The sequence below is a fragment of the Theobroma cacao genome, chromosome 10 (genome assembly GCF_053813885.1).
Source record: "Theobroma cacao isolate CCN51 chromosome 10, ASM5381388v1, whole genome shotgun sequence".
Taxonomy (NCBI): Eukaryota; Viridiplantae; Streptophyta; class Magnoliopsida; order Malvales; family Malvaceae; genus Theobroma; species Theobroma cacao.
The window spans coordinates 5,171,329-5,243,417 of NC_142648.1; the positions used below are offsets into that span (position 1 = coordinate 5,171,329).

Here is a 72,089-nt window from a genome sequence, read left to right on the forward strand (position 1 = left end):
AGATGAATAGGACATTGATGGAAAGAGTTAGATGTTTGCTTTCAAAAGCAAAGTTGCCTAGATCTTTTTAGGGTGAGGCTTTATATACTACTAGACATGTTATTAATTTATCTCATATTGTTGCTTTGTAAGCTAATGTTCTTAACAAAGTGTGGTATAGTAAAGATGTTTCCTATGATCACTTGCATATGTTTGGTTGTAAAGCATTTGTACATGTGCTTAAATATGAGAGGTCCAAGTTAGATGTCAAGACAAGGCAATGTATCTTTATTGGCTATGGCCACAATGAATTTGGCTATAAGTTGTGTGATCAAGTTGAAAAGAAGCTCGTCAAAAGTAGTGATGTTGTTTTCATGAAAGATCAGACCATTGAAGATATTGAAAAAGTAGATAAGTTAAAGTCTCAAAGTACTAATGGCTTAGTTGATCTTGAGCCAGTTCTTGAGACACATACGCCTGATGTAGCTGAGTTAGGTAATCAAGTTAATGTGGAGAATTCTACTCCTAATGATTAAGTTGAGAACAATCATGATGATATTGCTAATGAGATAGATGCTTCTACTCATGAGGTTATTGATGGACCTATTGTTTAATTTAGAAGGTCTATTAGATAGTGAATTCCTTCGAATCACTACTCACTTGATGAATATGTGCTCTTCACTGATGGCGGAGAACCTGAGTCTTACGAAGAGGCTATGGAAAGTGAGTAAAAGGTAAAATGGGTTGTAGCTATGAAAGATGAGATAAAATCTTTACTTGACAATCATACTTTTAAGTTAGTCAAGTTGCCTAAGGACAAAAAGGCTTTTGCAAAATCGATGGGTATATTGGTTGAAGAATGAAAAGAATTCTTCTAGTCCAAGATATAAACCCAGATTAGTTATCAAAAGTTTTAGACAAAGAAAGGGAATTGATTTTGAGGAGATCTTCTCGTCGATTGTTAAAATGTCTTCCATCCAAGTTGTCATTGGTTTAGTAGTTAGTCTTGATTTAGAGGTTGAACAGATAGAGGTGAAGACTGTTTTCCTTCATGGTGATTTGGAAGAAGAGATCTATATGGAGCAACCAGAGCATTTTGTGATGGAAGGTAAAGAAAACTATGTTTACAAGTTAAAGAAAAGTTTGTATGGCTTGAAACAAGCAACATGGCAATGGTACAAGAAGTTTGAGTTTGTTACGATTCAACAAGGATTCAAGAAAACTAACTTTGATCATTGTGTATTTGTGCAAAAATTTCCTAACAACGACTTCATCATTTTGTTGCTCTATGTTGATGATATGTTGCTTGTTGGTCATAATTCTTCTAGAATTGATAAGTTGAAAAATGAGCTTGGCAAGTCTTTAGCAATGAAAGACTTGGGACAAGCAAAGCTGATCCTTAACGTGTGGATCATTCATGACAAAGAGATCAAGAAGTTATGGTTGTCTTACGAAAAGTATATTGAGAAAGTACTTCAGCAGTTTTACATGGATTAGCTAAAGTGGTAAGTACACCTCTTGCTACTCACTTTAAGCTTAACACTAAACAGTCTCCTTTTAGTGATAAAAAGAAAGAAAACATGTAACATGTTCTTTATGCATCAATAGTAAGAGGTTTGATGTATGCAATGGTTTACACAAAGGCTAATATAGCTCATGCAATTGGTATGGTTAGTCGTTTTATTTCCAACCCTGGTAAAGAGCACTGAAAAGCTATGAAGTGGATTTTGAGATATCTCTAAGGCACTTCTAGTTTGAAAATCTGTTTTGGAATTGAGGAATCTGTTCTTTGTGGTTGCACAAATTCAAACATGGGTGGGGATGTTGACTCTAGAAAGTCTATTTCTGGTTATTTGATTACCTCTGTAAATAGAGCTGTGGCTTGGCTATCTAGATTGGAAAAATGTGTTGTTTTGTTTACTACTAAAGCTAAGTTTATCACTGCTACCGAAGCTTGTAAAAAGTTGCTTTGGATGAAGAATTTTGTACATGAACTTGGTTTTACATAGCAGAGGTATGTTTTGTTTTGTGATAGTCAGAATGCTATCCATCTTACCAAGAATTCTACTTTCCATGGTAGATTGAAACATATTGATGTGCGATATCACTAGATTCATGATATTTTGGACTCCAAGTTGTTAAAGCTTGAACAAATTCACACAAATGATAATGATTCAAACATGTTGACAAAGAATCTATCAAGAGGGAAGTTTGAAGCTTGTCATTTAATTGTCGATTTGGCAATTGCCTCCACTTAAGTCAGAGGGGGAGTTTGTTGTGGGTCTTCCTCAAGTGGAGCCCACAACTTAAATTAAAAAGAAAAGAAAAGAAAATTAAGTATTAAGAAAAAGGTTTTTGCCCTTCTTGGAAAAATGTGAGTTTTTAAGGTGAGAAACAGTGCATACAACAAGAAGTGTAGGGAGAAAATATTTTTGCTTGCTTTGTGGTACCGATCGAAAAACGATTTGTGGTTTGATTTTGATGAAATTTCAGTATATTGTTTCTGACATTATGAGTTTCAATTTGTTCGATCATATTGCATTTTCTCTTCTCTATTTGGTGGGCCATGATACCTTTTATTTGGGTTTTATGCATTGTTGTTTGGTGATTTCCATTTTGTTGATAGTGAATAGGGGGCTGTTGTGAGTTCTAGAATTACTGGTTAACTCATTGCTACACTCATTGACCTTTTATAGTGGATTATTTTTCTGTACTAGGTCCCATGGTTTTTACCTCTCACATTGAGGGGGTTTTCCACATTAAAAATCGTGTGTTTTTTGTGATTTTTATTTTATACATTCAAAACTATATCTGCTGACTAGAATATTTTGTTGGTTTAAGGTTTAGGGTTTAGGATTACTTTCGTTATTTGTATTGTTACTTCTGCTATATCAATACCCTTTCCCAACACGAAAATGATATAAAATGGGTGACAGAGCCAACTGCAGCTCTGTGGAAATATAAAGCTATTATGATGCAAATGGATTTTTTAAGTCTCAGATGAAAGAATGTGTATTTAGGAAAATACCAAGATCAGCAAACAAGGTTGTAGATTCATTGGCTAAAACATGGTGCAGAGAGTGGAGGAATTTTTATTGAGTATAAGTGATGTGAAATCCCACATTGAGTAAGAGGATAAGTTAGGAAATCCTTAGATGAGCATATAGATTATATATTTTAAACATCAAACTTAGTTTTAACCTTTAAAAGGATTCATTGACACCTTTAGTTGTCTATCACTTTGAAGTAGAAAATTTTCTATGTTTAGAAGGGGTCAAAATATGTGATTTTTATAAAATAATCTTTTGAAAATAAAATTTTGACGAGAATGATTCTCTTGATTTTTAGATAATTAAAAATGATTTTTTTTATAATTTTTGGAGTACGTTTGTTATGGTATATGGGAACCGTAAATTTAATTTCAATCAAACTTTTTCAATTTTGTTTTTGAAACTAAAAATTAGATTTTGATTCTTTTGGATTTTTATTGAATCCAAATGAGAGGTTATTTGTTTATTTACATTAAATATCTTAAGTAAATGGAGAATAAAAAGCAAAGAGGATATTTACTTAAATGGTATTTTATGTAAATAAGCTGTGCAGGTTTTTATAAGTAATCTGTCTCAAAAACTGCATTCGATCTCAAATGTATCAATACATATTCATGATGTATCGATACATTTAGCTCAGAAAGGATTTTTGATGAACATCTATCGATACATGTTTATAATGTATTTATACATTTTTCCCAAAACCAAATGTATTGATACATGGGCTAATGTATCAATACATTTCACTAATTTTTGAAAAAATAAAAAGGATAAAAGGGTATTTTCACATCTCATAGTATCAATATGACCCCAACTCCGAGGGTTTTTCATTTTAAGCCGTCTCTCATTAGTTTATTAGCAACTCTAAGCTTTCTCAAACCCATTTTCACCCCAAATCATCATTTTGAAAAATTGAAAGCTTGGTTTTGGGTTTTTCAAACAAATGCAACATCGTTCAACTTTTAAATCTTGATTTATGAATTTTTTAACACTAAAAATATTATTTTTATGTTCAGATTTTTTGTTGAACATTAAAGCTCAAAGATTTTGTGATTTTCCCTAACATCAAAGCTCACCTAAAGTAAGGATAAATTATTTATGGGTTTCTAAGCATGGGTTTTAGCTAGAACATTAGTTTAGCTAAAAACGAGTAGTTTCGAAAGTACCTATAATGATTATTATGAGATTTTTATTCTAGGAAATGATTGTGATTATTGTTGTATGATAGGAACATTTGAAAACTCCACGGATTTCGCATAAACAGAGTTATAATTGGAGCTAGGAATTGAATCTCTAACTAGATGAGTGAATACACCATTTTCAAATTATTTTGATATGTAAAGCTAGCATGATTTCTATGAAAAAGATTATGTATGTATGTTGAAATGATATCTTTAAAATGGTTTATCAAAGGATTTAAGTTTCAAGAATGAAAAAAATGATTTTCTAAGAAAAAATAAATTCTTAGTGCTTGTGGTATGATTAATACATTGGTTTACAAATTGTTTACGAATCTACTATGTATGTAAATATTCAACTATGTATTAGTTTTCAACAAGAAGAGACAAGCACCTTATGTTTGAAGCCCACTCGATTACTTTGATCTTCAAACTAGTGTGGGTACGAGATATTGAATGTTTATTTATAAATGCTATAACCTGCATGTTTGGTATGATGAATACCATAAGATTATGTATATGATGTAAATTTCATATGCCATATGAGGTGATTAAGTATGTATGATGTATTTTATAAGATTGAGTATATGATGTAAATTTCATATACCATATAAAGTGATTAAGTATGTGTGATAAATGCCATGAGATTATGTATATGATGTATATTCCATATACTACATGAGATTATTGAGAAAGCATGATGAATGCCATGAGATTATGTATATGATGTATTTTTCATATACCTCATAAGATGAGTAAGCTTGTATGTGAAGGACATTCCACATACCTAATGCTACGAGCATGAGAACTCTATGAGTGTAATGGATTCCACTTTCAAAAGGTGCAAGTGACAATTTCACTCTTATGATGCATCATAAACATCCAAAGTGCAATGAGACTGTACATTGCCAGCCCAAGATTGATGGGGACATACCATCATAAAGTATGAGTTTAATGTTAATGGAATAATCATAATTATTATGTTTATGGCATGTTGCATACTAATGTTGTTTAACTATTGTTCATGATTTATACTCTATGATGACATGAAAATGTGCTTAGTGAAGAAAACTGAGCCTTAGAGAAAGTCCCAAGAGGTAGGGGAACTTAAGGAATGGTAAAAATGGAGAATTTTGCCCAGAAATTTGGGTTATAGGCTAAAAGTATCAATACATTCTAAACAAAACGCTTTAGGAGGCTTTCTATGTGAAATGTATTGATAAATGTATGAAGGCATTGATATATTCAACAATGCATCGGTAGTTTTAGTGCAGAATAGGTTGTTTGATTGAATTTGATGAGAATTTCAAAGGTAAAAGATTCTCAAATGTCTATATTGACATGTTTTCATCGAATACTATTCAAATGTGTGCAAATAACATGTTTTATAAATTCTATGATTAAATTGTTTATGAAATACATGAGATTACAAGTGTATATTTACGAAATACTTTTATCCCCTAGCATGTCCTCTTCTCGTATCCATTGACAGAGTCTTTGTGACTCACACGTTATTTTTTCTATTTATTTTGTTGTAAATCAATGATAGCGTCTAATAGCAGCCAATGTCGCAGATATTAGTGTCTGGTCTTCATTCTTTAGTAGGTGTCTAACAGCCACTTGATACCTAGAAGGTTGGTCACGTTCCGCTGACAAGTTGGTCTTTTACTTTATGTTTGTATTTACAAATTATGAACATGTTTGTGTTAATGTTGTCATGTTAGGCATTCTATATTGATAATGTTATGTATGAAATTATGATGATAGCTTGAGAGCCTACATGGACATCAAGGGTGTTGTTGATAGCTAATGTTAATGTATTTTATGATAGTGACACTTTTTTCGGATATATATAATTATATCAAATGCTTGAACTTATATAATTAAGTTGAAAAGTTTCTTAATTGTATAATGAGTTTTATGAATGTATGTATTATGATTACATACGTTAATAGATGTTTTATGATGCTTCCGCATGTGATGATGAATGTTTGATGATGTTATAATAAAAAATTTACTTGGACCTAACGAGGTTATACTTGTCTAAATCCATGTGCCAGTCACAATTCCTCCAAGAAATGAGATATGACAATAAGTGAAGTTGGGGAATGAAAAGAGTTAGTGATGCCAAGTTGAGCTTCGGTGATGGTATGGTTGTGTTGTTTTTTATTACGTGGGTCGTCAGGATGGCTGTGAGTATTTTTTGTTTGCAGATAGGGGGCACTTATTGTAATGGGCTTTTGTGATTTCAGTTGTGTGTGGGAATTTGTTTAGGGATAGATGTTTTTTGTACTGGGTCTTGCACCGTTGGCCATGGTTACTGAAGGTCATGCTAACCTTCAGATGGGGTAAGATGTCCATTCAAGGTTGTAAGGCTTTGGGGGTGCGCCTCGCAGCAGATCCATATTTTGCTTATCTGCTGTTCTTGTTTTGTAAAGATAGGTTTATTCTTGTTGATCTTATTTTTATGAAATAAACCTCTTCTGCTTTTTTAAACAAATATATAATTGAAATTTTATTTTTTTAATTTATAAATTATTTAATACTTTTATAATTAAGAAAAAAATTAAAGAAAGTTTTTCAATGCAATCTGAATTTTTATTATTGCATTGAATAAAATTTTAAATATTTACAATTTAAATAATATTATTAATTTCCGTAATGCAATATTAAAAATGATAATTTAAAAATACACTGAAATAAAAATGAATATTTTCATTATATATTGTAATATATTTATGCTAGGGTTTAATTAGGGGATAGAAAAGAACAGAACACAACCTAGAAGGCCCAACAGTTACATTACTGCCTGTGGAGAGTTCGATCACTTTAAAACGCTAGAAACATGGAGATTCCAGATACCCCAGACACGAAAATAGCTAAACCGCCCCCGCCCCCGCCGCCGACGACGCAAGAACCAGACCCCAAAAGACTCAAAATGTCTACTACAACCACTTCCGACGACGAAGAAACCGCTTCCGCCACCAACGGCACCAAAAAACAGAGATACAAACGACGGAAGATCGCCATTTTCTTTGCCTACTGTGGCGTCGGCTATCAAGGCATGCAAAAAAATCCAGGAGCCAAAACCATCGAAGGCGACCTTGAAGAAGCACTGTTCCACTCTGGCGCCGTCCCCGAGCAAGACCGCGGCAATCCAAAGCGCTATGATTGGGCTCGCTCGGCCCGAACGGATAAGGGCGTAAGCGCCGTGGGCCAGGTCGTTTCTGGGCGGTTCTACATCGACCCGCCTGGGCTCGTGGAGCGCCTTAATCGGATACTACCTGCCCAGATTCGGATATTTGGGTATAAGCGTGTGACGGCGTCGTTTAACTCGAAGAAGTTTTGTGATCGGCGGCGGTACGTTTATCTTATTCCTGTTTTTGCTCTTGATCCAAGTTGTCATAGGGATAGGGAAAGTGTTTTGGCTAGTTTAGGATCTGGTAATGAGCTTGTTAAGTGCTTGGAGTGCTCAGAAAGAGGCCGTAAAGTCGCAGGTGTTATGGGCAAGCGGAGTTTCGAAGCCAAGTCGACAATAGTTCACTCTGACGTTTCTTCGAACAATGGAGAATCTGGAAATGTAATTAAGGAACATAACCTGACATCTGAACTTGAGGAGGTTACTGATAGTTCTGTCCAAAATGAGTTTACTGAAGTGGATAAAGTTAATGTAGAAAAGATACCCCTGGAGGAAAGAAGGTTTTGTTATGGTGAGGAAGAGAAGGGGCTGTTCAATAGAATATTGAAGCATTACGTTGGGTCTCACAACTTTCATAACTTCACTACAAGAACAAAAGCTGAAGATCCTTCTGCACGTCGCTATATCGTATCATTTCACGCAAACACTGTTGTTAATGTTGAGGGCATTGATTTTGTCAAGTGTGAGGTTGTAGGTCAGAGCTTCATGCTTCATCAGATTCGAAAGATGATTGGAATGGCCGTTGCGGTAATGAGGAATTGTGCTCCTGAGTCACTGATTGAAACTGCATTACGAAAGTAAGTAGTTCTGTATCTTCTTAATTGTGTTGCTGTTGCAACTGAATTTTTGTTTTTGGCTTAATATATATCTGTAATAAATTTCAGGGATGTGAGCATCAATGTACCTACAGCACCCGAGGTTGGTTTGTACTTGGATGAGTGCCTCTTTGCATCATATAACCAAAAGTGGAAAGATAGTCATGAAGAGTTGTCTATGAAAGCTTATGAAGAAGAGGCAGAGGAATTCAAAATGAAGTTTATATATTCTCATATTGCCTCAACAGAACGTGAGGAAGGAGTTGTAGCCCTATGGTTGCATTCTCTGAACCACAGAAATTACCCTGATTTAAGGGGCTGCAATGTAGAAATGATAGAGGGGATGAGTCTTAAGGTGGATGATAATACAGACAACACAGACGCGAAGAGTGCTTCAGTGGAGAAAAATGGAGACGCTGAGATACAGAGTGCCAAAGATTAGAATATGACCGAATGAACAGTCTCATAATGTTTCTATTTCGTTTAGAATTCTTTGCTTCTGCTTCTTATTATCTTTTAGCAAGGTGGGGTTGAATTTTGGAGCTCTCCTGGCGTTACTTACAAGGCTGCTCATGTTTGGAATGAAATCGGTCACAAACAAGAGAAATGTGGAATGGCATAGACTCGTTTGGTTTCAACACCATATTCCTTGACATGCCTTGATCACTTGGATAGCTATTTTGGACAGTCTATCAACCAAAAGCAGACTTCATTCTTGAGTTGTGCATTTGGATTCTGTTGACTCTCCCTTTTGCAAGCTGTGGCAAAATAAGGGACCATATTTTCTGCACTTATGATTTCTCAAGGCAGCTTTAGGACAAAGATCTTCATGCTCGTGGTATATGGTGACTGGCATTCTGAATTGCAGTGGCCAGTGGGCTAAAGACAAACTTAAGGGAACAGTACTTGCTTCAGTCATCCTTGCCTTGCTTGGTGTTCTTATATGTACCACTTGTAGAGGGAGAGAAATAGCAGGATTTATGGAGAGAAGGCAAATTCGATTTTTTCCCTTTTTTGTTCCATTGTTAATGATGATGTTAAATTTAGGCTTCAGGGGCTAGGAATTTTACTATCAACAGGGCTTTATGTAATACCGTGTCTCTAAGCTGGCATAGTTGTTGCTTTGTTGGATTTGTTGATGCTGCTGTTTGTAGCCTTGGTTTTTTCTCTGTGGCAGCTTTGCTACCTTTTTTCTTTTGCCTGAGCTTGCTGCTTCTTGGATAATAAAATTCTTAATTGTCCAGAAAAATCCTTTTACTTTGAATGTTGACCCTGTTTGATATCTGTTAAGTGCACGGGGATGTTAAGCTTGAGAACTTTGTACTTGGTCTACCATCTATACTATAAGAGATTAAGTTGTTTCCCGTTCACCTTGGATTAGGCGAGTAAATTTGATTTTATCCCTACACTTTCTTTATAGATTTCCTTTATTATGTCTTATCAACACCAAGGCATTGCAGCAACAAAGTGGAAAGATAGCAGCAGTGGGCTGCATGTTGGTTATAATTAACACCCTGATATTTTCAGGTGAGCTTATTTTTGTCTAGTTAGAGACTTGTTTATGATCAACTCTTTTGCTGACAATCTCGTGTTCTGTAATTTTCATTGTCCCCAGAGGAACTGTTGGGTATGCAAATGTTCATGCTTATTCTGGAAGAACTGCCTAGTAGAGATGATCTTGAGTCTCCTGCATGGACACTTGAATGCCTACATTGAGGTTGATTACCGTGGCGGGGCTATCAGGTGCGGCTGATATAACCATCATTCTGGAGTTGCTTGATCGGAGCATAATTTTTAGCATTTATCTTCTACATTGTTATCTTGGTCTTTCTTTTACTTTCCGGATGCAGGGTGACAACAAATCCTTCTTAGTCTGCGAAAGAAAATGGTTACATCACCTGAAAATGGTATCTGTGAGAGTGTGGTGAACATGGAGAGCCCAACTACTCCGAACTAATAACTTTATTCGAGGGTTTGACAGGACCAAATCAACTACAAGGCCAATAAACCCTGATGGTGCTCAAAAGGTATCTATGTGTATATTTAAATATGTTTTTGTATTAAATAGGGTAACATTACTCTGAAACAGATACCGTCTTAGCCTTACTATACACTAGAACTGAGTGGATGAGTTGTCGCTTAGTCTGATTGTTTTCTACTATTACTTCAAAGCAAATACCATGGAGCAATGTAATCATGTATCTTCAAGAACACACATATTTTGAACTCTTGGTTGGTGGGAACTGGCAAAATTCATTGAATTATAATTGAACTGACAGGGGAGACATCAAGCTTGAGGGGGACTCAACGGAGAGAAACTAGACCCACCAACTAATCCTAAAGGACAGCTTACGTTTCCCTTCAACTTACTTTCCTTCTAAATTTAGCTGAGCTGCCATTCATAGACCATGTCCAAGGATTTATCAAGTATACGTTTGCAAGAATAGAATTTAAAGCTATCTATACTCAGATTCGACTTAAATTTGGTCTTGCAATAGATAATCCAGTCTTTAAACAACTGTGTAATAGCTACATAATTGGTAAGAGTCGTGGTAAATAGAAACTCCTTTTGTTCAATCATTTTCAGGAAAAAGGAGAATGTTGAAAGATGCTGGCAATGGCATCTTAAGGTGATTATAGAAATAGTAGAAAGCCTACGCCATTAATAAAAGCTGATGAATTTATTCATATTCTCTTTTCTATATATTTGCCTTAAACGGAAAAGTAGAAGAAGAAAGGGGAAAAGGGTGTATAGCGTAGGCTTTAAAGTTGCGTGTTTTAATTTGTAAGATACGTTAAGATTCCGGATTTACATGCAAAGGTTTCTTTCTGATTATAATTAATATATATATTAGTATAAAAAGTTCTAGAGTTACTTAAAAAAATTCAAATAAATTTTTATTCTTTATTATGTTTAATTAAATTTTTATATTTTTTAATATCCAATAGGTTCTTATAATTAATTATTAATTGATTATCATTAATCAAAATATTATATGTTATTTTATACTTACATGATGTTGACGTGAATGCGAAAAATGCAACGTGACAATGTCAGTATATTACGTTAATTGACAAGTGATATTTTAATTAATAATAATTAATTGTTTATTAATTATAAAAATTTATTTGATTTAAAATAAAAATATAAGTATTTAATTAAAAGCAATAAATAAATACATATTTATTTAAAAAATTTAAAATATTTCAAAAAAAATTTTAGATATTTTGCCACATACAAAAAAAAATTAAACATAATCAACACTTACTGAAGTACATGATAAATTGATAATGTAACTTTTATTTTATAAATTACAGTAACTTTATTTTCATGCATGTTTTGATTTTTTATTTTAACATATTAATTAGGTAAAATACTTTCACCTCTTAAGTTTTAATTGACATTTCAAGTGGGTTCATTAGTTTTCGAATGAATATTTCACTCAAAAAAAATATCTTTCGTTGGACACATAGGTCTAGCTATTAGTTAACCGTTAATGTTTTCATTAATTTGATAATGTGATTATATTGAAAAAATGATTTTATTTTTTATTAATTTTTATTCATTTAAAAAAAATCAGGCAGTGCTCCCTTCTCTTAGGGAGTCGATGCTCCCTAAATTTTTTTTCAAAACAAATTATAATAATAATTTTTTAAATTAATAAATAAGAAAAGAAAATTTTAGTTCTTTCATATTCTATATTAACGGTATTTACACTTTTGAACCGGAGGATCTATTTCAAAAACTAATAGACCCGTTTTAAATTTCAAATAAAACATAGAAGTGGAGGTATTTTATTCTATTAATTATCATGTGAGTAGATAATATACATGAAAATTAAACTACCCGAGATATTATATTAAAATTATAATATTTTTATATAAAAATTGTACACGTCTTAACACTCGAGTATTTTATTTATTAGTTGATACATAATCTTCTACCTAAAGAGTAAAGTTCGAATCCTCTTCTTCTAATTAAAAAAAATTGTACACATCTTAACCAAAAACACATAACTTATTGACAAGTAAAAAGAATATGCATTTTTATCTAAATATAATTATATTATAATTTATAAAATAAAAAAATTAAATAAAACGTATTGAAATATTTTATTCATTAATTAATATATGATTTCGTTTAAAAATATGTGTTTGAATTCTTTTATCATAAAATATACTTTACACTTAATGGCCATATATAATTTGATCTGACAAGATCAATGTTGTTATTGTATATCTATTTATCAAGAAACTAGCTTTACGAATTTGTAATATTTTGCTCAAAAAAAATATCTTTCGTTAGACATATAGATCTAATCATTAGTCAATAGTTAGTGTTTTCATTAATTGATGGCGTGATTATATTAAAAAAATAATTTTACTTTTTATTAATTTTAAAATTTATTATTATATATTTATTATTAATTTTTTATTCATTTAAAAAATTTAAATAGTGCTCTCCTCTCTTAGGGAGTCCATGCTCCCTAAATTTTTTCAAAAAAAATTATAATAATAATTTTTTAAATTAATAAAAAAAAAATTAGTCTTTTCATATTCTATATTAACGGTGTTTACACTTTTAAATCAAAATATCTATTTCGAAAACTAGTAGATCCATTTGAAATTTCGAATAAAACTTAGAAGTTGAGGTATTTTATTTTATTAATCATTATGTGAGTAGATAATTTACATGAAAATTAAACTACCCAAGATAATTTTTAAAAATCATAATTTTTTTATATAAACGTTGTACACATCTTAACATTCAAGTATTTTACTTATTGATAGGTACATCATCTTTTACCTAAAGAATAAGATTTGAATTTTTTTCTCTCAATTAAAAAAAGTTATACACATCTTAATCAAAAAACACATAAATTATTGACAAGTAAAAAGAATATGCATCTTTATCTAAATATAATTGTATTATAATTTACAAAACAAAAAAACATCATATAAAATATATTGAAATATCTTATTCATTAATTAATATACGATTTCGTTTAAAAAATATGAGTTCGAATTCTTTTATTACAAAATATACTTTACACTTAATGACTGTATATGATTTGATTTGACAAGATCAATCTTGTTACCGTATACCTTATCTATCAAGAAACTAGCCTTACGGATTTGTAATGTCAGTTTCAAAGTGGGTCCTTTTTCTTAGTTTCAGCGGTTAAGAAAAGGCAGTTCCATGTCTCCTAAGTTACTAGCAATGGAGCTCTCATTCAAAATTTTGACTTTTCTTTCTTTTAAATGGCCAAACTTTAGTATTCCAATTATGCCTTTTCTTTTTATGATATAAATTCCTATATTTAGAATTTATTTTCTAAGAGGTAATTTCTTATAAAAGTATTAGGTACCTAAAATAGAAAGTATTAATTTAGGGATTATTAAGAGGTAGGGTATTCATGATTTTTTATGTATTTTTAATTGAAATCTTATTATTTAATAAAATACTCTCATCTTATAAATAACTCATTAAATTTTTTAATTACTATACAAACCCGTATCAAATATGTTAGATACTATCTATTAAATATCCATACTCGTTAAATATTAGATTGAATTAAAATTAAAATTAATTTTTATGTATATGATTAATAGAAAATTAAATTAATAAGTTAAAATTAATTCATAAGAAATATATTAAAATTAAAATCATATTTAAAATAATTAATAAATTTTATTAAATTTCCATTAATTATAAAGAACTTATAAACAAAACATAATATGTAAATAAAATTTTAATATTAAAAATTATTCTTGAGAATCGAATTCAAATAGTGAATACTCTTCATGACGATTAATTGTCTTATAATTCAAACTGGATTATGTCAAATAATACAACATACACCATCGAGAGTATCTCTTTCTTTCAGTAATATACTAAAACTCAAATCCAAAATCATATTCTCGAATTCATAATAGATTCTTCAAGAATACCCATTTCTTTTTAAGATTAAATTCTAATATGCTTTTCACTTCCAACTTTTCTTTCCCTCTTAGGTAAAAAGATAAATGTACAAGTTTCATTCCAAGAATTGGTTGAACAAGTGACAAGTGTCTCTCAAGTCTTATGTCACTCCTGCCGTGTAACATGACTTCAAGCAGTCTTTTTTTTGAATTATTATCCCACTTTATTTCAATTTCAAGGCGGCACAAATAATTGATGCATGATTTTGACCATGTCCAAATCTACCCAACAAATACGTTTTATCCGATTTGACAAGTTTAAATCGTGTGACAGCCAAAGGATACCAAGGGATAAGGTTCTCCTCAATGTTAGATTTTTTTTTTTTGTTTTGCTAGAAATGATTAGGGCGAAAAGAATTTACATTATACCAATCATTGTACCTTAATAGCAAAGTGTTGTAATACTTTAATACTATAAACAAATAAATATATTGTAACCAAATTTTCTTGTCTAACTTGCCATTTTTCTCTTTCTCCCTCATAGTTTTGTAGACCCCAACAATTATGGAACATCTCTAATTTTGAATGGGTAATTTAATACAACAAAATTTAATAAAACCTAATTATTTATCAATTTGATTGAATTTAATTGCATTTGATTTATTGAACTAATAAATTATGTCTCTCAAATTAGAGTAAGTAGATGCCTAGATGTAACCATATAAGGAGTTTTAAGCTAAAGTCAAGGTTATTGTTACGTTTTATAGACATCATAGCTTACTTTACTAGAAATAATCGGTTAAAATTCAATATTTGAATTTTTCTTCTTCTTAAAATTTGTCATGTATAACACGAAAAGATGCTAATCATTATTTTTATAAAAGGAAATAAAAATAATATATTTATATTAAAATAATACTAAAAATGATATTTTCATAATATCCTTTAATAAAATTGAAACACTATATTAAGAGGATCTTTGAGAAGCTTAATGCCAACAGGATATTAAAAAACCATATTTGTAAAAAAATCTATCAAACAATTGAATATAAGATAACAAGACTACACTAAATTCCCCTTTATAATTTTAAAAACAAAAAAAATTAGTCCATATATTACGAATATAAGATTTAATATCTCATTTTTTTAATAAAAATAAAAGTAAATATTGGGATTTGACATGTGATGTACATGAGTGAAGGGAAATGATATTAAATGCAAATTACAATATTGATGGCATATATTATGCATATGTATGTAAGAATTTAATAGGAAATAAGAGGAAAAAAAGGTGAAATTACATTGAAGTCAAATCGAGAACAGCAAATTTGATTCCAATTAGCTGAAATCTTTCTTCTAAAAATGATTAAATTATTATCAACTACCAAGAGAAATTGTCAGCATTTGACTACAACTGAGCCTATCCTAGGCCCTGCTAGCCCTCCATCAGTTAAACTATCCCAATGTCGGTGCAGACAAGTAAAACAAAAAAGTGAAAAAACAGTGTGACATGGCAGATTCCCATCCGCGGTGTGAAATAAGAAAACTCACCCTGATGCACCGAATATTCTCTCGAGCCGAGTGAAAAAAAACCACGTAAAGGAACAGCATAGGGGGAGATTTCCCACGTGGCGGAATCTTAGGGATAAGATTTCAGCGTTCGGTGATCAGAGACTCACCAAATTTACCGTAAATTTATCGGGATAATTTTCCAAGTTATCCGGAAACGATAACATCATGGCTTATGTTAGGTGTTTTGAAAGTTAACATCGGTTATTACAAAGACTTTCAAGAGCTCGCCGTTCCGGGCCGTCCAAATTGTCTTGATCGTTGACGATATTTTCTTTTCTTATTTAATTGTTGTTTATAGTTTATAAAAATTAATTCGATTTGAAAATATCTATTTTTATTTATCCGAAACATTGCTTGAAATTCAAAGAGTTTGCTTGTCTTGATTTTTGACAATACTTTTTTTGTAGGGGAATTAATCAGCCAATTTTATTTTTTATATTTTTATGAAAATTAAATATGCTAATATTCAACAAGAAAATGAATCTAAAAAAAGATTACGTGTTAAGCATAATTAGAAAAATCTATGAATCATACCAAATTTTAAAAATCATTATTCAAATTCAATTTGAGTAAAATAAAACTTGCCAGCCTAATTGGTAATCTAATCCATGAATAAGTTTTAGACACAATCAAAAATTTATTAGCCGAATGTAAATAAGTAAAAAGATATAGTGTTGCAAATAAGTAAAAAGATATACAAGAGATGACGAGCAGGAAGATTGGAGCAGTCTTCGAAATACTAAATGTGAAAGAAAAAAGGTTAATAGTAGAGTAAAATAGAGAATAAGGAGAGCATGGATGAGCGCTAGAGTAACATAATCGTCAAAAGAATAGAATTAGATTAAAAATAAATGAAGAAGAACTAAGTAAAAGAGAATTAGAAAGAAAAGCTAAGAGTGAAAATATGTTTGTATTAGCTCAATAAATTTTATTCTAATTGTTCTCATTATTCTCCGTATAGTATTACATTTGCTATAAAACAATTCTCAAAGAAATAATAAGACTGTAACCAACATCAAATATCTAGACCAAACACATTTAACTTAGTAATTATTTTGTAAATTGTCAAGATAATTTGAATTTTTAGAAGATGGATTGATTTTTTATATTTTTATAGAATATTATGTACTTTGAACTTATTTTAACTTTGTAATAATCACAAAGCTTTATACTTTGAACTTGAACTTGTACTAGTTTTGGCTTGACCAAAGTCACATTGTCGTGGAAGATGGGCAAATTACAATAATCCCATCAAAATTGCAGCCACATAACTCTTCCATTTGAAAAAAAAAAAAAAAAACTTGTACACTTTCCTCTTGATATATAATAAAATATGTAAGTGAAACAAATTAAGAGCATTTTTGTAATTAACTAACCTTTAAAAGTTGAGTTAAACTAGAGATAACATGTGCCTTGCGATAATTAATCTAAAGCAACTTGCACCAAATTAATTATGTAGGTTTAGTTAGCTGCAGTGCGGTCCATGGCAATAACAAAAATGTAATTATTAGCATTTCAAAACATTTTATTATAGATAAGGACAAATAGCTTTCTTACTTAATTTAGTGTGGTGATTTAAATTCAGAATCCTCTCCTCCCTTGAATTTCTTCATATATTAAAAAATTTTGTTAAGAAAACGTGTCAGTTATGTGAAATTTGACAAGTATTGTGTATTTCCCTCATTGATTGATGAATTTAATTATCCTAAATTAGAAGCTTATTATCTAAAATAAAGTAGCATCCATCTATATATAGTAAGCTAGTCCTTCAAATGCAAGAATTAGATATTACCTAACAAGAAAACTTAAGCACCTTATGAAATGGATAACTTAGTAAAAGGGATGATACAAATTTAAGAAAGAAGATTACTACAAATCTTAACGTTAAAAGATTAAAAAAATAAAATAAGAAGCAATATTGTCTAAGCTTTATGTGCCAAGGAAATGGAAGCTTTAATCAAGGTTGTTTATGGCTTTATGCTTATGATGAATTACAATGTTTAATTACTTTGAACAATATTTTGGAGATTGTTTATGGTTGTTTAATAATTATGAAGACAGATTTGCACACTTGTTTCAGTTCAAATTTGTATGATAAGAATGTACATTTTATTATGCATTTTATGCTAAGTATACGTGTTTTTTCTTTTTTTTTTTTCATTTTTTAAGATAACACATGACATATTATTAAATGCACTAATTAGTTTTACTATCTAAAACATGTTGAAAAAATATAGAAGCATAGAAATAATTCAAGAAAGTCTGAGGCATGAACACTATTTTTAAGGATAATTTCTGCCTCTTCGGGGAAAAATCTACATTTTCGCTATGCTTGGCCAGATCTCGTATGTGCGCAAGCCCACTCTTTTTTCCTACAAGCCCATAATGTGTTTGCTTATATAAAACACTTGTGATACTTCAAATCCCATATATGATGTGATACCTCAAATCCCACATATGATGTGAATATAATTGTTAAGACCTATATAACAATCTAAGTCTATCACTACTAGCAATTTGAGTTTAAGCTTTTGAGAGTCATGTGGTTTAGGTCCGAAAAGTTGTTGAGCCAGTGATTGGACTTGGGTCTTTACAAATGATATCAGAGCCTGTATCAGTCCAATGTGGTCTTTCACATTGCTCTGGGGAGATATTGGGTCCGTGGATGTGATGTATGGCCTTGATGAGGACATTAAGGATTTGAGTGGGTGAGATTGTGATATCTCACATTCCACATCCCATATTTGATGTGAATATGATTGTTAAGACCTATATAACAATCAAAGTCTATCTGTCACGACCCAAAACTCCCATCGATCCTGTGACAACCGCCGCGATGCCTCGATGGGCACTCATCTCTCGGAATGCCAATCGAAACCCCGCAAGACTTAATATCAGTTTCTCTTTTCCCCGGTGAGTATCCGTTGCCAAATATTATGTTTTAAAGGATTTTGAGCTATTTTCAACTAAAAACTGATAAAATAAAAATTTTATCTCACATGAGCATTTTGGTCATTTTCCACTAAAATTTTTGAAACCAATTAAAAATGTAGTAAACAAGTACCAATCGCATAATTCATAATTAAAAATAAATTTAGGCATCTAAAACCTTTATTTAAAATGAAATTGTAATTATTTGAATATAATAAGAAGATAAAACAATATATTCAATAAAATATTTTATTTTCTTATAAACAGAAATTTTGGAGTTATGCGTAAATAATTTTTGTAAAGTAAAAACAAAATAAATTCATTCATACTGTAGCACAATAAACTATTAAATTTACAATATCAAGTGGGCCCACAATAACTAAAATTTAAGAAACTGTGAACCTACTGTGTGGAGGACGCTAATCCAATAGAAGCCCTCGATGGAATCAGTTATCTACAGTCTACTCTGATCCTGAAATGGGTGAAAATGAGGGTGGTGAGATTATAAAATCCTAGTGAGTAAACAAACACCATTTAAATCAGCTAAAGTCGAGTAAAAGGAGACAATTAAAATATCTCATCATTTTAAGTATTTCACAATTTGAAAATTCATCCCAACCCATGCAAACGGTTGTATTTCATTTAATTTATCATTAGAGCTTATGACTTTCATAAACAGTTGGCTCATGCCATCAAATATACTCGATGACACCTTGATCAGAGGCGTACACTTGAGCTCGCCAAGGCTGTTAAAAATTTTGTATACAAGTAAAACATATTTTTAGTTTGAGAAAACACAACCGTTCCTTGGAGTTGGCTGGGTTTCCCTTCACGTGGTGGTTTGACGTGAAGTGAACCCTAAGCTTTACCTCAAGAGATACCCTATGCTCCTCTCGGTTCGAGGTAAGAATATAATGGGGTTTACCTTGCCCTTCTAAAAGGCTGGTCCACATAAACCCCCTACTATAGTGATTAATTAATATATAATCCACCAATCAATAAAATTCATTCTAGCATGACATGACAATTATTATAATTCACAGCTTTTCAAGGCTAAATACACATTTCATATATTTCAACACCGATACCAATTCAACCATTCATGCAAATACTGTCATAAGCCATTAGATTCATAAATTTAATTCATAACAAGTGATCTCCAATTACTCTATTTTTCAAAATCATCATTCAATTTTAAAATAATTTATAAAATCTTTTCATGTAGACACATTTTGTTTGTAAAACTCAAGATTTACCATTTAATTCCATTTTCATAAAATTTCATCAAAATTGATTAAAAATATACTTTACATAATTAAAATAATGGTAAGGTTACTCACAATGTCCAAAGTGGGGATTTTCGAAATACTCAGACTACTGGTCCTCGGATGCAATTTCCTTGCCTTTATCGGAGGACTCACCACCTTGACACAGTATAAAATCGAGAAATTCACCACATTAGTACTAAATTGAAATTAAACTAATTTAGACTACTAATGCATGATATGGAATGCAAAAGGTCTAAATTTTGCCTAAACACCATATTGACTTATTTTGATCTTTTACCCGATAAATTGAAATACGCATCCAAATTAGCTCTAATTGATCCCATTTCTTTTTCTAATGCTTCAAATCACCAATGTCCAGCCAAATAGCCCAAAAATCAGCAAAGCCACTGTAAAACCCGACCCTATAAACACATGTCATGACATACATGCACTGAGTAGCATGTTATTACGCTAGAAAAGTCTTAAGAATAGATGAAACTCGGTATTGTACCTAACGGTACACTTGAGTTGATTTAACCTCAAACTAGTTCAAATAGGAATCGTATGATGAAATTTAATATTTTACAGTCCAAGAATGACTAAAAATGATTGTTCGGAGTTCGAGGGTTTATTTGGAAAAAAATTAGAAATTTTGATGTTCATGGTCAAAATCGTCATTTTACCACTTAAGATAATAATTTGATCATGGAGTGAAATTTTTGACCAAGATTAACTATTTGGAGTATAATTTAATGATAGGAAGTGAAAAAGTTTAATTCTGGTGATTTCTGGAGTGTAGGGGCAAAATCGTAATTTTACCACCTGCGGACAAAATTTGAGATTTTGAGAGAATTTAGATCAAATTTGACAAATTGGGGAATGGTATGAGTATAAGGGATGAAAAATATGTCTATGGGTAATTTTTCAGTTTTTTGAGCAAAAATGTAATTTTTCACTTTTATTGGGGCAAAAATGTAAATTTCAAAAATTACTCCACCAAGACTTTGGATAAGTCTGAGAATTTTATCTAAGCTATGGATATGTGGGACAAGTGTATGGTGAAAATTTGAAAACAAATGGATGAAATTTTAAAAACGGGCCAATGGGAAAGTGACACATGGCACTTTTTAATGATTTAATATTATTTTAATGAAAAGTCAGCCCATTTAAACCCCATATTAAGTGCTGGCCGGCCATAAGGTAAGAACAAGAGAGAAAATAGAGAGGAAAGGAAGAAAAGAGAAAAACAAAGGAAAACTAGAAAATTCAAAGGGGAAATCGCATTTTTCGTCCGTTTACGCGTCTAACGGTAAGATTTTTCAATTTTAGCTTGATTTCTACCTTTGCTATGCCTTTATTTCCATTAAGCATGCTTGAGGAGAGAGATCAAAAAGTGAAACCAAGGGCTGGCCGAAATTCTAGGGGAGAGATTTTGAAATTTTTAGGTTTTGATTTTTAGTTAAATTGGTAGTTTTAGTTAGTTAAATGTATATAGAAATTAAATTGGCAAGAAAGCATGAAATTTTCACAATACCTACCCTTGGCTGAATGTACAATGATGATGAACGGATTTTTATTCTAAGAGAAATGAAGAGAAAATGATGAAAAATGGTTAAATGTGATAGAAAAACAAAGTGAAAAATTAACCGAGTAAATGTCCCATTTTTGACCGAATTTTTCAAGGAGGAAAGTGAGCTGATTTTGGTGATTTTAGAAGGTTAATGGCTGATATTTAATGGTTAGAAATGTTGTGAAGAAAATGGGACAATTTAGAGCTAAAATGGAGTGTGTTAGCAATTTAACGGGTAAAGTGTCAAAAATAAGTTAATACCGCGTTTAAGCCATTTTAGGCTATTGCATTTCATACCATGCATAGTATAGGATTTAAGTCAATTATATAAAGATTTAACATCAATGTGGTGAATTGGGTAGATTTTGCAATGTGTTTAGGAGGAGAGCCTTCCGATAAAGGCAAAGAAGTCGTACCCGACGAACAGTGATCGGGGCACCTAAAAATCAATTAATTTGTATAAACGGTGAGTAAACCTATTATTATTGTAAATTATCTAGAGTTTATTTTTAAATGCTCTTCATGGATTTTATGAAACGAAAATGAGATTAAAATGGGATTTTTGATGTTTTAGAAATAAATGTGACAAATAAAAATATATTGTGTTGATTATGAAATTGAGTAATTGGAGGCTGTCAATTATTTTGAAATATATATTTTTCCTATGAATGGCTTATGAAATATGAGTATATGTGGCTATATTTGATAAATTGCATTGGGAATTTATGTAAGCTGTTTTTACTCTGCAGGCTGGGTAAATAAATAAAAGCCACGTTATACTGTCGAAATTTTTTTAAAATTGGTGGGTTTAGTCACTGCAGTGACGGGTTTTCGTGGACTGCCTATTAGAGGGGCACGGTAAATTCGGTTACATAATTACTCCGGTTGTAGATGCGAGGAGGGTAACTCCCGGGGTAGTATTAGAGCTCACTTCACGTCGAACCCCCACGTGAATGTGTAACTCGGCCAACGCCAAGGAACGGCTTGTTTTAAAAATAAAAATATGTTTCCTATGTAAATATCATAACTACCTTGGCGGACTCGGTTAGATGCCTCGGCCAAGGTATCCCCAAGGATTAGTTTTGGCTTGAGCCTTGTTTTAATAAAAGTCATAAGCCTTAACAACTATTTTGGTAAATTACAAATATTTTATGGTTTAAGGAATAAATTGAAAATCTTATGAAATGGTTTGTAATTTGTTGTTTAAACTTGCCTCCATGTTACTCGCCTTCAGATATTTATGATAATGTCTGTTTACTCATTGGGATTGTAAAATCTCACCCACCTCCTTTCCAAACATTTCAGGTCTGTGGTAGCTTGTAGAGACCCTATTTTGTTGAGGATTCCAGTTGACATCTTTACCTCACAGACAGTAGGTTACTATCACCAGTACTTGGTGTATTCATGGGCCACTTGTCATAGTAATTATTATTGTACATTATAACTTTGTAAATTATTATATGTATGAATTTATTTTACTTACACATGTTTCTATAAATATTGTTTTATATAAAAATGCTATATTTTTTTCTTTTGATTTACTTGAGCCGGAAACGATTGGTAATTGTTTAAAACGGAATGTTTAAAAACGATTGCTCACAGAAAAGGCAAGAAACTGATATGTAAGCCTTGCGGGGTTCTAATTGGCATTCCGGGCAATGAGTGTCAATCGGGACGTCGCGACGGTTGTCATGAGCTCGAGGGAGGTTTCGGGTCGTGACAGCCACATTCATATTCCTTCTTGAAAAAATTCGGCCAAAATGGTGCATCATTGTCACAATTTTTCCTACTTGATTTTCTTTCCATAATTCATTAATTTTCATATCAAAAACCATGATTTCATAATCAAATAACCTAAAATAACATCACATTCTTCCTCACCATTGACTTGAAAATTCAGCTAAGGCTAGATAATGGGAAAAATGAATGTTTTTCTACATATGTTGTTTACTAACATGCTAAACTAACACTAAACACTAATATAACTTAAAATCAAATCAATCTAACAATTTTCTCTCTCTAGACCCATATGACCAGCCATTAAATTACCATGAAACATGCAATTTAATCATGAAAAATAAGGAGAAATGCTTGGGAATAAGAAAACTCAAGCTTAATAGAAAAAATCTTACATTTTTCACTTAATTTCCTTGAAAATTCACACTTTTTCTTTGATTTTCTCTCTCTCGAGTTTGGTTTTTATTTTCTCTCTCTTCTTGCTGGTTTGGCCGGCTATGGAGTGGAAGATGGGCTGATTTTTGTGCCTTTTAAAAAGAAAAATAATAAATTAATAAAAGCATGACACGTGACATCATGTCATTGGTTCGTTTTTAAAACTTTAAAAATTTTAATCCTTTTTATCTCCACCACACAATTAGTCAATGGTCAAAATGAGAATAAGGGAAGACCATATGCTGGAAAAATGTCCTGGTGGTGGAAAATTACTGTTTTGCCCCTAGGGTGGCAAAATTACCATTTTACCCCTATGCTCCGAAAAATACCAAGAATAATTTTTTTTCACTTCTTAATCCTCAAATCATACTCCAATAAGTCAAATGGGGCCAAAAATCTTTCCTAAAAATTCTCATTTTGTTCTCAGGTGGCAAATGACCATTTTACCCCTAGATATTGAAAATTTCGATTTGACTCCAATTGATCCTCGAACTCCAAATCACAATATTAAACCATTATGGAACTTTAATATTCTTAATTTCATCTTAAATTCTCTATTTGATCTAGTTCAAGGCTTAAATCAACTTTGTTGTACCTCTAAGTACAATACCGACTTTTGTAAATTTTTCAAGACTCTCCTAGCATGCAAACATGCTATCCTTCACATGTATGTCATGACAAGTATTTATAGAGTCAGGCTTGACATCTTCTCCCCTACTTGGATCAACCATATGATCTTTCTTCATGTCTGATTTCGACATCCGACTAAATATTAATATTTTAATATTATTTCATTAATAAAATATTATTTTATTCTAAAAATTTTATCTTATCCATTTGGTTCTCAAAGTTCCTTATTATGCCTCAATTCGCATCCGGCCAACTTTATTTATCACCATATCAAAGTATGGGGCATTTCACTATCACTATTAGCAATTTGAGTTTAAGCTTTTAAGGGCTATGTGGTTTAGGTCCGAAAAGTTACTGGGCCAATGATTGGACTTGAGTCGTTACAACACTTACCTCTTTTTGTACCTTAGCAATATGAGATATTGAAACATTATGAAATATTACTATATGTCAAACAATCCTCCACATATTTCATAAGTTTTCAATAATAAATAAAGTTTTTGCTAGGTTTAATTTCAATCGAGTGTAATGCATTGAAACTGGTTTTTTTGAGTTATGAACTAAGTTTAATAAGAATGGAACATAAATCACAAAATTTTGGTGAAGTTTTATTTTTTTTAATTAGGGGAGAGGGGGATTCAAACCCTGCTCTTTGAGTTGAGGGATTATGCACCAACTAATGAGCCTAAAGCTACAAATTCTGATTCCATTGTAGATTTAACGATTATTATTTATTTGGCTGATTTTCAAGTAACAGCACCCCACTAAGAGTGAATACATAACCACTTATGAATTTTGTCTCATCTAAATCTAAGATCCAGTTAGTATCATTGTACCCTTCGAATACAACAAGAAATTTATTACATAAAATACCATACTTTATGGTACTTTTCAAATATTTCATTACTCTGCTCAAGGTAGTTCAATGATCATGATTAAGAGTATATATTTACTTAGTCTACTCACAGCATAAGCTATATCAGGTTGAGTATAGTTCATCAAATGCATCAAACTCTCAATAATTTGTCCATACTCAGATTGAGCCACACTATCACCTTTATTTTTCTTTAATTGGGTATTAACATCATAAGGAGTATTCACAAGTGAAATATTAAAATGTTCAAACTTTTTAAGTAGCCTCTCAACATAATATTCTTGTGTTAGCATTAGGTCACGATCACATCTTATGATTTTAACACCTAAAATAACATTGATTTCTCCCAAATCTCTCATATCAAATTTTAAAGTTAAAAAACATTTTGTTTTATTTACCACATAAATGCATGTATAAAAAATAAGTATATTATCAACATATAAGTTAATAATCACATATTCATCATCAGTAGTTTTTGTGTACACATATTTAACAACTCTAACAGTAGAAAATCCATTACTAACAAGAAATTGATCAAATTTCTCATATTATTGTTTTATTGCTTGTTTTAGGCCATATAGAGACTTAATCAATTCATAAACTTTGTTTTCTTGACCAAGAAGAACACATCCCTCTGATTACGTCATATAAATTTCTTTTTCTAAATCACCATTTTGAAAAACTATTTTAACATCATTTGATGAACAATAAGTTTGTAATCAAAACTAAGATAGTTAAAACACGAATAGATGAAATTCTTGTTACTGGAGTAAAAGTATCAAAGTAGTCAGTATTTTATTTTTTAGTAAAACCCGTAGCAACTAATCTAGATTTATATTTATCAATAGAATCATTAGAATTAAGTTTTCTTTTAAAAATCCATTTACAACAAATTGATTTAGCTCCATATGGTAAATCAATTAATTTTCAAGTTTGATTTTGTAAAATTTAATCAATCTTGTTTTGTATAGCTTCTTTCCAAAATGGATTTTTTTTAGAAGAAATTGCATCAACATAAGTTAAAAGATCATTATCTACAAGATAAGTGTAAAAATCATTGCCAAAAGTAATTTCTTTCCTTGGTCTTTTACTCTTTCTCAAACTATCATTTTGTATTTCAAAATCATTTTTACTGAAATGTGCATGATAAATTGTGTTAATTCTCAATGGAAAATTATGCTAAAAAAATTTAGTATTTTTTATTTCAACAATTGTATTATTATCAAGAACATCATTTTTTAATACAAGAAATTTATATGTAGCATTATGTTCTGTATAACCAATAAATATGCAATCAAATGTCGTAGAGCTAATTTTTCTTTTCTTAAAATCAAGAAGCATAACCTTAACAAAACACCCCCACACTTTTAAATATTTTAAGTTAGGAGAATAACCTTTTCACAATTCATAAGGTGTCTTCCTAGTTTTCTTATAAGGAATTCTATTTTGAATATGACATGTAGATAATATGGCTTCACTCCACAAATTTTCATATGCATTAGAACTAACAAGCATAGAATTCATCATTTCTTTTAATGTTATATTTTTTTTAAGTTACACCATTTGATTCAGGGGAATATGAAAGACTAATTTCATGAATTATTCATTCTTTTTTACATTTATTATTAATCGGTATATATTCACCCTCTCTATCTAATCTAACTCTTTTTATCTTTTAATTTAGTTGATTTTCTATCTCAGCTTTATACTTAAAAAATATGTTAAAGACTTCATCTTTATGCCTAAGTAAATAAACTTTAGTAAATATAGAGTAGCCGTCAATAAATGTAACATAATATTGCTTACTACCTCTAGTTATAGTTTGTTTCAAATCTCCTAAATCAGTATGAATTAAACTTAACAATTTAAATTCTCTATTTACTAAAATACAAGTTTTCTTAGTCAATTTTGTTTTTAGCACATATTATACATTTACTAAATTATGCATTTTTAATACTAAAAATTAAACCTAGTGATTGCTTTTTTTTAATATAAGGAATGCTAACATGTCCTAATCTACCATGCCGTAAATCAATTATGTCCATCATGTAAGTAGAAAAACTAGCAATTTTATTCATAACATTTGCAATGTTAAATACAAAAAGTCTATGATTACAATATCCCTTACCCACAAACACATTATTTTTTGTCATTACGATCTTGTCAAATTCGAATGACACTTTCACTCCAACTTTGTCTAATAAAGCCGTAGAAACTAGGTTTGCCCTTATAGTAGGAACATGTAGAATATCATTCAGAGCTAGGGTCTTGCTAGATGTGAGCTTGAAAAGGAATTTTCCTCTACCAAGAATTGTAGCAATTTGAGAATCATCAAGATATATTATCTTTTCTCATTCCCTTATTAGAGTATAAAGGGTAAAGGCATTTTTGTTTTCATAAATATGCTTGGTGGCACCTAAGTCTACCACTCATTCTTTCACACTAGTCACCATATTGGCCTGAGAAATGGCCATAATAATTATGTTATTGGATTCATTTGACTCAACCAAGTTGACTCTTGGATTAGCAGATTCGTTGTTTTCCATTGCTCTTTTCATGCATTGTGAAGGTGGAATGAGTATTTTTGGGTTTATAATTAGGTTTTTTATTATTGTACCTTTGTTGACAATGTTAGATTTTGTTTTACACTAGATTGACAATGTTTACAACGGTGGAAGCATTAATGATAGGAATGACAACGACGACAACATTATAGGTGTGAGAATCCATTATCTTTAAGATTGTTGGAAAAATGCCAAAGCACATAAATAATTTAAAAAAGTCCGAGGTGTGGAAAATTATCTTTGATTATCCTTGAAGATAATTTCTACCTTTTTTAAGTATTAAACTCGGTGCAAAAGGATTGTAGGGGTTATCCCCAAGATTCAACAGACTCTTTCTGATTAGTTTGCATGCATTATCAAGGATACTAGGAACAACAAAAATAAAATTAGAAAAGACGCAGCAAGAGCAGGAAAGTAAAGAAGAGGAAGGCAGAGAGAGTGGAAAATAAAGAAATGCAAACTAATAAGGGATATTATGAACAATAAAAATAAAATCAGAAAAGACCCAGCAAAAGCAGGAAAGTAAAGAAGAGAAAGGCAAAGGAACCAGAAAATAAAGAAAAGCAATAACTGAGAGGTGCGTTTTGAGCTAAGGTAGAGGTTGGTATTTATTGGCTGAGAGTTGAATTGAACGTTGCACCAAATCAGGGGATTCAAAATTAAATTGAAGTGAACGTTGCACCAAATCAAGAGAGTTATAAAATTTCAGTTAGCAAGTAGGTAGAGTTTGAGATTGTTTCAACTAGAATGAGTCAAAGGTTGAGAAAATATAAATCCAAGGTACAAAAAGTTCATTCGGACCTAACCCATCAGGGGAGTTATAAAACTCAATCAGCATGTAGGTAGAGTTTTAGAGTGTTTCAACTGGAATGGGTCAAAGGCTGAGAAAAAATAAAACTAATGTACAAAAAGTTCACTTGGGCCTAACTCATGTGTATCCTCGCATGCAGGGGGGAATTTGTATTTTTTCAAGGCGTGACCTGATCTTATGTGCATGCGAGCCTACTCTTTTTCCTTTCTGGCAACAAACCCATAATGGGTTTGCTTACTTAAAACACTTAAATTTTTTTGTACATTAGTAATGTGGGATATTGAAACATTATGAAATACCACTATATGTCCAACAAAACATTATGTACTATTAATATACGTAATGGGATAACGTGCTCATCCAATAAGTTGTTCTTTCAATAAAGAATTTGCATCATGAACATGTTTTTCTATAAAGATCGAGTTCTCTCTAAATTAGCTACTCTCATTTATTTAATAAGCAATTCCTACCAATTGTTTCTAGGAAAATGTTCTTACTTGGTGAATATATATATATATATAAAAGCTTGGCATTAGTAAGGGATTATAAATTCATCAAAATACTCTTTAAAAGTTTTTCCTAAATACTCTCTCTACTTAGCTCTTTCCATCATATTTTCCATCATGCTTTGTCATTATGCCTCATTTACTTGTTCTTTAATTTGTATTCTTCACCTCTAGTTAGAAAGCACTTAACACTTTAAGGATTACTTTGATCTTCCTCTTTGTCGTTTTTAGAGCATCTCACTTGTTGCAACACTTTCACTCCCTTTACCTAAAGAATCCTTTATTATTGGTGCATATAGGGTTTAGATGGAATTTAAGGAACTAGTAAACTTGAGTTCGAGGTGAGCCTTTTAATAGGTGCTATTTTTAAGACTTATTTCGCCCTTGCCATTTGGTATGCAAAAAAGGATTTATGTGAATAGCCTTAGGGAGACAATTAAGCTAACGTTTAACTTTGTCTTTGCACTTTACAAGAGTAGATCGTTAAATACATATGAGGGTTTGCAAAGTTGTTCAGCTTTAAAGCTTACATTTTGTAGTAAGTAGATTATAAGGAATTTAGATTCCTTTGATAGATGATGGAAACTTAAGTGTTTATATTTATGTGTAGAACATAACACTTTTATTGCTTTTTTGAAATTTCTGCTCTTTGTCTTGTTTGTTTTTGGTTTAATGTGTCAAGATAGTTGGCAACAAGCCTTTTATATAAGCTTGCAAATGTCTCTTCTTCAAGGACATAACCCTTTCATCAAGGCACTACTTTGTTAAAAATACATCTTTACATTTTGCAATATACAACCTTTGGATAAGGGTATTGTTTTAATAATCACTTCATGAAATGACAACCATTTATTCTACAAAACATAATCTTTGAGCTATAATTTGAAAAAATAACTTTTCATATTTAAACTTTTGAGTTGTGGTATTTTTTCAATTTGTCTCATAATCTTTAGATTTAGAGATGTTTTTCTAACATATCATTTTACCAAAAGACATAACCATTCACATGAAAAACCTATTTACAATCCAATAGTCACACTATGTCACTTTATGTGACATAACCTTAAGTTAAGATAACTTTTCATTATGTGATATAACTTTTGATTTTGAAAATACACCAACATCAATCGAATAAAAAAAATATAAGAAAGGAGTTTATTGGATGGAAAAAAGTTATCTTGTTGTACAACTCAAAACATGATTAAATCTTTCCTTATCCGTAAAAAAATATAATCATGAAAATCATAGTTATTCTAAAATTTTGTTCTTTTTTTATTATTGGAACTAAATCCAATTAAATGCAAAACCATTTCCACCTTTATATTCTTTTCTATTTATTCCATATGAATTAAAGAATCTTTTTACAAAAGTGGTAGACTTTGGAAAAAGAAGAAACAAAAGTGAGTAGTTGTGGAAAAAAAATTGGTACTAACTGAATTTGAATGTCACTAGATGGAGAAAAGGACAAAAGAAAATAAAGAGCATTAAGCATACAAAGTAGTAGTTGATATTGAAAAGAAAGAAAGGATTACAATGGAAGGAAGAGCAAGAAAGCTACTCCATAAAATACATTTTAATTTTATGCATGTTCAAAAGAACAAACCAATCAAAACAAAATATTACCACCTACCATCACCCAACTACCTACCCAAAGCAAAAAACTCTCATTCTTGAGAATGGTAGCACAACCACAAGCCCAAGGATTCTATCCTATTAGCCTTGTCTTTGACTTGTCTTAAAAAAAATATTAGTTCTGAAAGATTTCCTTCAAATATGGTCTTTTTTCTTAAAAAGATTAATGTTTCTAGCTTACATATCTTTCTTTCTTTTTTCTCTTTTAATAAAGCAACTGTCTATTTTGGTAAAAGTGTATATTCTAATAACTTATAAGAAATTCTCATAATGAGCAATGCTATAATCTAATATAAATATATAAAAAAACAAAACCTCCATGAGAAAGGAGATAGTTATATGTAAATTGCACATGATATGTGGATAGTCTAATTTAGTGTTACATATTTTTATATTAATGTATATGATTTGAGTTAATACACCTTTAATTTTTTTAAAAAATATATATTTTTTGACTAAATTAATTACATTTATTTCCTTCTAAATATATCCATTGTTATTACCTTATATGGAGTAAGAATAATCGTGATTGTTAGTATAAATTGTAATTAATATCTCATAAAGACTTTCAAATTCATATAGTTACATTTTGATATTTTAACATGTAAATTTCTTGTCTAAATCTTTTAACTAAAAGTAATGTTTATGAGACAGATCGTTTTACAAACTTTTTTTTTTCTAATTATGGACCGAAAAAATGAATCTGAAAGTTGGAAGAAGTTGCATTGACATTCATTATTCAGTATCCAATAAAACAATGCCACGTGGAGAGATGCAGCTAAGCATATGTCACTTGATTAATAAAAAATAAAAAACCCTCACGTTTTAAACTCGCGAAGGACTAAAATGGAAAAGAAAATATCTTTTCTCAGTCTCAAGTCTCTACAGTAAATAAATACTTAAAAAATGGGGACGAGAAATTGAAAATCCCGTGCAGAGATAAAGAAAAAGAGAAAATCTCTCTTGTCTCCGCGTTCTGCCCTGTGTTTTGTTTGTGTTCACTCTCTTTGACGGGAACTCCAGTCCATTTGCCGCAAAACTGAACAACAGAAATAAAAAAGCAAAGGATAAAAAGATAAAACTTTGGAGAGAGAGAGAGAAAGGGGAGAAAACCCATCTCTTTGGAGCTAAGAAGTATAAGAAGAAACAGAGCAAAAACAGAGCAAGAGAACAGAGTGGAGAGATAGTCAAAGAAAAGAGAAAGATGGGCATTTTGAGAGAAGATGTTATAGTGATCAGTCCAGCTGAGAAGGAAGAGGATTCCACTGTGATATCAGTGAATTGCCCGGATAAGACTGGGTTGGGCTGTGATTTGTGTAGGATTATTTTGCTTTTTGGCTTAAGCATTGCTAGAGGAGGTAAGCTTCAATCAACTCTTTTCTTTTTTGCGTTTTTTTTTTTTGTTTGTTTTGGAGTTGTAGCCAAATAATAATAATAATAATAATGGGTCATTGTGATTTTCTTTTTTTTTTTTTCACTTTTTTTTAAAATCCTCATAGGAAGTTATAACTGGTTGAACATTAGTCCTTTGGTTTTTTTTTTGGTAATTCTTTTGGGGATATGAACAGAGAATCAAATTGGTTACTATTTATTTGGTTTAATATATAGATATCTTCACTTTATTTAGCAAGCAAAATCACTTGATTGATCATGTTCCTTATGATATATCCGATTCATTTACTTTTACTCTATTATTATTATTATTATCCTTTTTCAATTTTCTCCTTTTTCTTTGATGATAGTACAAAGAATTCTGGAAGTGTAAGTCAATTAGTGATTGCATTTTTTTTTTTTTTTGTGGATAAGATTTTTCAACAGATGGGAAATGGTGCTACGTAGTGCTTTGGGTGGTTGGGAAAACAAACACAAGGTGGGATTTGTTGGAAAAAAGGCTATTGGAAGTTTGTCCATCCTATTTTTCGACATCTGGAATCGACTATTACCAGCCTGCGAACCAGCAGCCGAAGCCATTGGATGTGTTTCTTCTAAAGTTTTGGTGTTCTTGTTATAGAAAAGGCCTATTAAATGGTGAACTTTCTTCTCTTCAAATTTAATCTTTTAGAGAAAATGTGATGCTAGATTGGCAATCGGTTAGCCATCTCTCATTCAATTGTTATACTGTTTTTCATTTTCAAATTATCATGAGACTTGGATATTGTTTTGCCTAATTGCTTAAGATTTAAAGTGAGGTTTTGTCCTCTCTTTTAGGTGCATGATAGCGCAGAAGGATTTTGCAGCTAATCCAGCTGTGCTGCAATTAAGAAAAATAACTTTATTAAATTGAGTTGGATAACTTTTGAAATTGTTTATTAACTGGAAATATGTTCATGAGAATCAAATACCTTTGGGAAGGACTTTTTTCCTTTTTTTTAATGTTTTATTTTGCCTTGGGACTAAGATTTTAGGGGTTAAATTAAGTGTTATTCAAGGTGTTAGAAAAGCCAAAGGCATGGAAAAAAATGAGAATTGCATGAGTTCTGATGAATAGGTATTAAAAAGTAAAACTTTTGTATGAATTTTGTCTGGATTGGAGGAGAGAACGGAAAAGTAGGAGAAGAATTTTAAGTTACTTTATTTGGAGCATTATGGAATTTAGAACTGTCTTGTGAAAGGAAATTGGAGCCATTCTTAAAGTACAAGCATTGTTAGAAGGAAAACAGGTATCAAAAAATACATGTGAGCATTTTTAGAAGGACATCACTTATCAAAAAGACACGTGAGCTTTTTTTTTTTTTTTTGAAGGGAAACAGGTTTTACAATTAACTCTTCTGTAAAACAAGCAGCCTCTCAAATGAAAACATTATGAGTATCTACATTACCAAGTCTTTTCTTCTTAATGAACTACCCATCATAGCCAAGTAATTTGTTTTCCCTTTAAAGCAAGGAGGTTCATAAAGACAACACATCTCCTCTACCATCTGCTGTTAGGTTTTTTTTTTTTTTCTTTTAAGTTTATTTTAAATAAGTCAATTGCTGTACTTGTTTAATTGCTTATGCTTGCCGCTCCATGACAAAGTGTGGTTGTTGCTTTTTGAGATTCATTAAGAGTTCTCTTTTGTTTATGGTAATTGGTTCCCATGTCTTTCAGTTTAATATCAATTTGCGTTTTCTGTTTTGATAGATGTAACTCTGGTCCTTTTTGAGCTGGAGCTTACAATAAAGAAAGTGAAGGTATCCACTACTCCAGATGGAAAAGTGATGGACCTCTTTTTTATCACTGATACCAGGTTTGTCAATGTTGAGAACTTTTGTTTAACTTGAAAGCTGGAGTTGATCTTCTTTTTCACTGTTGCTCAGTTCTTTTAGACCTGTTTGATTGTTTAGTACATATAGGCCAACATGAGTAAAGTTTTTGGAATATTAAGAGTGTGAATTTTTTCACAATGGATTCTCCACAACCAGCATCGGCTGACCTGAAGATGAAGTATTACGGAAAATGGCATGTGCTTTGCATGTGGAAGAGGGGAAGGCTGTTAAGGTTAACATAGTGGATCTGGCGTAGAAAAAATTTAACCTGTTTTGGTATAAATTTTCACTGAGATAAGGTAATCAGGAAATTACACTGAGACTCAATGGCATATGTAGAGTAGTCCTTTGTTTTATCAACATATGCCATTATTATTTCCCACCAAAATATCATACTATTATTTTGCAGCTGCTTCAGATAGGTTCTGAAAGAAAATTTTTGGAGTCAGTATACTATTGTGCTAATCCTTTTGTTAAAATAAGCGAATGATAGGATGCACCATTGCTCCAAGAATTTCCTTTATAATCTGACTGGATCATGAAACTGCTAGGTTTTCCAGTTTCTATGCAGTCCCTCAGAATTTTAAGAGTATAGCAACATAATTGGAATTAGAATTTGGATTAATTTAAGTATAATTAAACTCTAGTTGCCTTTCCTTGTGAATCATTGCTTTTCACTTAAACACAACAGCTAACTGATCTCTTCAAAGGGAATGTTCTACTTCTACTAGTTTCTAAAATGATGTGATTTCTTAAGAGAGCAGATATGCTATGTTTTTAAAGTGATGTTTGTTGAGTGGGGGTTTTCTAAAAGGAGACACATCAGAGCACTGTATATGGTTTCACCACTGCTTTATAACCCTGAGGTTGTCATATGACTGTATCCCTTAGTTATACTTGATCTTTTTCTGTTAAATTTGATGGAACATTTCACAGCCCATTACATATGATCCTTAAATTGATGATTTTTTGAAGTGTTAGAAAAAAGAAGTTTGATTCTTAATTAGTATTTTGGACCTCCATGTAGGACTTTTGAGATAATAAAAAAAATTCCCTTTTATGTAATTTATCTGACTTTAAGAGGAAAATAATTTATATCAAATCGAAGAGAGAGAACCTCTTTGCCAAGCACATTGTGATGGAGTGTGAGTGTGTTTTAATATTAAAAAAGAAAAGAAGGTTGTGGAAACTTGTGCCATTATGTTAATTTTCTGGGGCAATGCATGTTTTTGCTGTTTCTTGATATATATTTATGTGTGTGTGCTTGGTGTTGCAGGCGTTTGTGTATATTATAACACAAAAATTTAACATAGCTCCAAGCACATGCTATATGTGAGAGAGCAAGAGAGAGGGGAGGAGGTTATTAATATGTTTGTATAACTTAGATTTTCCCCCTTTTTTTTTATAATTTAGGGAACTTCTCCATACGAAAGAACGACAGGGTCAAACAATTCTTCACTTGAAAGCTGCACTAGGTGATATATTGGAAAGTTGTGAGATTGAATCAGTTGGCCCAGAAATAACTGCTTGTGCACAAGGCACTTCATTTCTTCCTTCTGCAATCACAGAAGACATGTTCAGTTTAGAGCTGCCTGCACGATATCCTGGTGGGTTACTTGCTTCAAACCCCATATCAATTACTGTGGACAACACCCTTAGTCCCTCCCACACACTTATTCAAGTCCTCTGCCAGGACCACAAAGGTCTAATATATGATATCATGAGAACCCTAAAGGACTATAATATCCAGGTACATATCTTAAACTATTAACTTTTTTATTGAATGGGTTTTTTTTTTTTGCATTAATGTAGAGTGCTTTGTATTTGCTTGCCATGGTTAAATCAGAAGAAGGAAATTCATGATATTTAAATGGTCCATTCCTCCCAATTTTGACAGTTTGTGCTTTAAAATTGCATAATATCTTCTGAAACTCTGAGTGTCTGAGAAGCAAAGAACTTGGTCATAAAGAGTTTTGTCATAACTGCAAAAGGTTCCACAACTATGACGCTTGGATTCTCTCCCAGATTGCCTTCCTATACATGCTCCATTTACAAATTAATTTTTCCATATCAGGTTTCTTATGGACGATTCTTTGCAAAGCAAAATGGTGGATGTGAGATGGACTTGTTCATTGTGCAAGCTGATGGCAAGAAAATTGTTGACCGCAATAAGCAAAATGCATTATGCTCTCGTCTGAGGATGGAACTATGGCGTCCTCTCAGACTGGCTGTGGTGAGCCGGGGCCCGGACACTGAATTGCTGGTGGCAAACCCTGTTGAGTTGTCTGGCAGAGGCCGGCCTCTTGTTTTTCATGACATTACCCTTGCTCTTAAGAATCTTAACACCCAGATCTTTTCGGTATTAACCACTATCCATTAATGAGTGTCATAAAAGAATGCTGTTTCCAGGTTCTAATCGCAATTCCGTTTTAACTTTTGGTTTTCTCAGGTTGAGATAGGAAGACACATGATCCATGACCGCGAATGGGAAGTATATAGGATCCTACTTGATGAAGGAGATGGTTATCCTGTGCCAAGGAATAAGATCGAGGAGGGTGTGAGGAAAATATTAATGGGTTGGGAATAGAGTGAGGTAACTAAATCTGCCTGGGCGCCTTAAGATCTTCACGGTCACTGTACAGCACATGTTTTTTAGTCTTGTTGAGTCTCTGCTACAAGCTAGGTACTGACTAGATACGAATTGTAAATTGTAAAGTTGCCTTAAAAGAAATGAAAAAAAAATGTTTTCCTTCCAAAAAAAGGGAAAGAAAGATGATAAAGATGTTTCGGTTTTCCCCACGCTGCATTGCCTATGAAGCAATCACTGAGCAGTTAAAGCTTCCGGGTTTAGTTTGTGTCGAGCGTAACTGCACTTCCTTAGAGAATCACCTGATGAGCACTTTGAACAGACATGGAGCATCCAAACTAGCGTAGAAGGAAGTACCGGGCTGTGCCCAAGTCATTTCAAGTCAACATAATCTTAACCTGCTCCATAATAAATTAGAATAAACTCAAGAAAAATGATTAGGTGCAATGGTTATTCAAGATTAGTAACGAAGTCAGGGTTTTGTGTTTGATTAAATTTATGTAAAGCTAAAATTATAAATGTATTAAAAAATAAAAATATATTATAAAAATTTAAAATTTTTGACAAGTAAGGTCTTATTAAACCTTTCGAGATCGACAATTATTGTTTTTTTATTGAAACATTTGACTCAATTGTAATAGTAAAAACAAATATCGCTTTCGTCGTTATTTTAAAGGTGAACCGTAACAGTCAAAATTTAAAAACTTAAAATTTTATTTTAAAAATTTAAAATTTCGAGGTGAAAGAGAGTTTATTTTTTATTATTTTATTTGAATTTAATAAACTTAATGAGTGACGTATTTTAAAATTTAAAATCGTATAAAATTGAGTTAAAATTTCGTCACGTGATAGAAGAAAAAAAAATTAAAACGTACTCGTCCTCTACATGTTGAAAAAAAAACCCAAGTCAAATTTGATGCCTTGGCAAGGTTGGGGACGTTAAACAGACTTTGAATTAGTTGAAGGGAAAATGAGAAGAGTCTTTTGTAAAGAGTTCCACGAATGAGGCAACACAAACAAAAGCATCTGTATTTCTCCCTTCCAAACAAATATGTATGTGGACCAAAATCCAAACTTCCCCCACGTGGCCTCTTACCAGGGCCAACCTCCTTACTTCCTCGGTCGTTACCTTCCTTCTTTTCCGTTTGGGTCCCACTTTCCCTCCAATCAGAGAGGAGATCCCTCCGAATCTTCTCCTTTCTCCTTGCCAGTTACCCTCCCATATCTTCTTTCTTCTTCTCCTGTTTCCTCCCTCCAGCTTGTAAAACGAAAAGAAGAGCCACAGAGAAAAGTATACTTTAAAAAAGAAAAAGGGAAATGAGAGCTTTGAATTCGAGATTTGTTCTAATTGACATCACCAACAACGCCACGTCATGGCACCAACGCCAAAAGCATTCCCACTTCATTACGAGGACTCGTGGAGCTCATCGAAGAGCAGCTGCGGCATCTATAAAGCAATCTCAGCCGTCGGTTCTCCGGACCCCACAAATCCGGAAACCGTCTGAACGGACCACGTTCTCGAATGGGTCGTCTTTGGATTACCCGAACCCGGCTTCGGCTTCGACTTCGACTTCGACTTCCCGGGTGGAGGCCCCTACGGAGCTGGAGCTGTTCCTCGAAATGTTGCCGTTGAGGATGAGGAGAGAGCTTTGTGGGCATGAAGAGATTGGGGAGTTGATTGAGGTGGTTTTGGATTTGGGGAGGAAGCCTCTCGCTAGGTTTCCTTCTGGAGATTGGGTTATTTCGGAACAGCCTGTTAAGCATGAAGATTTAAGGCATGCAATATCTAAGGTAATTTTAATGGGTGGTTACTCTTGGTTTCTGTTATGCTACAAATTGTGTTGTTGTTGCAAGTTTAAATGTTTATGCATAGGAAGATTGAGACCATGAACGTATTTTAGTATAGTTAATGAACTGGGTCATCCTCTTTTACAGTTTTCCTTTATTTATTCATTTGTTTAGGCGCAGGGTGGAACCAGACAGCATCTACCATCTTTTCAGTATAGTTTACTTTTCTGATATAGTTTTGTTTAGCTTTACTCTGTTATGAACAGGTAGAGATCCAGTCACTTTTTCTGTATGTTGCAAACATGGTCAGCATCTTTTGTATGATGATAACAAAATTGGTATATAAATATTAATGGTATCTTTAACTGTTGGAACTGGGATTCTTGTGGGTGGCGGGATTGAATGAGTTCTTTTTAAAGTGAGGTTGCTTCTTTTGGCAAGTAAATGAAGTGAAGTGAAGTTCCTCATTTTGTTCTAGGTTGGTGACTTTTCGGATGACAATCGTTCGGGTATCGATAGATCTTTACATCGCATAAGTGCTATTAGAAACCGTAAATTGCAAATAATTGGCCTCACTTGTCGGGTGGGTCGCGCTGTGTCTGGAAGTGCTGAGATTACACGGGACTTGGTTGAGGGAGGAGGTTCCATCTTGGTCATAGGTCCCCCTGGAGTTGGTAAAACAACCTTAATCAGGTACTTACCTATGTAATGTTTTAAAAATCAATCTACTGAGCTGAAGTTCCTCTCAAGCCTTCTCCATTGCTCAATATCATATGTTGTGTAAACAATTATTGTGGAATGTTCTCTTCAGACTTTAAAAGAATATTAATTTTAAATTTTCATGAAAACATGTCTTCTTCTTTTGCTTAGGTTTACAATGTGTTAAGATGAGATAACTCCTCTCTTAATACTATTTTGTTTTATTTATTTTCTATTTTGACTGTGGATTCAATTTAAAGTCTTTTAATCTTAATATTGTCTTATCTTGCATCACTATAACCGACTAGTTGAGTTTCCTGAAAGTTCTTGAAAGTAGTTTATTGGGCTCAATCCTTTCTGTTATCCCATTATGAGATTTTACATAAAAACTCAACTAGCTCTAAAAACTATGTAAGTTTTATTTGGTACAGGATTTGGGTATCTGAAGAATCTTTCTTTTTGCAGAGAAATAGCTAGAATGTTGGCAGATGAACACATGAAACGTGTTGTGATTGTAGATACATCAAATGAGATTGGAGGTGATGGAGATGTCCCCCATGACGGAATAGGGCGTGCAAGGAGAATGCAAGTTCCAAATGTTAACATGCAACATAATGTGAGTGGTGATGTGTGGCTTTACCCATTGCTATACATCAAAATGCCTTAAGCTTGGGGCAATTGTTTTCATTAAGTATAATTGTTGTTGGGTTCAACTACCTTGCAGGTTATGATTGAGGCAGTCGAGAATCATATGCCCGAAACCATCATAATCGATGAAATTGGTACAGAGCTTGAAGCATTAGCTGCCAGCACTATTGCTCAACGAGGAGTTCAGCTGGTTGGAACAGCCCATGGCATGACTATTGACAACATAATAAAGAACCCTTCTCTACAGATCCTTGTTGGTGGCATTGAGGTGCAAAGCAACTCCTTTTGTCTTCACTTTGTATCACTCATATGGATTTCAGTATACTTCCAGTGGGATTACTTTGCCTTTTGGATTTATCACTTAGGTTATTTTACATTGTTTGTCCTAGTCTGTTTATTGGGTAACATATTGTAGGGAAATTTATGGAACAAGTAAATTTGACGTAGATAGGTAAAATTCACCCAGTTTATGCCATTTTACAGAAGGTTTCATTAGATTACAAGTCATTTTTTCATTTGAAAACAGAGTGTGACTCTGGGTGATGAGGAAGCAAGGAAGAGGAAAGTGCAAAAGACAATTCTTGAAAGGAAGGGCCCACCGACTTTTACATGCGCTGTTGAGTTGATATCTAGGACTGAGTGTCGTGTTCATCATAGACTAGATGCCACAGTGGATGCTATACTGGCTGGTAGAGTATACTAACATTATTTCTTTAGAAGCCTTCTTTGCACCTACTGTTTTTGAATTAAAATTTTTATATAAGCAGATATCTTAAATAGAAACATTTGTGGTTGCCAGGAAAATCTGCTTTATTCGAAATCCGTCAGATGGAGGCTGAAGCTAATGTTTCTCTCAAGTCAACTCTAATGCCTAAAATTGACCATCTTGAACAGTCTGACTTTCCTGTTAATAAAGAAAAATCTGCTCAAGTAGATTTTGATGATGAAGATGAAGACAGTCTTCCTAAATTTATTAAGAAACAAAGACTTAATCAATCTGTTAGCAAAAGGATCTCACCGATATGCGTTTACACTTACAAGGTGAAGGACACAAGTTTTAAATTCCATACTTCTTTTTCATACTTTTTTCACTCTGTATCTTAATTTGAGGCCACAATGAAAAAAATTGGTTGGGGGGAAATGGATTAAAGGGAAAAGGAAATTAGATACTTGGAGAAATACTTGATCTAAATTTATAAGTAGTATTGGAACTTTTCCCAAAAAAAGAAAGGATCATGATTCGTGTTTTATTGGATAGCACTCTATAGAATATTGGAGGTGGGATTGATAAGCTTGATGAAATGTGTTACCCTTCTGCCCTTTACAAGAACTTCAAAGAACTTTTCAGTAATTCCCCTGAAGCAACAGGGAGCTTTATTATAACTGATGTGCAAGGCAGTGCTAATATCATTTTTGTTGGTTGGTTGTGCCCTTTAGATCTTGGAAGCTGATCTCTTACAAGTAGCAGCAGTAATGGGGCTTGAAGATGAAATAGATGTCACTGATGACATTGGGATGGCGGATGCAATTTTAGCATCTGCTTCTGAAATAAAGCAGAATCCATGGATTCGTGGAATAGCAAAGTTCCACAAGTTGCCAATGTTTGTCATTAAGGTATCCTGATAACTATGTTCACAAAATATCATGCTAAAAAAGCCAATTTCACATTTATTTTCTTTTTTTCATGTTTATTTTCTTTTTCCTGCTTCAATCTTTTATGGTGATGTGTAATGTAATCATAAAAGAAAAAAAAAAGAAACATTCTGCTCCTGAAGATGTGTTTAATTGATATAAGTTTGCTTTTCTGGAATTGCAGTCGAATACCATGGCACAAATGGTCAAGGCAGTGCGCATGATTCTTGAAAGGGAATCATATGGCTCAAGATTAGAACATCCTAACAAAAATTCTTTTGATATTGAGATTGAAGATGATGCACCAAAAAGGAAACCCACCTTGGAAGAGATTGATGCCTTAGAGGTGCAATATCGTTCCCTTGTTCTATTTGTTCATTAGAGTTCCAATATTTTTCAATTATTCTTGAATACTTGTTGGTGAAAATGCATATTTATTGAAATCAGCGCTAAACTACTAATGCTAGTGATTATCATTGATAAGTGATACTTCTATCGTAATTTATAGTGATGCTGCAACTTTCTAATGCCGGAAAATTTTGAAACGCTGTGCTTGTCATGCTCAATCAAATAATTTCCACTTAAACATCATCCAACTAACTTCCAATCTACTCTTCATGAATTTCTTGTTAATTGACATCTCTCTCTTTTATTCATATAAATTTTCTTGTAGGAGGTTCGTCTGGCAATCGAGTATATTGTAATTCCTGGTGGTGAACCTGTGGAGCTTCTCCCTAGACGTTCTGAAATAATTGCCCGCCAACTTGAGCTTGTCAAAAGCTATCAATTGGCTGCAGAAAACTCAGGTACTGAGCTTAATCCCAGGTTGCAGATTCTTCCCCAGAGATTGAACAAAAAGCTGTCATCTAAATCCCTCAAAAGTACTACAACTGTAGAAAATGAAACTGGCTTGAAGCCTCAAACCGATAGCAGTGGAGGAACAAGTGTAACGAGGCTGCCCCTCCTGCCTGAATAATTTGGCAAAAGTCTCCAACTGTAACATATTTCAATCATTGATTGATACATGTACCAATTCTTGTACAGTTATGTAAATTATGTATCTCATTGTATAATTACTTTTATCTTTTATATAATGCCATTTATTATCATTTCTTTCTCAATGAAACTGTGAATCATAACCTACTAGTATATATTAAAAAATTATTATTTTATTTTAACGGAACAATAAATAAGTTTACTTTAAATAAGTTCTTACGAGATTTAAAAAACAATTTTATAAATAGATAATAAATGAGTTGGTTTGTGATCATTAACAAACTTAACACATGTATGTGCAAACTCGGCTCTTTTATGAAACAAATCTTAAATTTAATTGAAATTGATCGGTTTATCTTATTTAATGAACATAAATGAGTTTAACTCGAAATTGGTTATTATTATTTGATGAACATACTGGTTTAGTTACCATAATCTACTAATTTAAATAACAGATTAGCTAAAAATATGTTTAAAGCATGAATTGAAACATTATTTTTAGTGGATAAAAAATAAGATTACTTTCAAATTTAAGCTGTTTTTTTGGTAAAAAATTCCCTTTATTTCAAATACTTCTCTTTTCAAATTCCTTTTACGGTGGGCCAGTCCAGACATAGAGGCCCAATCTTCTGCTAACAAGTATTGTACCTTAAGGCCCATTTCAAGAACGTACAACACCAACGTAGCCAAAGACATTCACGTGCCTAACTACTAGGGTTTCTCATAAAAATCTCCCAAAATAATTAAAAAAAAAGAAATCACAATTTCAGTGCAACCCCAAAGCTAACAGAGGGGAGGTAAACCAAAAGAAAAATTTTTTTTCTGGGAAAGTGAAGATTTTCTTCTCAGAAAATAATCTAAGGCTTTATTTTTATTAATCTTTTTGCTTTTTTTTCTTTAATTTTGCAGGTCTTTAAACGAGGAAAAGGGAAATTATATGTGAGGGATGGCGGGGAAGGAAGAGAACCGAATATTTGTAGGAGGATTATCATGGGATGTCACGGAACGACAGCTTGAGCATGCGTTTAGTCGCTTTGGCAAAATCCTTGAATCTCAGGTATCCTTCTTTTTTAAAAAAATAAAGTGTTTTTTGTTTTGCCTTATGTTTGGTTGCCTTGAAAATTGAAGAGCATTTGGTGAGAAAATAACATGTTTTTGCAGTTTGTGGGAAAATGGTTTGTTGAATTTGCTGTCATTTAGGTAGGATGTTGTAGTTATTATTTTATAACGGGCTTTTGTCATTCAGAATCATAGTAGTATAATTTCAAAATTCCAGTTTTGGGTCTACAATTTTGAGTGGTTTTTTGTGTGTTTCTTCTTCTCAAGTAGGTCACTTGCAGTGAATTACTGAATTTGCGAGTGATCTCTTTGACTGCTGTTTTTGTCTAGTGAAAAAGTAAGTGGCTGTAGTTGTTGCACGTAAAAAGAAAATCAAGAAATTTTGGTTTTGTTCATCTAATTGTTTAAATGCATGTAAAAAAGTATGCGTGGAATACTCTGTATCTTCTTCTTTTTTTGTTTGAATTTCATCTCAGAAGAAACCCTTGTTTGTAATTGTTTAAGCTTGTATTGTTCTATAGTGGTGTTATATAAACTTGAGCCCTGGATATGTTTTACAAAGCTAAAGATTTTTCACAGTAATGTGTTTCATAAGGATATACCTTTCAAATACTTAACAACGTGTGAGCAGGCAAAAACTCACTCCACTATTTTATCTAGATTTATTTGACTTGAAAACTTTCACTAGCACAAGATTTTAAAAACCATTTGAACTTTACACTTGTCCTTTTCCAAACTTGGTTATTTGAATATTATTCCTGGATTTAATCCGAAGCATTAAAAAGATTATTTTTTAAATAATGAATGGCAAAATACTGGGCCAGATCATTAGGAAGTGAAACCTATATTGAGACACTATTGACATTTGTTTGACAATATCTTGTAATTTTTCTGTGTTTAAGAATGATATGTTGCCTATTTTTCTGGATGGTGGTTATTATGTCAAATTCTCCATTATACTTTAATCATGCCACCATAACAAGTGTATTATCTATGCCATCATAACTGCTTGTATACATCAATGGTCAAACCTTTTCTACTAGCTTATGTGATATTGGGTTATAAATAATATGTTTGGTTTGCTTTTGTTTCTCTTTTCTTCATCATATTAATTTTCCTTACTTGTTTCTTGTCTTGTTGAAATGCTGGTAAAAACGTTTTGACATGCTGTGGATGGGTTTTTTAAGAAGTGTTTTTGGTCAGACTGACTGCATCAAGTTGTTGAAGTGCATAGTCATCTCTGTTTCTAATGTTCAAGCGCACAGCATTCATTTACATTTAAGGGGAATGGTTCACGGAAGGGAGCTGAAGTTAAAACTGATTCTTTTAAATTATGTTATGGAGAAAGAGTTTTATTTGGATTAAAGGATCTTTGGCTGAAGCCGCAAGCCATGTTTTTTACTTTATTTGTGATATTTTCTTTTCTCATGCTTGAAATTTGGTGAGCCTAAAATGATTATTGAGACTGCCTAAAGAAAATTCCTTGTTTCTTAAGTGGCTGCTTTTGCTAAAGCATCTAAATGAAGATTTCGTGGAGTTGGTCTCTGAAAAATTTACTGCAAGACTAACGTCCTTGTTCATCATGGAAACAAATGAGTAATGATCGGTGTCAATTTGCCTTCCAAGAGGACCCAGAGGGTTGTCAAGATAAATTTTACTTTTGTAGGGTATATGAAGCATTTGTAGACATTTCTTAGTCGTGAAGTACTTGAGGCACCTTACATTATACAAATCTCGTGTGCCTGACCTTTTTAGTTATGGAGTGTCCTTGTGTGCCAACTTTGTCTCTACTCGCTAGCATAAAGTTTTCTGGGCCATTATTTTTCAAATGATGGCAAAGATGCAAAACAATTGCGTGTATTCTCATGCACGATTATGCTGTTTTTCTTGAGGCCAAAGTTATGTGCTTTTGGATGGGATTGACATCCTTGTTTCTGCTGATGTGGTGAGCCTGAGGTCCAAGATCCAGTTTTTCGGCCTAATTTTGTCAAGGTTTCTCTTTTGATTTGCTTTGAATTTCTCAATTGATTCAGTTTAGAAATGCAGTCAGTGCTGGATTAGTAGTGAACATGTTCAGGATAAGTTTCACCATTTCCTTTGGAGTATTGATGCAGTTGTGTTAATCTTTCCTCTTGTCTAACATTGCAAACTAGTTAAAGTGAATTTCAGATCACTCTAAGACTAATCCATGAATATCCGTATAGTGAACTCAAATTTTACTTTTTCATGCTTGGACCATATTCATTGAATCGATTAGCAAACCCCAATTAGTTGTTTTTTGGCTCTTGCCTCTGATGGAAGCCTCAGGAACTAGAAATTGTTTTTAATGTGAGATCCAACCATGTTCGTTTACTAGCACTGCATCTGTATGGAAGATAATAGATTCTGCACTCCTCTGTAGCACTAAGTTGGGTGCTTATAGCATTGCCGTGACTGCATTATCTCCTTCAGAATTGATAACAAGAGCTTTTTCCAAGTCATCTGCTTGTGCAACCCAAACTGCTGAAGTTGTAAGATATTGCACTCAGTATATGTGGCCGCCAGCTGAACCAGCTTTTAGATTTCTTATCCTAAGCTGATGGCATGTGGATATGAGAAGTACCCTCTTTTATGGTAGCTTATGTTTGCAAGTATAATCTAACTTCATCAGGGTATGCATGTTTTCAACAAGTCGTGGTTGATGAGCGGGATGATTGTTTCTTGATTTTGATCAGTTCTGCTACTATGACCATCTCTGGTAGATCCTTTTTGGTCTCCCTGCTGACTGGATTAGCCAATCCTAGAAGCAGCTAGTTTTTGGGCTTGGTTTCCAAATTGAAGAAAACTTTTGATGAGGCCTGATGATGGTGTATCTGCTTCTTGTTTCAATTATAGATTGCAGAAAAACCAGTTGATATGGGAAATTTTTTGGCTTGGAAAAGATTGATTTTGGCCGAACATGGAAACCTTATTGTCTATTGTTTGTTAACACTTACCAGTGGGAATGTAACCGTCTTTGAAAGAAATACTAGCACTGATTACTGGTTTAATCAGGATGTCCAGTTTGTATCATAAAGAGAGGAAGAGAGAAAAAGAAAGAACACCATTTGTTTGACTGTATGGGGATTATGATAACGTATCCATAAACTGTTATGTCAGATTCTTTGGGAAATGAGATCAGGTCAGAGTTCTCCTAGTTTATCAGATCAGAAAAAGGAAAAATGTGCAGTATCTTCTGTTTTGTTTTATGAATCTTTGCAATATCAAACACATATCGATGCCTTACTCACTATAACAAGGAGAAAGTAAGTTATGTTTCATTCTTTTTTTCCCTACTTTTAGTACTATTTGTGCAGACCATGGTTTTGAAGTCCATTTATTTCATTTAAATAGTTGAAGTTGGTTAATTTTTACTTTAAATGTATTTTGTTTTAATGAATATTACAATTTACCAGATAACACCATTGCACCCCCTCACCCCCCCTTTTTTTTTTCCTTTTAAAATTTAATTTGAAGACTGTCTGGTGCTATAAGTGATAGAGGCATGATAGTTCATGCACATTATTGACTAGAGCTATGTTCTTCAAATTTATTAAATGTCTCAAGCTGTGTAGCATGATTTCGTCAAAAGCTTTAAGACTTTTGTTCTACCACTAATAATCTCATCTTTAGAGTATTCTATGCATGTTATTTTCTTCTATCCTTTAGTGTACAATTAAGGCGTGTTACTGATTTGTTTCTTCTATGATAAAATGCTAATATATGCTGTGTAGTATACATGTACTCTTTCTTGCTTTACATTTTCTCTGTTGTTTGCCATTAGCTTCTTGTGTCTGTATCTGTGTAGATCATGTTGGAAAGAGATACAAGACGTCCACGTGGATTTGGATTTATTACATTTGCAGATCGTCGGTCCATGGATGAAGCTATCAGGGAGATGCATGGACGAGAGTTTGGAGAACGCATAATCTCAGTGAACAAGGCGCAACCTAAAATGGGTGAAGATCTTGACCATGGCTATAGAGGTTACTCATCAAGTGGCAGGGGAGGCTATGCAGGTGGAGACAGGCCTGTAGGACAGGATGAATGCTTCAAATGTGGACGCTTTGGGCATTGGGCCCGAGATTGCCCCTCAGCTGGCGGTGGTGGCCGAGGTGGGAGTGGTGGCATGTTTTCTTCACGTTCAAGGTATGGAGGGGCTGATGACCGTGGTGATCGCTTCAGAGATCGTGATCGGTATGTTGATGACCGATATGATGGTGGACGCTATGGAGATAGGGACCGTTTTGACAGCAGAGATGATAGGTATGGAAGCCGCGATCGGTATATTGGTGACAGGTATAAGGTTTTACTTGATGTTAATCCAGCATGCCAGTAATTCTCTAGCCATTTTATACATCATCTTTCATTTCTCAGTTTTGTTTTCGTTTTTTTTTTTTGGGTAATCTTATTGCTGTTAGACAAATTTAACATAATCTTTGAAAGATACTTAGTATGATGTTATGACATTATATAAATCCTTATCCATAAAACCCAAATCCTATTCATGCAGAATCCATATTTGCTTTTCTTAAGACATTCTAATGTCTTCTGTGAACAATGCAGGTATCCCCCGAGTGGAGACCGATTTGGTGATCGTTATGGTGGTTCAGATCATTTTCCTCAAAATGGTTATGGCAAAGAGAGAGCCTTCCGTGATGTTGCTTCAAGAAGTGGTGATAGGTATGGAAGTGGAGGGCCAGCACGCAATGATGGAAGAAGCTACAGGAACAGGGGTGGTCCTTATGATCGTCCTGGCAGGGGAGGACGCCCTTCTTCCTTTGACCGCTATTAAGTGTTCTCAGTATACTCTTTGAACGTTTAGGTCTGAACTGTACGCTAGGAACTCTTTTTGTCTATCAATCATGTAGGATTGCTTGAACTTCGGTGAATAGCAGGATTGACGTATGCAATGTTACTTAATTGGAGAACCTGTTCACTTATTTCTTGCTACATTAATGCATTTCCGTAGTCATCAACATGGAGCAAAATGAGTCCATTTGTGGGGTCAAATGAACATCTGAGAGTTTGAAAGCTCCTGGCTAGTTTCCATGTAGTTTCCCCTCATCATGGGGCCACAGCTATACTGGTCCAAAGCCATTATAAAGAGGGCCAGAAGCCTAGAAGATTTGCTGGAAATTTGAGTCAATATCAAAATTCAAACGGTTAGGAACAAACCCATTTTGAATGCCAATCTATTAATTAGTTTTATAATCATGAAATAGTACTCTCTACCTCCCAACTTTTCAACTTGGAGGATTGAGTGTACACTAAACTACAAAAATGCACACGTGGGGTTCTTTGTGTAAACACATGGACTTTTACATTGCTTGCTGATGAAAATGAGCACAATAAAAATTGGCGAGCTTGACTTGCTTTCTCTACTTTCACTCGTCCTTGATGTATAACATATGTTGCTTTATCCCTTCGGAAAAGCAACCAGTAGAATATGGTTGTTGCCCAAGACTTTGGGCTGTTGACTGTTTAAAGTAAGAGAAGAAAATGGCGCACTGAGAGTTTTCTTTTCCAAGTAGATGATGCAAGAGGTGCAACAAATACAAATCTGGTCTTTCCTGGCTCCTTACATCATGATGATGTGATTTTGTTTATGAGAAACGCTTAAGTGTTGGGGATATAAATAGGATTATTATTCAATTTGTAGGTTTCTCTCGTCTTATATAAGATCTCTACTTATTAGACAGCTCGAGTCACCACCCACGTGTTTTGACTTTAGAACCTGTCATCTTTCAAGGTGGTACACATATCCAAAGGTCAAATACCCAAAGTGTACAACTCTTGCAATCAAAGTGTCAATAATGAGAACGCAATTCAAACAGATGCTAGGGGTTAGCAGTGAGAACACAACTTTTGAAATATGCAAGTGGGCAAATAACTGTCAACTCCAAGGGCTTGCTTGCTGGTCCTCAATGACAGAGATGTTTGTCTTCGTTTTCTGCTTGTTATTTCCACAGAATATTCAAACAATGTATCCCATTATGATTTGTGGGAGAAAAGAATGCAAAGATACCGTTGAGCCACTGGCATTGACCTTCTTAACTAGAAAGGGATATGGGAAAGAATAAAAAGCATGCTATGCTTTAGTGCTGATCTATAAATGAGAAAAGTGTGCATTGACTGAATGAACTGATTATATCTCAGTTCCACTAACCTCCACATTTCAGTAACCTTGCAGCTATATCCCTTGGAATATTAGCAAGTTGTCTTCGTTTTTGCTATTGAGTTTGAAATTTTGATGATTGTTCAAACCTAGTATGATCATTGATATCTTATTTTCCATGCATATGAAGTAGAACAAAAGGGATGGTTTTAACTAGAAAGTTTAATTGCAATTTGAGCTGTTCTTCAAGCGAGCACATGCATTAGAATGAGGGATTGTTTAGTTCAAATCTTTGAATAGTCTTCTGCTTAATTCCTTTGACAGCTAAGCCAAAATAATTTTTTCTCAAGAATCTAAGACCTAACCATTAATATGCCGAGCAATACCAGAAGATCATAATCATTGTTTAAGCTCCTAATCAGATTATATCTGAAAAAGAATACTTCATCAAGTCAATTTTAGCATCTTAACATATTAAGAACTATCAGCACTTTCACTTCATTTTTTTTTTTCTAAAGAATCTGCACGTTTCTTTAGGCTTTGAAAAGTATTCTCACCATTGAAGCAGGTTCTGAACATACATTTTCTTCTACCAAATACATATCATGGCATCAAGGTAAAACCCTTAATATTCCCTAGTTGTCAAAGTTCCATTTGGCAATAGATTTTGCCATCCATATCTTTCTCCAAGTCCTTTTCCATATAGTATATGGAATCAATTAGAAAATTCATATCAAATATTCTTTTTCTAGAAACAATCATATTTAAAATATGATACGTTATGTCATAAATAATAATAAGATATATATACAGTTTGATTTTAGATCAATGTTTTGAATAAAGAATCGAATTTAAGACGTGCAAATTTACGTCTCATTTTAAATCACTTTTCTTTTTCTACTTAACGATGTCATGTTCCAAATAATCGTGTACCGTGTATGTTGCAAATAATTCAATTGCTTTGGATTTTTTGTTCTTGTAAGACAAATATGATTGACTAAAATTGCATGCTCACGACAAATTGGTAGCCTCCCAAAATCCCAGTGGAAGGCTACTTCCAGCAAGATCAAATCCATAAAGTCCATTTAAATAAGCAAATTACAATCAACCACATACTAATACATTTGACCAAAGTTTCAGCAAACCCTGAGCATTGACTGGTTTTATATTTGAAAAATATGATGAGGCTGTAGGCATCCTCAAAGAATCGATACGTGATTATTGTAACTGAACAATACATTTCTAATTGATGGTGATGTTTATAACGAGAAAAAATTGCCAATTGATAATTGTTTATTCGGTGTTTCTTCATACTTCTCAGTTTTTCAAGTATATATGATTGAAGTACCTGATAAAAGAGAAACACGTAATGGTAAAGCTTGGGGTAATTGATTTCAATGAGTAAATTAAGTTCCTGTATACTCATTGAATTTTTTTGAAAAAGAAAATTTATTTTTCATCCATAAATAAAAAAAAACCCTTCAAATTTATTGTCGAAACCAGCTTTAATTAAATTTTTTAGATTAAAAAAATGAATTTTATGTGTACAAATATTACACGTCTGTAACGGACGATTAACGGAAAGATGAATTTGTCCTAAACGATAAGGATTAATTTTATATATATATATATAAATATAATCATGAATGAAAATGAAACTTTAGTAAAATTTGTAAACAACTGTTTAATTTTATTGGATTTGAATGGTACATGAACCTTCACACTCTAGGTTCGATTACCTATAGAGGTAACATTTGTTAAATAATAATAAAAAATAAACTATAGGTTAATCCTATGAGAATAATTAAGTAGTTTTGCTCTCTTTTTTTAAGTAACAAACATTATTTTTTAAGATAATTACCGAGTCAAATATTCCAATTAGATCCCTCAAATCATGTTTAATATAAAGTAACATATTTGTAGATTCGATATTCAAGTTTCTAGGCTTTTCAGATTAGTAAACAAATAGTTGATGCGTCCCAAATAAAAATGAAAAGGATGAATGGGTCAAATAAAATAATATTCTATTGTTGATATTATTGACCTAGAAATCAATTATTTGAAACGTAAAGGCTTAGGATTTTTTTTTTGTTTAATCCCAAATAATATAAGATTCTCCTACAAACCCCCTCCCCCCTCTACATTTGTATTACGTGGTATTAGTTGCCATCCAACAAAATGCCTTATAAAGAGTTTTTAAATAAAACTGTAACCAAATCATAGTGTTTTCATAATCCTCATTTCATATCTCTCTTTCCCTGAAAATTAATTTATAGAACAAAAAGAAGAAGATTTTCATCCAAGGTATATTTTGAACTGGTCAGATGCTACCTCTCTTTTCCATCAGATGATTTTAGATTTTTTACAAACACTCTCAGATGTTCACGCAATGCTGAGTCGTTATAAAAAATCACGTGTAAATTGTAAAATATCACGTCAACAAAATAGCAGTATTATATCATCATTTAAAATTTCATGTATGCGTTTGATTAACGTCGTATTAACATAATCATTGCATCATTAATAAATAATGAAAAATTTTAACACAAATAATAATTAAATTGATATTATCAATTTTGAAATGTACATGAACTTAATTTTTACAAATTATTGTACAAAAATTAAATTTATTCTTTTTTGTCCGAATATAGGGATTAATTATATAATTTAATTAAATAAATTATTAATTAATTTTAAACTTCATTTAGACGTATTATAAAGGAATGAAAAAGGTTATAATTTTAGGTGACGTGATCCAATTACCTTTTGTCTGATTTGAAAAATGAAATATTTGAATTTAACTCTTTGAAGAGTAAAATATATATACTTAATTATTGAAACAAATACAACTCAGTCAATAAATTAAGTCAATATTGATAAACAAAATAAATAATAAATTTATTTTTAATATAAATATTACCCGCTAATCCACAATCCATAGGCACATTTCTTGCCGCTTGTTAGTATTATTGAGATATATTATTATCATTTTCCCCATGTTTCCTCTTATGGTGGAAAAAAAAAAGAAATTATCGAAAACACAAAAGATATTTAATAAATAATAACTTGCTTAAAGATCAAAGAAGAAAAATGCAAATTGTTATCAAATAGTTATTCAACTGAACAGAAATATATTAAAAGTGTATTGAACTGAATGAAATATAATAAATGTGTATGACCAATATGTTATAAAATTAATCATGTTATATGCTATATATTAACCTTATCTTAAACTTATAACTCTCAAATGTTGAGTTAATAATCTCGATTTATCATATATATATATATATTTACTTTAATAAATTGGTGTATAAAGCTTTATTCAAAGAGAGCTGACTTGGAATTTGGTTATCCAAATACAAGAATGTGAGATTGTAACAGACCTATATTACTTTATAATTAGTAAGGGGATGGGTACAACGTGGGGAACGCGACAGAAATATTCTAGTCCTATCTAGTTTCGGCCATAGTTTAGCCCATAAAGGCAGGAAGACTGTCCAACCCCCTAGGGAACATGGTCCCCCATAAGATCTCCACCCATAGAGGCAGATTTTGCCAAGACTTAGTATTCACCAACAAAATTTCCACTCCTATTGTTATTTAACTTTTGTTTAAAAAAGATGCTTTTTATTGAACTTTCTCGTACATGAACCACAAATTAATATACGTATATGAACCACAAATATTTATTAATTTGGTTATATATTTTTAAACAGGGAAAGAGGACATCTTTGACTTTGATGCATATAAATAAACTCTAAAAATAAAATTTAAGGAACTTCAAAAGATATATATGATAGTCGATGAAAGTTTCATGTATATATTTTTAAACAGGGAAAGAGGACATCTTTGACTTTGGTGCATATAAATAAACTCTAAAAATAAAATTTAAGTAACTTCAAAAGATATATATGATAGTCGATGAAAGTTTCATGTTTATATACTTAATACTTACCCTATCCCTAATTGATGTGAAATTTTTGACACAAATTATCTGTTCAATTTAAAAATGAAAAGAAATCGTATTTCACTTGCCATTTCTTCCTATCAAATTAGTACTTTACATTCATTTAATTTCGATACTTTATCCTTTTTTGGAGTAAATTATAAAAAAAGTATAATTTTATTGAACTATTTAAAAAGTTATTTTTTATTACATTTAATTAAATTTTTATATTTTTATTTTGAATCAAATAAATACTTATAATTAATTGATAATTAATTGTTATTAGTCAAAATGTTACGTGACGTTGACATATTTTATATCATATGATATTTTCACTTTTTATATCAACTTCACGTAAGTACAAAATGACAAGTGATATTTTGATTAATAACAATTAATCAATTATTAGTTAGAAAAATTTATGTGATTTAAAATAAAAAATATAAGAGATTAATTGAAAAAAATCAAAAAAAAAATATTTAAAATTTCTTAAACAGTTCAAGAGATTTTTTAAACATTTTACCTTATATAAACAATTATACAAAATTAGTCCAAACAAAAATGAAAATAAGCCGCTAACAAGCATGGATCTCACATCACCTAGCTACCTACCTCCAAATGAATCCATGACTTGTTGATCACTATATATATCACATAAAAATTAGCTTTTACAACCAGGGCAAATGCATATCATTAGTTTATTAGAATTTCGCTTTCATCAATGTATGAAGAAAGTGTTATTATGCCCTACATGTCCCAAAGCAATTTAATTGAGGTAAGACAAACATGAAAAACAATAACCCAACTTCTTTTAGGAGCATGACTCCTAAAATTTCACAGGGTTTTTGTGTCCACCTATGATGTTTTGCACTAGCAAATTATACTATATATTTTGAAGATATTTATCCTTGATTTCCTTCAACTAGTTTTGCTGACATAATCAAACCCATTAATTTCACTTAATCACATGTTAATAAATATTAATTGCACAAGTTTAATAGTGAAAACTTGATTCCGATCGACGAGAAATAAATTCATATATTTCAGAGTCAATTTCTTGTATAGTTAATCTGAATTCAAGTGATAACGATATCTTGTATCATAATTTTATTATTCATAATTATTTGTAAAAAGTATATATACACAACGGTAACGATGGTAACGATGCCTTAATCATATGTCTACAAGTCAACTTGAACACACATCTATAAAAATACTGAAAATGGGTTTTAAAAATTGGTTGATTAAGAAGTAATTAATCCAAAAAGATTAATTAATTAATCAAACAATGAATTAAGGAAGGATGGTAGGAGGGGACAAGTAACTCTCTAGGGAAGCTTTCATTAGATGGCAGCCCCTTTCCCAAAGAATTCATCCACGAATCTCTCGTGTGAGTTATCAATTCAATTGTGAAAGAAAGTCTTGATGATCATAATATTCTTGCCGTCAAGAATCTTCACCAGAAAGGATATTTTTCTTTAACCATTTTCCAGATGATGATGATGTTCTATAATCCTTTTCTAACCTTCAATTAAAAGTAATGGGAAACAGTAACAGGTATACTTAAGGTAATATTTATAGAAAAGATTTGGATAATTTAATCTTATCTTTTTTTAAATACTTATTTAATTAATTTTAACAAATGTTTATAAATGCTTACGTTATTCAAACAGATTAATTCTACTCCTGAAACCCCACAAAAGGTCGATTCTCAAATAATAAAAACTTTTGAATTGAGTTAATCATCGATATTGTATATAATAGGGTTTATTAAGAATCGAATCAATTAATAGCACTTTAATAATAATTTTACGAATACGTAATTTTATTGACATATGGAATCAGAATTGTTTGTCTTAAAAACTAAGGCGTGATGGATGCATGATTGGCGTACTGAAAGCTTTTGCTGAAACAGGGACACAAATTAGAGAGTCATTTGTTTGATTGGTTAGGTTTAAGGGTTTGAGAAATATTGGTCCTTGTTGGATGAATTAAGACAACACAAAAGGTTAGCTCTAATTAAGTTGTCTTGTAGGAGTCATTGTCCTAATCTACGGATAGTACGCATTCATTCCATCACTGTATTTTCTCAAGAATGGGCAAGATATAGTGAATTTCCTGATACTTTCTATTATAAAAACTTATTCAAAATAAAAATTGATATATTGGCACAATTTCGATATATAAATAGATAAAATATAAAGAATTACTAATTAAAAATAATTCCCTATGACAAAATGAAATCAATAGTTTTTGAATAGTCATAATAATGAATTTTATCATAATTTTTAATTACATTGCCTATTTATTTAAAGCATTAAAATTTGATTAAATTATTTACATTATACCTAATTTATTTTCCAAACTCTATTTTCATTTTAAATTTTGATTTAATTTATGAGCTTCACATAAGAAACTTCATCCAAATCTCATCCTTCAAGTAGTTTCCAGAATTTTTAATAATTTTTAAATTACAAGTCAATTTGTCCTTTTATAGAATAAAGAAACATCCAAAATCAACTTGGAAAGAATAAAAATATTTAAATGCAATATTTCTAATAAGAAGTAGTTCATTCCGAAGAAAGCAACACCATTTTTTTTTTGTGTTTTCTTCCGATGTTATTGTATATAATGTACGCATAGATAAATAATAAAAATAAACAAAAATTAAGAAATGAATCATTGTTTAATTTAATTAATTGAAGGATCTGCCATTTTTCTATTTGAAGTTAAAAAAAATACTATATGTCTAAGTCAAACGTAAGAGGTACCTGCATGATATGATACTAGCTAAAGTGCTAATTAATTATATGATATTAACAAGGTACCGTTCATTTTACTTTGTCAAATTTTAAAATTTTATTATGAGAATGCACCGTTTCAAATACTTTTAAATTTATCATAAATAATCATTAAGTTTGTTTCAAATAAGATCTAAATTTATTATTTTACTTAAAATATGTAACAAACTTACCATCCATTTTTTAATGAGATGTAATTTTATCACCGTACTTTTTAATTTGTAGTTAATGTTTTTTATTATGTTTGAATGAAATTAAAAAATACAATAATAAAATTGCACCTGTTAAAAAATAACTGACAAATTAGAATTTTTTTCATCTTTTATCAAGTGTAACTTTTTTTTTGGTATAATCAAGTATAATATTTGGGAAAAGAATATTCAGCTTCCACTCTTTTAATAGAAAAATCCTTATATATATATATTTTATGGAGCCAAAAAGATATAAGGAAGAACAGTCATGGAGGTGACTAAATGGGGAAACAAATGGTGGCTGTTATTATAACAGTGAAGGCCTAAGCCGGTGGTGACACTGATTTGTATGATACTTCCCATCACAAATTCCACCATCCCCTTATATCTCCAAACTAAAAACACGAGAAAGGAAAAGAAAAAAGACTAGAATAAATTAAAAGCCTTGTCCAAATTGGCGGCTTATAAATATTAATTCCACAAACAAGTAAAAAGATAAAAAAAAATTAATTGTCCATTTAAGAGAGCAAATACTATCCCACCCTTCTTAGTTAAATCCAAGTTCTCAATCTTTACCATTATGGTAAGTAAAATTTCATATGGATAAGATTTCCAATAAGGTTATATTTCTGGCAATAATTATCCAAAGTTTTCCTGAGAGACTCTACAAGTCAACCATTAAGTCCCTTCCCTTCTTACATGCATATGCAGTACCACACTCTTTGTTCCTTCTCTATATATTAAGCAACGGGATATCAAAAAACTCTACAACAATCTTGTGGAAACACTATTTCAAGTAATACAGCAAAAGAGAATTGCAAACATGGTGGTTGCAGGGCCAGGTGGTGGCGGCATGCCTAACATGAAGAGCTTTGGGGTCCAGATCCTTACAGGGCCATGGCTAATGGTTTTCGGTTCATTGTTGATCATGTCTGCCGCTGGTGCAACCTACATGTTTAGCCTGTACTCCAATGAGATTAAAAAATCACTAGGCTATGATCAAACCACACTCAATTTGCTCAGTTTCTTCAAGGATTTGGGCACCAATGTTGGAGTCCTTTCAGGCCTGATAGCAGAGGTCACACCGCCTTGGTTCGTGTTGTCTGTTGGGGCAGTCCTCAACTTTTTTGGCTACTTCATGATTTGGATGGCCGTGTCCAAAAGAATCGCTAGGACTCAAGTTTGGCACATGTGTTTGTACATATGTATCGGTGCCAATTCTCAATCTTTTGCAAACACTGGATCTCTTGTTACCTGTGTCAAGAATTTCCCTGAAAGCCGCGGGGTTGTGTTGGGAATCCTGAAAGGTTATGTTGGCCTAAGCGGGGCAATCATAACTCAATTGTACCATGCTTTTTATGGAGATGATTCTAAGTCCTTGATCCTGCTTATCGGTTGGCTTCCAGCCGTTATCTCGCTTTGTTTTGTAAGAACAATTCGGATCATGAAGGTGGCTCACCAGGCTAATGAGGTCAAAGTTTTCTACAAATTTCTCTACATCTCTCTTGGGCTTGCTTCTTTCCTGATGATTATTATCATTGTAGAGAAAAAGTTTCTGTTCACACGGCCTGAATACGGTGGCAGTGCTGCCATGGTTCTTTTCTTGCTCTTTTTGCCACTTGGTGTTGTGATTATGGAGGAATACAAGCTTTGGGAGGCCAAGAACAGGGCCTTAAATGATCCTTCTCCATTGAAAATTGTCACTGAGAAGCCAAGCTCCGAGGTGTCCCTGGAGAACACTGAGGCTCACTCATCATCAAGCACAGCAAAGATTTTAGCCAATAACGAATCAAGCCATGATCAAGCCAATGTTTCCTGCTGGAAAACAGCATTCAATCCACCAAACAGAGGCGACGACTACACAATTTTGCAGGCTCTTTTCAGCCTTGACATGTTAATTCTTTTCCTAGCCACAACTTGTGGGATCGGGGGTACCTTAACTGCAATTGACAATCTGGGACAGATTGGAACCTCCCTGGGGTACCCAAAACGAAGCATAAGCACATTCGTGTCCCTTGTGAGTATCTGGAATTACCTTGGCAGAGTTACAGCAGGTTTCGTATCAGAAATTTTCTTGGCCAAGTACAAGTTTCCTAGACCCCTAATGCTCACCTTGATCATGCTTTTCTCATGCGTTGGTCACCTTTTGATAGCCTTCGGTGTCCCTGGAGGCCTTTATATTGCATCAGTAATCATTGGGTTCTGCTTTGGGGCTCAATGGCCATTACTTTTTGCAATAATATCTGAAATTTTTGGCCTCAAGTACTATTCTACATTGTATAATTTTGGGTCAGTGGCCAGCCCTATTGGGTCCTATATACTTAATGTGAAAGTGGCTGGGAATTTGTATGACAGAGAGGCTAAGAAGCAAATGGCAGCGTTGGGACTTAAAAGGAAGGCTGGTGAGGATCTGGATTGCAATGGGGTTGAGTGCTTCAAATTGTCCTTCATTATAATCGCAGCAGCCACATTATTTGGCACTGTTGTTGCATTTCTTTTGGCACTTAGGACAAGAAAGTTTTATAAGAGTGACATTTACAAAAAATTCCGAGAGGAGGCCAAAGCAACCGAGATGCAGATGGCGGCTGCCGGAGATGGAATTGTGTTGCCGGACGTAAAGGCCACCGCAAATGGGGTTAGTCATCCGGAGGGAAAGGCTACCGGAAACGGCATTGGACCGGAGGCCAAGGTAGGGTAGATATATATATATATATATATATATTTTACTGTTGTGAACCTCTGACAAGTGGGATAGATATAGGTATAGAAAAAAATGGGAGACAGTCTCATTGAATTATAATGCGCATTTGATATGATGGGATTTTCTTCGTATTTTTCTTTTCTTTTTTTTTCTATAATTTGTATTGACGTTTGTGTTCAACAACAAAGGAGAAACAAAATTAATCCATGGGTTGTGTTATAAAATTTACAGGGTTTTTGAATAAGATAAAGGAAGTCGGCAACTGTGATCTTGACGATACAAGTTCCTATTAATTTATTTTAAGGTTCCCCACATAGGCCTCCATTAATAGATAATTGAATTATGATTCAATGCGTTGAAAACGTTACCATTTGAATATTCCTGATTGACAGCAAGGATGAGTTCCTTGAAGTAAGCAAAAAATGAAAACCAATTATATTTTGATCCCTTGTTTAAGTATAGAGTTGAGGAGTGATTAAGCCTAGGACTGCCCAATACTCATTGGTCCTTGCTCACCTGCCATGTTTACTTATAATCTTATGCCTCCAATATGCATAAAATAATATGTTCGGATCCTTTCCATTTTAATATAACATGATTCTTTTAATAATAATATTTTTAAATATTTTTAAATTGTTTAAAAAAATTTAATTAATTTTTTTATTTTTTATTAAGTTCAATTAAATTCTTTTATTTTTGTTTTAAATCAAATATATCCTTATAACTAACTATTGATTAATTGCTATTAGTTAAAATATTACTTATCATTTATTATGCTACATAACATTAATAGAAATGGTAGAAATGTCACGTGGTTATATCATTATGTCGCATTAACATGTCATGTTATCATTTATTATAATATGTCAATACACCATGTTAACATCGTATGATACAAAATGATAAGTGATATTTTAATTAATAATAATTAATTAATTATTAATTACAAGAGTTTATTTTATTTAAAATTTCATAATAAAAAAATCAAATTATAACAATTGCCTTCTAAAGAGGTAGTATGCTTATCAAGTTTCAAAGTAGACCCAAGCTCCCTTTTTAATTGACACTGCAAAGGACCCCTACAAATATATATATATAAAAACATCTGGGACCTACTTTTAAATATGAAAAAAATATTGGAGGTACTCTCCCTAATTAACCAGCAAACTTGGATAAAAACATTTCAAGTCTTCCAAAGGTTTTTTATTATTCGATCTTGCCTTATTGGTAATGGAATAAAGAATTGTCACCCTGGGGCTTTCCAAGAAATTTCCTTTATAGTTAAGTTTGCATAGGTATATATGTAAATTAAATTATTAAATGAACAGAGGGAAAAAAAATGGAATCTTATGACAACTTTCCAAAAACTCCCTAGGTTGTGGCATTTAACTTATCTATGGGTAATTTCCTCGTTAATCAATTCAACCTATACCTACGATTTCCTTCTTAGAAAACAAAAGCAGTCCAAAAGCAAAGGAAAAACTTTGCAAGATTCCAATTGTTCTTCTTCCATTTTCCATTTGAGTTTCCTTGCTTCTTTTAGAGTAACATGGATGTTCATTGATTTTGTCCCACATGTACAACTCTTTTTCCTATAAAAGTCTTATAACCTTTATGCTACGTCCTTGTTGTATCCCATGCATGCCGACTGTTTATCGTTTACTTCCATGTTTTGTTTTGATCAGCATCCTAAATTCTATACGGAAAGTACTTAATAAACAAATTTGCCTGCATATGCCGAATTAAGCTATGTCAACGATCACATTGTGCATATGGGTTTTGATGAAACCCTTAGAGACGAAGATATATAAACTTTTATCTTTTTATTCTTTTCTAGATGCTCTGCCCATATATTCAAGAATAATTAGTTGCTATGATAAATTGATCTGCCTTGGATATTAAAGAAGATAACGAAAATGGACATTTCATTACACAAGAAATGCAAGGAAAAAAGGAAAAACTTTGAAGAAGACATTATCATGCATCAAAAATAAAAGAAATATCGATCAATTTTGTTAAGATAGTTTTGAATTGTAGTTTGATTAGAATAGTTTAATTTTAATTAAACTTGTGTACCTTATTAAAATAGTCTTTAAATCTAGTTAGACTACTATAATAATTCTTAATTATATTAGGATAAGATTATTGTATTTGACATTATTAAAGGACCTTATGGGGTTAAAGAATAGTCATCACCTAGAGTTAGAGAGAGTGATTTGAGTGTACGTGGGATAAGAGTTGTGAGTTTGAGACTGTTCTTGTAATCTTTTGATTTTTCTCTTAGTGAATTTTTTTCTGTTGCTGTGCCTGTGGACGTAGGTCATCAAAAGACCGAACAACGTAAATTCTTGTGTCCTTGTGGGTATACTTGATTTTTTTCTTTCTTTATTTATTGATTGAGTAAGATCTTGGGCAACTCTTTAGAAATAATTATGCAATTTTCATAACAAACTGGTATCAGAGCTTCAAGATCTTGAGTCAATCTCAATCTTGCTATGGCAACTTCGTCGACCAAGTATGAGTTCGAAAAGTTTAATGGAAGAAACGATTTCAGCCTATGGCATGTTAAGATGCGCGCATTGCTAGTGCAACATGGATTGTTGAAGGTACTGAAGGGAAAATAGCATCTTCTCTCGAATTTATCTGATGGTGAGAAAGATGACCTTATGGAAAAAGCACATAGTGCTATTCTCCTAGCTTTGTCCAATGAGGTGCTAAGAGAAGTCACGGATGAAGAATCTGCTGCTGTAGTGTGGCTTAAACGCTAAAGTATTTATATGACCAAATCCTTGACAAATCGGCTTTATATGAAGTAACGATTGTATACTCTCAAGATGAGTGAAGGTACGTTCGTTAATGCCCACATTGATGAATTTAATAGAGTTATTCTTATTTAAAGAATATAGATGTTAAAATTGAGGATGAAGACCTAACCCTAATTCTTTTATGTTTATTGCCTCCATCATATGAAAATTTCATGGATACTATGTTATATGGCTAAGACACTCTCACTTTCAAGGATGTAAGGGCATCTTTAAACTTCAAGGAATTGAAGAAGAGTTTGTAGTATTTAGAATGAAAATCAAGCGAAATGCCTGATTGTGAATAGAGGAAAAGATAAAGATAAGGGTATAGACAGAAAAGGTAAATCTGGAGCAAAAGGGAAAACTTACTAGAATTGTGGTCAGAAAGGGCACTTCTGTCAAGACTGTCTCAAGGATGATGAAAAGATCAATAAATCTGAGAATATTGCAAATGTGGTTGGAGATGACTTTGATACTTTTGAGGAAGATGATAGTATTCTTGCAGTAACCAACGATAACTCAATGGATACATGGATCTTAGATTCAGCTTGTTGCTTTCATATATGTCCTAGGTGTGATTGGTTTACAATTTCTCAATCTATTAATATAGGCACTGTACAATTAGGAGATGATTTCTCTCTCTCAGTTGTTGGGATTAGCACAATTCGAATCAAGATGTTTGATGGCATGGTAAGGACATTTGAGGTGAAACATGTTCCTGACATGAAAAAAAAATTGATATCCTTGAGTTTGTTAGATAAAAAAAGGCTACAAATAAAGTGGTCAAGATGGTGTCTTGAATGTATCTAAATGAGGCTTAACTATCATGAAGGGCAAGTTATCTGATGACCTTTATTGTGTAATGGGAAACACGGTTATTGAAACTGTTTCTATGGTCTCATCCAATGATCTTGATGATGATGTAACATTTTTATGGCATATGAGATTAAGTTATATGAGCGAGAGAGGGATTTGAAAACTGAGTAAGCGCAGTTTGCTATTGTAGACACCTTTTCTTTGTAATAATATAAAAATAATAATAAATAAAATAAAAAATTAGTAAAAAAAAGAAGAAAAAAACAAAAAAACAAAGAGACATGGTCTCCATTGTCAAACCGCCTTCAGAGCATTCAATGCTCCCTTGAGCACTTCCGTCATTTGGGATCATTTCTAATGGATTTTTTTTACTTGAAGGCCACTCATCCGAAATTCATGCCGAGAAAAGCATGATTGCCTTTTTGATTGTCTAAAGATTTGGACAATCGGATTCTATAAGAACCCTAAAAACTCTAGTTCAAATGGGGGTAGAGAGGATTTTGAAAAAAAAAAAAACAGATCCAAAAAAAAAATCCCATTTTCTTCAAACAACAAAAACCTGCAAAAACAAAAAATCCTAAGTTCTAGCAGCCAACTTGTCACGACCCGGAACTCCCCTCGAGCCTAAGACAACCACCGCGATGCCCCGATGGGCACTCATCTTTTGGAATGCCAACCGGAACCCCACAAGGCTTAATATCAGTTTCTCATTTCCCCTGGTGAGTAACCGTTGCCAAATTTTATGTTCTAAAGGATTTTGAGCTATTTTCAACTTAAAATTGATAAAATAAAAATTTTTATCTCACAGGGGCGTTTTGGTCCATTTTTACTAAAAAAATTTTGAAACCAGTTTAAAATTGTAGTAAACAAGTACCAATCGCATAATTTACAATTAAAAATAAGTTTAGGCATCTAAAACTTTTATTTAAAATGGAATTATAATTTGAATATAATAAGAAGATTAAACAAAATATTCAATAAAATATTTTATTTTCTTATAAACAGAAATTTTAGAGTTATGCGTAAATACTTTTATAACGTAAAAATAAAATAAATTCATCATATTGTAGCACAATAAACTATTAAATTTATAATAATCAAGTGGGCCCACAATAACTAAAATTAAAGAAACTGTGAACCTACTGTGTGGAGGACACTAATCCAATAGAAGCCTTTGATGGAATTAGCTATCTACAGCCTACTCTAAGTCTGAAATGGGTGGAAATGAGGGTAGTGAGATTATAAAATCTCAGTGAGTAAACAAACATCATTTAAATCAGCTAAAGCCGAGTAAAATGAGACAATTAAAATATCCCATCACAAGACGTATTTCACAATTTGAAAATTCATCCCAACCAATGCAAACAGTTGAATTTCATTTAATTTCTCATTAAGGCTTATGACTTTCATAAACATTTGGCTCATGCCATCAAATAGTACTCGATGACACCTTGATCAAAGGCCTACACTCGAGCCCGTCAAGGTTGTTAAAATTTTTGTATACACGTAAAACATATTTTTAGTTTGAGAAAACATAATCATTCCTTGGCGTTGGCTGAGTTCCCCTTCACGTGGTGGTTCGACGTGAAGTGAACCCTAAGCTTTACCCCAGGAGATACCCTACGCGTCTCTCCGTTCGAGGTAAGAATATAATGGGGTTTACCGTGTCCCTCTAAAAGGCTGGTCCACAGAAACCCCATACTGCAGTGATTAATTAATATATAATTCACTAATCAGTAAAATTCATTCTAGCATGACATGACAATTATTATAATTCACAGCTTTTCAAGGCTAAATACACATTTCATATATTTCAACACAAATACCAATTCAGCCATTCATGCAAATACTATCATAAGCCATTAGATTCAAATCATAAATTTAATTCATAACAAGTGGTCTCCAATTACTCTATTTTTCAAAATCATCATTCAATTTTAAAACAATTTATAAAATCTTTTAATGTAGACACATTTTGTTTATAAAACTCAAGATTTACCATTTAAACCAATTTTCATAAAATTTCACCAAAATCGAAAAAAAACATACTTTAGATAATAAAAATGATGGTAAAGTTACTCACAGTACTAGGAGTTCGATATACTCATATTCTTAGTCTTCGGGCACAATCTCTTTACCCTTATTAGAGAGCTCACTACCTATACATTATACGTGACACGAATTTCAATAAATTATGTCAATTTATTATAAACTATTTCAGGCTTTCTAAATCTAAATGAATGCATGTGATGGGATGCAAAATGTCTGATTAATCACTTAAATGTGATATTCGACCTAAGTCACACTATACTTAGTCTAATCGGCTAAAATCTCCAATTTAACTCCAAATCAATTCTTCTCACTTTCTACACTCCAATTATACCTAAATTACCTCAGTGACTGTGAATGAGATTCAATTTATCAGTCCCGGGTTAATAATCACACATGTCTACACATTAGGTAAAAATTCAGATTTTCACACCAGAATTTCCCATTTAATTTCTAGCCTCACCAAACATCAAATATCACTCAAATATCATAAAATATCATCAATTTCAGCCACAATATCCTCCCTAGAAAATTCAGCCAATAATGGTAATTGGGGAAAATGAATTCTTTTCTTGTTGTTTTGTTTCTAAATATGCTAAACTAACTAAAAACACTAACATAACTTAAAATCAAATCAATCTAACTTCATTCTCTCTCCATACCCATTTAGGCAGCCATGAATTCACCATGAAAACATGAAATTTAACCATGGAAAATAAGGAGAAATACATGCGAAAGGTAGATCACAAGTCAAAATCAAGAAATTTTACCTTTGATTGCTTGATCCTTTAGAATCTCACACTTTTTCTTCAATTTTCCCACCTAGGTCTTGTGTTTTTTTCGTTTCCTCTCTTGTTCTTACTATGGTCGGCCACATGAAGAGAAAATGGGATAAATATGGGCTAATTTTTATGAAAAATAATAAAGTATTCTTGCTTGACACGTGGCATGTTTTCGTTGGTCCATTTTTAAAACTTTAAAAATTTTAAACCTTTTTATCTCCACCACATGATCAGTCAATGGTCAAAATGAGGATAAGGGAAGACCATGTGCTGGACAAATGTCCTGATGGTGGAAAATTATTATTTTGCCCCTAGAGTGACAAAATTAACATTTTACCCCTATGCTCCAAAAAATACCAAGAATAAATTTTTTTCACTTCTTAACCTCAAATCATACTCCAGTAAGTCAAATGGGGCCAAAAATCTTTTCTAAAAATTCTCATTTTGTCCCCAGGTGGCAAATGACCATTTTGCCCCTAGATAGTGAAAATTTCGGTTTGACTCTAAATTAATCCTCGAACTCCAAATCACCATATTAAACCATTCTGGAACTTTAATATTCTTAATTTCATCTTAAATTCTCTGTTTGATCTAGTTCGAGGTTTAAATCAACTTTGTTGTACCTCTAGGTACAATACTGACTTTTGTAAATTTTTCGGGACTCTCCTAGCATGCAAATATGTTATCCTTCACATGTATGTCATGACAAGCATTTTATAGAGTCAAGCTTGACATCTTCTCCCCTACTTGGATCAACCATATGATCCTTCTTCATGACTGATTTCGACATCCGGCTAAATATTAATATTTTAATAATATTTTATTGATAAAATATTATTTTATTCTAAAAGTTTTATCTTGTCTCTTTAGTTCTCAAAGTTCCTTATTATGCCTCAATTCGCATCCAACCAACTTTATTTATCACCATATCAGAGTATGGGGCATTTCACAACTACCCTAGCCACAATCAAAAATGAAAATAAAAAAAAATCACAAAAAAACCAAAAATTACCAAAAAGAAATAAAAAAAAAAAGAGAAAGAGAGAGCTAGATTTGAAAATTGCCATATGAATCAGTGGTAAGAAAAGTGAGAGGCAGATGAAGCTTTTGGGAGTTTAAGAGAGAGAGGGAAGGAATGAGAGAGAAGAAAAAAGAGAAAGAGAGGGAAATAAACGAGGAGAGAGAAAGAATAAAGGAGAAAGAAGAAGAAAGAGAGGGAGAGAGAGAGAGAGAGAAGAAATAAGAGAAAGAGAGGGAAAGAAGGAGGAGAGAGAGGAAAGGAAGGACAGAGAAGATGAAAGAGAGAGGGAAGGAAGGAGAAAGAAGAAGAAAGAGAAAGAGAGAAGGAAAAAAGCAGCGGGGAAAGGAAGCCAAGGAAAAAAAAAAGAAAAGAAAGAGCAGGAGGGAAGACGGCGGCCAAAAGAAGAAGAAAAGAAAGAAAAGAAAAGAAAAGAGAGAGAAAGAAGAAAAGGAAGAAAAACAAAAAGAGAGAGGGAAAGAAAAAAAAAGAGAAAGAAAGTCGGCCAAGAAAAAAAGAAAGGAAAAAGAAGAGAAGAAAAGCTTGTGGGCTCTTGTGGATTGGGTTCATTTGGGCTTCATTGGGCTCAAAATTTTAGGTAAGTTTTAGATTTTTGGTTATTTGGGTTTGTATGTTATTATTAATATTAATTTTATTAGTATTTAATATAGTTTTACAAGATTATAAATATATTTATTAAATAATAAATAAGAGAAAATATATTTGAGAAATTGAAATAAACAAAAAATCATACAAATAATAATATATAAATAATATTTTTTAGTCATAAAAATTATGTAAATGAGTTTTTTTCGTTTAAAGAAAATTAGGATTAGATAAGTAGAATTTATCAATATATGCATAAATAGAAAATAAATGTTTACATAAAAAATATATTTAGAGTGATTGATTTATCTAAAGCAAAAAAATATATATAAAGAAAATAATAAAACATTTATTAAAAACTAAAAAAATAAAAAAAAAACTTAAAATAAAATAAAAAAGAACAGATATTAGTCAATATAGAATAGCCTTTAATACATAAAAACGATAATAAAAAATAAGTTATATTAGGATCATCTGATGATAGAATTTTACTTAAAAATGGCAAAGAGTTACCTCTTTCGAGTGGATTTCTTAGGTGCGAAGTTCAAGATAGATTGTCACCGAAGCGTCGAGATAAATCTAAACTTTATGCTCCAATATCCATTAACGCAAATAATCGTCGTTAAAAAATAATATGTATTAAAAAAATAAATTTACATAAAGTTTGAGACGGATTCTCACCAAGGCGTCGGGATGAATTTGAATTATATACTCCAATACCTATTAACTCAAATAATTGTTGTTAAAAAATAATAAATATTTTAAAAAATAAATTTATATAAAGTTCGAGACGGATTCTCACCGAAGCATCGGGATGAATCCAAATTTTATACTCTAATACCCATTAACTCAAATAATCACTGTAAAAAATAATATACATTAAACAATATATACTTAATAATAAATATATGAGCAAGGTAATAAATCACCTTAAATTATTAAACATATTATTGCATGAATAACGAACCAACTAAATTAATAAACACATTCATGTAGATATCATCATTTTAAACCCTAAAACCCTAAACCCTAAACCTTAAACCCAACCTCTTTCAAAATAACCTTCTACAACGTTAAACCTGTACTAGTTGGTTTTGACATTTATCATATTGCCACACATCATAAGGCTTAGAGAATGTAAAATTTGGTTATGATTTGAAAGGATTTTTTTTGCAAAATTTGATTCTAAATCACCATACATTTGCGAGCTTAAACAAAGAAACTTCAACTTTTTTTTATTTCCCCATGAAATGGTGAAAAACCTTTATTGTTGACCAAGATCTCGATGTGTTAAACCATCTCATCTATTTGAAAGACCAAATTGTCATTTGACTCATCCAAAATCATTTCAAACAGTAATCATCAATTTTCAAGAGATTCAAGTATCACACATTGAAAAAATGTCAAATTGACTCAGTTCTGTTCCAAACTTTAACTACCTTTAGTCATAAAAAATTAGTTTTGTGGGGCAATTTTTGTAAAAGTAACTTCTGCTATTTTAATATGAAGATCAAAAGTTTTAAATGATGAGATAAACATTTTTGTGAATCCTTTCATGATCAAAAGGCATGGAAGCATTGAAACCTAATTTGAATTGGTGATCTTTTGTTGACAAGTAAATTGGCAACTACACAAAAACATAGTCAAAAGATGCAAAGTCGAGACAAATGATCTTCCAAGTGAGGAATGTATGGTGCAAAACAAAGGGAAGCAATGCATCATTTGTCCATCATTCAATCATGCATACATATCCAATCATGCACATGACCATGCATCATCAAAATTGAAAATTTTCAAACAAATGTCAAGACTAATGCAGTTTTCAAGCAATTAAATGAAGAAAGATTTGAGCCTTAAGCTCAATTTAATAAGCATCCGAGATGTTTAAGCCCAGTTATGTTGGCACAAAAGATGATTAAGCCTAGTTATATTGGCACAAAAATGTTTAAGCCCAATTTACCAAGCATCCAAGATGTATAAGTCCAGTTACGTTGGCACAAAAAGAGTTTCAGCCTAATTTAGCTGGCATCCAATATGTTTAAGCCCAGTTATATTGGCCCCAGATGTTTAAGCCCAATTTAAATAGCATCCAAAACGTTTAAGCCCAGTTATCTTGGCATGAGAGAATTTAAGTTACGCACCCTCGTTTTGAGATAAGGAACAATTTTTTCTTCTAAAACCTCTAGGTACATATTCAAAACCTCCGGGTACATTTTCAAAACTTCTAGGTAATTAGTTTCAAAATTTCTTCAAGGATACAGACCCTCGTTTTGAGATGGGGAACAACTTTTTCTTCTAAAACCTCTGGGTACATTCCCAAAACTTTCGAGTAATTAGTTTCAAAATTTCTTCAAGGTTACGTGGCCTCATTTTGAGATAAGGAACAGCTTTTTTGTCTAAAACCTCCGGGTACATCTTCAAAACCTCTGGGTGCATTCCTAAAACATTCAGATTATTAATTTTAAGATTTCTTTAAAGTTACTAGCCTCATTCTGAGAGGAAGAATAATCTTTTCTTCTAAAACCTCCGAGTACATCTTCAAAACCTCTCGGTACATTCCCAAAATCTCTGGGTAATTAGTTTCAAAATTTCTTCAAGGATACGTACCATCGTTTTGAGATGACGAACAACCTTTTCTTCTAAAACCTCCGGGTATATCTTTAAAACCTCCGAGTACATTCTTAAAACCTCCTAGTAATTAGTTTCAAAATTTCTTCAATGTTATGTGGCCTCATTCTGAGATAAGGAACAACCTTTTCTTCTAAAACCTTTGGGTACATCTTCAAAACCTCCGAGTGCATTTCTAAAACCTCTGGGTAATTAGTTTTAAGATTTCTTTAAAGTTACGTAGCCTCATTCTAAGATGAAGAACAATCTTTTCTACTAAAACCTCCGCGTACATCTTCAAAACCTCCGGGTGCATGCCTAAAACAAGATTTCTTCAAAGTTACATAGTCTCATTTTGAGATAAGGAACAACTTTTTCTTCTAAAACCTCCGGGTATATCTTCAAAACCTCTGAGTATATTCTCCAAAACCTCTGGGTAATTAGTTTTAAGATTTCTTTAAAGTCACGTAGCCTCATTTTGAGATGAGGGACAATCTTTTCTTCTAAAACTTTCTGGTACATTTTCAAAACCTCTGGGTACGTTTTTAAAATTTTCAAGTAATTAACTTCAAGATTTCTTTTAAGTTATATAGCCTCGTTTTGAGATGAAGAGCTATTCTGATTATTAAAAAAAGAAACATAAGAAGATACTTAATCTGGTCCGATGAAGGTGTCTACGTCTTTGCACTATTCTTGATTCTCAAGAATGTGCAAAGAGGGGCAACTGTAGACACCCTTTTTTTGTAATAATATAAAAATTATAATAAATAATAAATAAAATTAAAAAATTAAAAATGAAGAAAAAAAAGAAAAAAAAAAGAAGAAAAAAACAAAAAAAAGAAGCATGGTCTCCATTGTCAAATCACCTTCAGAACATTCAATGCTCCATCGGGCAACTGGGATTTGGGATCATTTTCGATGGATTTTTTTTACTTGAAGGCTACCCATCTAGAATTCATGCTGAGAAAAGCATGATTACCTTTCTAATTGCTAAAAGATTTGGACAATCAGGTTCTATAAGAACCCTAAAAACTATGGTTCAAAGAGGAGGCAAAAAGGATTTTGAAAGGAAAAAAAACAGATCCAATAAAAAAAATCCTATTTTCTTCAAACATCAAACACTTGCAAAAACAAAAAATCCTAAGTTCTTGCAGCCAACTACCCTAGCCACAATAAAAAACGACAATAAAAAAATCACAAAGAAACCAAAAAATACTAAAAATAAATAAAAAAAAAGAGAAAGGAAAGAGCTAGATCTAAAAATTACCATATGAATCGGTGGTAAGGAAGGTGAGAGGCAAATGAGGCTTTTGGTAGTTTGAGAGAGAGAGGGAAGGAAAGAGAGAGAAGAAAAAAGAGAAAGAGAGGGCAAGAAGCGAGGAGATAGAGGGAAGGAAGGAAAGAAAAGAAGAAATAGAGAGGGAAAGAAGGAGAAAGAAGAAGAAGAGAGAGAAAAAGAGAGAGAACAAATAAGACAAAGAGATAGAAAGAAATAGGAAAATAGAGGAAAGGAAGGACAGAGAAGAAGAAAGAGTGAGGGAAGGAAAGAGAAAGAAAAAGAAAGAGAAAGAGAAAGAAAGAAGTGGCAAGGAGAGAAAGTGAAAGGAAAAAGAAAAAAAAGGAAAGAGAGAGCAAGAAGGAAGACGTCGGCCAAAAGGAGAAGAAAAGAAAAAAAAGAAAGGAAGAGAGAGAGAGAAAGAAGTAAAGGAAGGAAAAAACAGAAAGAGAGAGGGAAAAAAAAAGAAAGAAAAAAGGAGAAAAGGAAAGTCAACCAAAAAAAAAAAGAAAGGAAAAAGAAGAGAAGAAAAGCTTGTGGGCTATTGTGGATTGGGTTCATTTGCACTTCATTGGGCTCAAAATTTTAGGTAAGTTTTAGATTTTTGGTTATTTGGGCTTGTATGTTATTATTAGTATTTAATATACTTTTACAAGATTATAAATATATTTATAAAATAATAAATAAGAGAAAATATATTTAAAAAATTGAAATAAAAAAAATCATACAAATAATATTTTATAAATAATATTTTTTTTAGTCATAAAAATTATATAAATGAGTTTTTTTTTAGTTTAAAGAAAATTAGGATTAGATAATTAGAATTTATCTATATGTGCATAAATAGAAAATAAGTGTTTACATAAAAAATATATTTAGAGTGATTGATTTAGCTAAGGCAAAAAATATATATATATATAAAGAAAATAATAAACTGTTTATTAAAAAAATAAAAAATAACAGATATTAGTCAATATAGAATAGGCTTTTATACATAAAAAAGATAATAAAAAAAAGTTATATTAGGA

The 72,089-nt window shown here is 32.1% G+C and overlaps 5 protein-coding genes across 7 annotated transcripts; all 5 read left to right on the forward strand.

Annotated features, from left to right (window-relative positions):
- The first annotated feature begins 6,975 nt into the window (after positions 1-6,975).
- LOC18586509 (uncharacterized) lies at positions 6,976-9,591 on the forward strand. The gene is made up of 2 exons (XM_007009951.3): positions 6,976-8,203; positions 8,291-9,591. Exons 1-2 carry the CDS (start codon positions 7,053-7,055, stop codon positions 8,661-8,663), a joined length of 1,524 nt encoding a protein of 507 aa, XP_007010013.3. The 5' UTR covers positions 6,976-7,052; the 3' UTR covers positions 8,664-9,591.
- Positions 9,592-31,646: 22,055 nt separating this feature from the next.
- LOC18586511 (ACT domain-containing protein ACR10-like) lies at positions 31,647-36,718 on the forward strand. The gene is made up of 6 exons (XM_007009953.3): positions 31,647-32,031; positions 32,480-32,701; positions 33,795-33,900; positions 35,333-35,669; positions 35,994-36,278; positions 36,369-36,718. Exons 1-6 carry the CDS (start codon positions 31,878-31,880, stop codon positions 36,504-36,506), a joined length of 1,242 nt encoding a protein of 413 aa, XP_007010015.1. The 5' UTR covers positions 31,647-31,877; the 3' UTR covers positions 36,507-36,718.
- Positions 36,719-37,664: 946 nt separating this feature from the next.
- Positions 37,665-42,382, forward strand: SPD1 (P-loop containing nucleoside triphosphate hydrolases superfamily protein). Its single transcript, XM_018129619.2, has 9 exons — positions 37,665-38,297; positions 38,773-38,987; positions 39,459-39,609; positions 39,718-39,909; positions 40,168-40,330; positions 40,441-40,682; positions 41,079-41,255; positions 41,458-41,619; positions 41,947-42,382. The coding sequence occupies exons 1-9, from the start codon at positions 37,824-37,826 to the stop codon at positions 42,247-42,249; spliced, it is 2,079 nt and encodes a 692-aa protein (XP_017985108.2). The 5' UTR covers positions 37,665-37,823; the 3' UTR covers positions 42,250-42,382.
- A 586-nt stretch (positions 42,383-42,968) lies between these two features.
- ATRZ-1C (RNA-binding (RRM/RBD/RNP motifs) family protein with retrovirus zinc finger-like domain-containing protein) lies at positions 42,969-48,289 on the forward strand. Of its 3 annotated transcripts, none has more exons than XM_007009956.3 (4): positions 42,969-43,066; positions 43,179-43,326; positions 47,155-47,645; positions 47,913-48,289. In XM_007009956.3, the coding sequence occupies exons 2-4, from the start codon at positions 43,216-43,218 to the stop codon at positions 48,139-48,141; spliced, it is 831 nt and encodes a 276-aa protein (XP_007010018.3). In that variant the 5' UTR covers positions 42,969-43,066; positions 43,179-43,215; the 3' UTR covers positions 48,142-48,289. The 3 variants fall into 3 exon arrangements, with proteins under 3 accessions (XP_007010018.3, XP_007010019.3, XP_017984902.2); XM_007009957.3 differs by having other exon boundaries at positions 47,155-47,612; XM_018129413.2 differs by lacking the exon at positions 42,969-43,066 and adding an exon at positions 44,516-46,612 and having other exon boundaries at positions 43,190-43,326.
- Positions 48,290-57,076: 8,787 nt separating this feature from the next.
- LOC18586510 (protein NUCLEAR FUSION DEFECTIVE 4-like) lies at positions 57,077-59,385 on the forward strand. The gene has a single exon (XM_018128661.2). The coding sequence runs from the start codon at positions 57,226-57,228 to the stop codon at positions 59,098-59,100; it is 1,875 nt and encodes a 624-aa protein (XP_017984150.2). The 5' UTR covers positions 57,077-57,225; the 3' UTR covers positions 59,101-59,385.
- The last annotated feature ends 12,704 nt before the right edge of the window (positions 59,386-72,089 follow it).

Coding starts and splice junctions, on each gene's coding strand:
- ATRZ-1C (XM_007009956.3), top strand. CDS start 43,216: ATGGCGGGGAAGGAAGAGAACCGAATATTTGTAGGAGGATTATCATGG. Junction 43,327..47,154: donor GCAAAATCCTTGAATCTCAG/GTATCCTTCTTT, acceptor GTATCTGTGTAG/ATCATGTTGGAAAGAGATAC. Junction 47,646..47,912: donor GATCGGTATATTGGTGACAG/GTATAAGGTTTT, acceptor TGAACAATGCAG/GTATCCCCCGAGTGGAGACC.
- LOC18586510 (XM_018128661.2), top strand. CDS start 57,226: ATGGTGGTTGCAGGGCCAGGTGGTGGCGGCATGCCTAACATGAAGAGC.
- SPD1 (XM_018129619.2), top strand. CDS start 37,824: ATGAGAGCTTTGAATTCGAGATTTGTTCTAATTGACATCACCAACAAC. Junction 38,988..39,458: donor GGTAAAACAACCTTAATCAG/GTACTTACCTAT, acceptor TTCTTTTTGCAG/AGAAATAGCTAGAATGTTGG. Junction 39,610..39,717: donor ATGTTAACATGCAACATAAT/GTGAGTGGTGAT, acceptor ACTACCTTGCAG/GTTATGATTGAGGCAGTCGA.
- LOC18586509 (XM_007009951.3), top strand. CDS start 7,053: ATGGAGATTCCAGATACCCCAGACACGAAAATAGCTAAACCGCCCCCG. Junction 8,204..8,290: donor ATTGAAACTGCATTACGAAA/GTAAGTAGTTCT, acceptor AATAAATTTCAG/GGATGTGAGCATCAATGTAC.
- LOC18586511 (XM_007009953.3), top strand. CDS start 31,878: ATGGGCATTTTGAGAGAAGATGTTATAGTGATCAGTCCAGCTGAGAAG. Junction 32,032..32,479: donor CTTAAGCATTGCTAGAGGAG/GTAAGCTTCAAT, acceptor TTTGTGGATAAG/ATTTTTCAACAGATGGGAAA. Junction 32,702..33,794: donor TAGAAAAGGCCTATTAAATG/GTGAACTTTCTT, acceptor CTGTTTTGATAG/ATGTAACTCTGGTCCTTTTT.